This window comes from Miniopterus natalensis, chromosome 1 (assembly GCF_054644295.1).
Source record: "Miniopterus natalensis isolate mMinNat1 chromosome 1, mMinNat1.hap1, whole genome shotgun sequence".
Lineage (NCBI taxonomy): Eukaryota > Metazoa > Chordata > Mammalia > Chiroptera > Miniopteridae > Miniopterus > Miniopterus natalensis.
Window position 1 is genome coordinate 127,463,969 of NC_142081.1, and position 72,089 is coordinate 127,536,057.

Here is a 72,089-nt window from a genome sequence, read left to right on the forward strand (position 1 = left end):
TGCATAACCCATGGACACAGACAATAGTGTGGTGAAGGCCTGAGGAGGCAGGTATGAGGTGGAAGGGGTCAATGGGGGAAAAAGGGGGAACATCTGTAATACTTTCAACAATAAACAATTTTAAAAAAAAATCAATGTACAACCATATGCTATGATTAATGTTTATAGAGACTAAGTTATTGCAAGTATATATAAGAAATTACTATTAATAAAGTTATTGAACCTTTATTCTCTACCAAATGAAATGAAATATTCATTTTTCCTGTTCACCACATCTTGTATCTTTTTCACTTAATTTTTCCTTTTCTACTAAAATTCACAAACACCTTTTCACCTCATCAATAACTACCTTTTTAGGATAATGCTCTAGGGCCTTATTCATCCCTTCAGTAATTACAAAGAATCCAACATTCTGTTCAGTTTCCTACTTCCATTAAAACACTAAGCTGTTCTCCTATTGAAGTCAGTCTTATTGGAACTAATTTCCCTGGGGTCTATTTCTCCCTTTCACTTTTTCAGCAGACTTTTCGTCTCCCTCTCTAATTTGATGATGGTCTCAGGGGAAGGTGCTGTGTCATACCCTATATAAACTAGGTGTTCAATAAACAGTATTAATTTTTATTAAAATTCATAATGATGTCAGGCTAGACCTAATCAATTTGAATTTAGCTTAACCTAGTTCAATTAACTTTAATTTAGGAGGTGCTTGCTTCCTGATTTTTTTTTTTTTTACTAGATTTCCAATTTAGCTCTGCAATAGACTCCTCATTTAATTATTAAATTTTTTAGCCTGATTAATTTCTTCTATAGGAGAGAGGTTTTCTTTGTGCTATTGCTAAGGTGCATTTTATCTGACAAACACTTAAAATATTCATATTTCCTTATCCATTCAGAAATATTACCATAGCTTTTCATGTTAAAATTAATTTTTCTCCCAATGAAATGAAAGAAGCTAATCTAAACAAACTCACCTCTGGGTCACAGTGAATGTTAGGAGAGTGGGAAGAAGAGGGTCACCTAATGGTTTCTGCGCTTTCAAGAATGCTCTCTGATAGCAGTGTGGAAGAAGAGTGGAGACAGCAAGACTCATTAGGAGATGACTGAAATTATTCAAGTTAGTGATGACAAGGGAATGTCCGAAGCTCTGACAGTAAAGATATAAACATCTGGTGTAGACACTGAGCAAAGAAGAAAAAAGAGTAATTGCTGGAAATGGATCTGAAGGTGAGAAAGGGGTCAAGGATGACCAAGGGGTGCATTCCCACCGTGGGGGATAATGGGAGGAGCAGGTCTGATCGTGCGAGAAGTGGGTATAATCAATTTAAGAAACAAGAAATTGGAAGAGTTGAGTTGCGAGTCACCTTTCCGTAGGAAAGAATGGTATCCTCCAAAGTGGGGAGGGTAAGTGAAATACAAATGAAGAGGTCGGAGGTTGGGAATAAAGTAAATGCCACTATTTGTAGAGACAAATAAATATAAATCAAAGAATCATACTGAGTAACAATGAACAGAAAACTAAGACAATGAGGAAAACATGGGGTGGTATAAACTGTTATTTTATCATCAAAGGCTCCCAAAAGGGAGAACAGCGATTCTGAATGTCTGGATGTCCTCTCTCTCTCTCTCTCTCTCTCTCTGGAAAGCACTGGTACATCTCTCAAGTTGTTTGATGTTAGTATCCTTTCTGATAAATTAGCCTGTGCAGTGTTAAGTATTTAGAATATCACCCCTGACTCTAACTGCAGCTTCCTGTACTTCCTTCCATCTACCCTGCCCATCGAGCTTGTTACTCTAAAAAGAAAGCAGTTTCCTGCCTTTTGTTGGTAAGACCAGCTCCAAAATGTTTCATGAAGGGGGTGTGATGTAGTGAATGAGAACTTACACTGCCCTGGAGTCCCACATATGCCCCTTGTCAGCCTCATGAACATGAGTAAGTCATTTGAACATTCTGAATTTCAACTCTTTAAATAAAAGTAAGAAAGCAAAAAGACATCCAACCATGTTATAAATGTTAATGAGACGCCATGCATGAAACTATTGAACATATAACCAATGCGATATAGGTGCTCAATTAATGTTCATTTCCCCTTTTTTTCTGCCAAATCAGTTATATCTCTCCCTTCAAAGATGTCTTTACTCCCTGATATTCCTGAATCCTAAAATTAAGTCCCCTTTACTACTAGTACTCTTCATAGAATAATTAAGATCAGTGCTTCATTCTTGTCCTAAAGAACTCTTTCAAAGAATCAATTATTCAAAGAGGAACCCAAAGAGAATTACCACCTACATGAAAAAATTGCACAGCTAATCATTCTTCTCTTCATCCTTATAAACTTCTTTTGCCTATATTTTCTTAAGCAATCTGGGCAACGTTGTGTCTTTCATTGTTCCCGCCTTCATCCATTTCAGCCATTATCTCCTTACTCTGCAGGCAAGTATACAGCAATGGCTCGACTGATGAAGTGTTGAAATAAACATCTGCTCGCACACATCCTGTTGAAATGCAGACTAAAGCCTCAAGCATTTTTAACTGACAAGTTCCCTCTACATATGCAGCATTTTACACTTACCAAGAAGAACTCTACATGCTAAAAGCACTGAAAAAAGTAATCTTCAGCACTGTAACCTATGAAGATTTTCCTTTGGGTTCTATAATTTCCATGATGCTATAGCCTGATTTATAAGAATTTTGGTCTTCATGTAAGCGGTTAAAATAAAGTAATTTTGAATGAAACAAACAAATAATAGAAATCTGTGATTTCCAGATGGGATAAGTCTCCAACTGGAAATGGAGTGGATGAAAGAATTCATGAAAAAAAGTTTTAAAATAAGAATCCCACTAGGCTCATCTACAACAGGGATGATGAATGGTATCACACACAGTAGTGAGGAGAGCACTAGATTGGTATCAAGAGTCCTCATTCTTTTCTTCCAACTCATGTGTAAAAAGTTGAATCAATGCTTTTGACTCCACTATCAATATCTCTATAAAAAGTGGGTATTAGATGTAAGAACTCTAAGGGAAAGCAACCTAGAGCCACATGGAACATAAAAGATAGTCAACAACTCCTAGTTGCCCTTGTCTAATTATAACCTTAACATGCTATGGTTTTACAGCTATTAGTCACATGCAAACGTGTTTTGGTTGACTCTACCACAATGCATTTTATTAACAAGTTTATAGTGAATTAACAGTCAATTTCTTATTTAGTCTTTCAAAGTAACAATTTTAAATGTAATGTTTTGACTATTAAGGAAATGTTCATGTTATCTAAAGCCAGGCCATGATATGAGTAAGCTTATTTTTCCTATAACATTGTTAGAAGTAATACTGTAGATGGTCCAGTCAATAGTTTGCATAATAATTCAGCCCCCAAACACTTCAGCTCATTGAATTTTATACTTTAAAATATAAAGCAAGTGTGTAGAAAAATATGTTTATTTATTCATTTACATTTATATGATGAGGGCATATAATATGTGAGCTTTTGGGAAGATATACTCTAGACACTGAGTTTAAAAACAGCCTCCAAACAGTGGCTAGCAAGGGGCTTTGTGCAGAGCATGAACATCTATTTCACTAAATTGGTTAAGATGAATCAGAATAACAGAACCAAGTTCTAGCTCAACAGGCAGTAGGTTTGGACTGATCAGCCCATTATACCTTTAAATTGCAAAGAGAGATCGTGGGTGACTGCATCAAAGTTGATTGGTGGAGAAAACCTGCAAGGTAGTCATCAAAGAAAAAAAGAAAGGAAACTTAAGAACTGAAAAACAAAATCAAAGGCAATGCCTTGACCTGAGCTTACAGAGCATGGAAAACTCAGCAGTGATGTTTTTCACTTCATCCTTAACACGCTGTTCTTCTCTGGTCCTGAAAATAGCATGTGACCTATGAAGCATCCTATTAGCTGTTTCAGGAAAGCACATTTTCTTCTGAAAAGGAATCGGTTTAAGAATCAAAGAAACAAGTACAAACACAAAGCCAAACACACTGGGGTCTACGTTGGGCACTCACTCAAAATGTCATGTCATTTGAACATGTCTCCAGTTTTTAATGGTGCTTCACTTGGGTCTAATCACATTCAAACCCTGCTGGGTTGCATGCTATTATATGCTTTAAAAAGGTATAGCCTAGACACAACTAAGATAAAAAGCTCACATAAGCTAGCAGCTGAAGCACAGAAAGAAGAGGCCTTTGGGAATCTGTTCCATCTGGTATTTCTGACTTACAAGGTCATATCTGACTTGTTGCCCACCTGCGCCCACCTGTGTCTCTGTTCCCTCAATGTGAAAATCAGAGTGATCATTAGAAATGATTGATCACTTGAGACTGTCATATTTATTTTCTTTAAGTTACAATTAGGAGCCTGTTTTAGGAAACCAGACAAAGAGTTCTATCATCATGAAAGGATGATATAAAACTTTCTTCCCCAATATTTCAAATGGTGTGTTTTCCTGTTCTGATCATTTTAGCTTTGTGGAAGGTCATAGTAAATTGTATGTGCACATCAAACAGCGTTATATATCTTTAGGCGAGTGCATAGGAATCACTGATCCTTTGATTTTTTCCCCCTGAAGTTTGAACATTTGCTATGTTTTTATTGTTGACATTCAGATGGAATTGAACCAAGAGTTTTCTGGTCAGAAGAAGAAAAAAGACAAAACTGATATAAGTCAAAGGAGCCTGTGATAGTGTCTGACAATTTCCCAATGTGGCTGCTTCCTCATTCCAGCTGTCAGGTGATGTAATAAGAAACAAAGTGCATTTTATGATAAATGCCTTGGGGTAAATGTAGCTCACAAAAGATATTACAGTTTTCCTTTCTTTTACTTCCTCAAAGAAATCTTTATCTTGAAATGTCTTATTATTAGCTGGTTCTCAAAGGGAAAGAATAATATGTATATGCATACACACAAATACTCATCAACTTTGGCTGATAAAGCTAAGCGGTGACAACACTCTATTTTGTTTTTCTAAGCCCAGAACAACTAAACATTAACATGTTCATTTCCTCAGAGTAACCGGATGTGACATGAAATATGAAATATCATACTGGAGGGGCAGACAGCTCTTCCCAAGGTAAATTAAAATGGCAAAGATTTAAAAACCACTTCTGTAGGAAGACTCATTCCACCTGCAAAACTCAGTCTGGGCCACTGACAAAAGACTCGGACACCAAGAACAAAATCATGAGCCACTGAGTGAGCTGGAGGCTCAAGTCCATAGGCTTTGGGCTGAACATGTGGGGAGGCTAATGAAATACAGGATGTGGGGACCGGGTAGACACAGCGGGAGCGTGTGGGAGCTGCTAAAGGACAACATTGGGGTGACAAATTTCAGCAGTGCTGGGCACTGTTTAAGATGAGCTGTGCTGGAGTCACAGCAAACACAGTGAATGTACATTTTTCTATGGCCTTGGTCCAATGTGGGAAGCCCACCAATTGACAACAAACATCCTTCGATCAGACCAACAACCACTGAGCAATACTCTCCAGCATCAAAAGGGGCAAAACTTAAAATGATAGAGTAATCTGACATAGGCAATGGCAGGTCCACCTAACCATCTGCATCCAGCAAACTCCTTTCCCGGCTCAAGTCCAGGTTCAGGTGAGAACCCAAAGCGACTGGTCTTTTACAATAAGTCCTCACTTAACTTTGTCGATAGGTTCTTGGAACTGTGGCAAAACCACATACAGATATACCTTGTTTTATTGCACTCACTTTATAGTGCTTCACAGACAGTGTGTTTTTTTTCAAAAAGATTATAAATAGCGCAAATTATGGGTAGCATGTTTTTACCATAAATTATTTTTCAGTAAGGTATGTACATTGTTTTTTTTTAGACAATGCCACAGAACATGATGTGGTACAGTATCATGTAAATATCACTTTTATATACACTGGAAACCAAAAAATGTGTGTGACAAGCTTTGTTGTGGTTGTCTGAAATGAAACCCATAGTATCTCTGAGGCATGCCTGTATAATGAAGCTAATTTTACCTTAGGCTAATTGATAGAAACAAGAGTTAAGTTCCTACCGGATCTCATCAAAGCTATAACAAAACAATGGTGAACAAAAAAATGTTATGCAAGGACCTGCTATATTTATAAAACTATACGAATAAACTATTAATGACTGAATAAACTATTAATGACTATATCTAAAAGTCTGGTGACATATGCTTGAGGACCAAACTAAAAATAGCCAGAAGTACTCAGATTGCATTTAGAACACTAATCTTCTGGTGCTACATTAATAAAAGTTTTTCTAATACCAGGGAACAGTGTGAGTTATGAAGCAAGCATAAGACCTATTACTGAATGACCTCTAATGTTTACTTGGCCCAACCCCTCTAGCCCAGGGCTCTTTTGTCCCAGGGGGCTGCTGAGCTGCTCCTCCCCTTCCCATCTACTCCAGCTGCCCCCTTCTCACCCCAGAATTAGTGCAGGTCTTATTTAACCAACATCACTGGGACATTAGCAGTGTGAGATCTGAAAGCTGAAGCGTGCTCCATAGATCAGTGGTTCTCAATATGAGTAGACAACAGAAACACCTTGAATGATTGTTAAAACCTCAGTGTGGTCCCCACCCACACAGTGTCTGAGTCTATAGGCCTGGGGCAGGGCCAGGGAAGGTGAATTTCTAACAATTCCCAGGTAATGTTGATGCCACTGTCTTATGGTTACCTCTCATACTGTAATTCTCTAGTTATATATAATGTCACCATTATATAAAAATAAAATTCCAGAGCTCAGAAGATTAAAGAAAATATTTCATTCAAATACCTCCTTTTAGAGAACACTGAGTCCCAGGAAAGTTATAGAGAATAACAAATACTGTAATATATAAAAACTATTTCCAGTTCAGATATCCTTTCATGGCTTCATCCTACCTCATAGTTACTTCCATTTAATATTTTCAATAAGCTTTATCTCTAAACAGTTCAACTTAATTTATATTTGTTGAGTGAAACATTAGGAGAGGCTTTTTGGAAAAGAATGTGACTCCTCCATGTTAAGCCCCAAATTAAGGATCAAACCCTCAAGTTTATAATGAACATCTTTAGATTATTAATTTTTAAAGGTAATTTCTTCATTTTTATGTGAATTGGACTATTTTGGGGTATTTACTAGAAATCAATGCATTTAAATTTGTTTGGGTTTGCTGGAATAAGGTTTACTTTTTTTTTTTGTCATCCTGTTTAATTTTACTGTGGAAGTAAGCTAATGTCTTCCTGAATAAAACTCTGAGATGACACATTTGTTCCACTAGTGTTGAATCTCAAATATAGTTTTGTGAAATCTCTTAGCCATTCAGGGTGTGTGTGAGATTGTGTGTGTTTGTGTGTGTGTGTGTGTGTGTGTGTGTGCAGGTGCGTGTGAGCATGTGTTGGAAGAAGATAGGAGGAGGTGGTTTTAGAGGAGTCAAAAGAATGCAGCAATGTTTTCTGCTTTGTGGCTTCATTTTCCTTTTGTATTGGACTATTCTTGACAGATATCATTTCAAAACAATTGTCATTTTTCCATGACATAGCTAGACCTTCGGTCATACTTGCAAATACAATGTGAGCTAGACTCGTGCAATATGGACAATGGATCACATAAAATACAAACTTAAATCTATTTGCAAGCTAAATAGGGACAACCTGCCATGTGTCCAAACCAGGCTACTGAGCAGATTTTTATGTAGAAAATATATATGGGATTTGAAGGGAAATTTTAAAATCAAGAATTATTGCTTGGTTTTGTTGTGGTGGTTTTTGTTAGTCTCCATGCCAAATACTCCAAAGATGGCTCTGTCCCCATTTGAACACAGGCATGAGCTAGTACACAAACATTTTCCACTCCAGGTGAATACTTGGTATAGGAGAAGTGAGAATGTCAGGCAGCAGGAATTCTTCAGAAAACACGCTTCTCCTGGAACAGTGGAAGATGTTTTCTCCAGTATCTTAAGTACTTCCTTAGAGTTGCAGATTATTTTCAGGCTGTCTCAACTATTGGAATCTTTAGTTATCAGAAAGCTGTGAATAATATTCATTTGAGGTTATCCACAGTTACAGTAATTTAGATGTTAATTATTGACGCTCTCTTATAATAAAAATTAGTTTCATATAGTCCCATTCATTTATTTTTGCCTTTACTTCCCTTGCCTCTGGGGTCAAATTCATAAAATCCTCTCCAAGACTAAGGTCCATATGTTTAATACCTATGTTTTCTTCTATGTAATATATTGTTTCAGATTTTATAGTTAGGTCTTTGATCCATTTTGAGGTAATTTTTGTATATGGAGACAAACAGTAGTCTAGTTTTATTCTTTTGCATGTGGCTTTCCAATTTTCCCAGCACCATTTACTGAAGAGGCTTTCCTTTCTCCACTGTATGTTTTTAGCTCCTTTGTTGAAAATTATTTGCTCATATGGATAAAGATGTGGTACTACATATATACAATAGAATACCACTCAGTCATAAGAAACGATGAAATACTGCCATTTGTGACAACATGTATAGTTCTTGAGGATATCATGCTAATCGGAATAAGTCAGACAGAAAAAGTCAACAGCCATATGACTGCTTTCCTGAAGTATCCTCACATGATAGTAAGAGAGGGCCCCACTTTTATGACTTCACCTAAAATTAGTTACTTCCAAAGGCCCTACCTCCAAATACTACTACATAGGGGTTAGAGCTTCATCATATGAATCTTGTAGGGACACCAACATTTGATCCATAACAGAGCAATTAGAGAAGAAAGAGGCCAAAGGAATGGGGTGGTCTCTGATTTTAAGGGAGGAAATAATTCTGCCAGGAGTTGTCCAGCACCCCCTCAGCACCTAGTCTCTTTCCTCGCAACTGATAATCTGCAAGAGAGACTGAGAAAACCCAAGAACTACTATAACATGTCAGGAATTTAAAATATCTTGTAGATGGAGTAAAGATGGGAATGTCATGAAAGAGGCAGAGAGGACCAACTGGAAATAAGTAGAGGCGACATAGACAAAATCCCTTCACTCCTCAAACACCATTCCTTTGGGACAGTAAAGAATAAGTTAAGGTAAATGAGAATATCCCTTCCAGAGCGTACTGCCAGAAGGCCTGGCCAAGCTCCCTCCACTGCCATGCATAGGAAACCTAGACATGGGAATGACTCCTGGAGTGGATGGTGACAATGTAGTCAGGAAATGTGTGGGATGTCCTTCAGGATCAGCTGAGAAGTCTAGGCACAAAGGTTGGAAATGAGAGTATGGAGTAGAGAGAATTCTTTTTTCTAGGAAGGGTCTCTATTGAACAAAAACTAGCCCACCTGTGCTTCCCACTAAGTGGGAAGACAATAAAATTTATTGCATGTATATTAAGTCCAGTGGATCAAAAAGAAGGGGCCATCTTGTTAAACAAGAGGGGTTCAGCTCTCTGAAATAAACATATTGGATGCAGCAGAAAACATAGGTTAATTCAGAGGTGAGTTCTAAAAAGCTTGAGAAAATACATCAATTCAACTACTTCAACATTTTAAAGAAAAAATTATTTAAAATTTGGAAGAGAACAGAAATATGACTGCCAAATTAAAAACTGGGAGGGATACCACCACAGGCAAAAGATGATAGAGGAAATGATTATTGATATAGATGATAAACTTTAAAATCTCACCAAAAACTTACAGGAAAGGATATAGAACATGTGAGAGATGTATAAAAGAAAACAGACCCAATCTACATCTCAACAGTTTCCAGAATTACAAAAAGAATAAAAAGGGTAGTTAAAATAACTTAAAAAAATGCATGCACATAAATAGTAGTGACAGCAATTATGTGTGGCCCATCTCCCCCCATTCTCCCCCCATCCTACCACCCCACTGCCACCATCCTGCCCTTTGGCCTCTTTCGTTTGAGACTTTCCTCTATCACTCATCTTATATTTCCTGGTTGCTCACCCCTTCTCCTCCAGGAATTATTTTTTATTTCATTGGGAGGTTCAAATGTCCACACCATCACTGATGAAACAAGACAGTAGGTGTGTAATAATTTAATACATTCTCGGTTTATTACTTATAGGTTAAACTAAGAATTAAGAGCTCTATGTTTGCCTATTTTATAAAACAAAATAAAACAACCAAGGCTACCTTTCATTCGCTGTTTTGAAAAATGATCCTGACTTAAAACAAAACCAGAAACAGATCTTTGTCTAATGCAAATGACTTAGACGCTAATGAAACTATTTCCTTCAGCTTGCAGAACAAAGAGTTTGGAGGCTCTCTCCCTTTGTTCAAACTAATTTTGGAGATGGTTGCTTTTATTTTTATCTCTCCTGAGTCTCGTTTTTGGCCACTTGTCGGACTTAAGTACCTTAGACTGAAAAATTATATTGTGAGCCTTGTATTAGAAACCACAACAAAAACAACTGGTAACTCTCAAATTAACAAAGAAGATAGAGTTTCAGGGCCATACTGGACTTTGAGCACAGATACCTTCCTAACCTCTGACAGCGATGGGCTTTTGCCCAACTCTGGGAAGAAGATATGTCGAACCCAGGTGCTGTCTGTCCCTACGATGATGCCAGCATGACTTGGGGACATGTAAACTGTCATGTGGTTTGCATTCCTTGTTTCTCAAATGATATTTATCAAGAGCTTGCAGATAATATGGATTCTCTTATACATGATGTTAATTCTCTGATAAAACAACTGCTATTTACAAACAGAAAACATTTACACTTATAATGAAATGCTTGATGCAGAGCAATATCACTCTTTTAGCAATCTCCCTGTAACTACTCAGCCCAGCCCAGCCCAGCCAGCACAGCTCAGCACAGCATAGCACAGCTGTCTTCTGTCGAACTCAAAGGCAACATTTTGCTCTACCTTGAGCATGGGCAGTCTTCTGTAACATACAAAGGGACTCCCATGGGCACCCAGCCACTTGTTTGTTAAGAGATTCTTGTTGAAGTAAAACAGTTCTTTGTTTTGCTCTAGTATTCAATAAAAGAGATATTTATGGCATTTTATATAATATTCTTCGATTTTGTTATTCTCATATTTTCCCTTTTTATCCTGCACTGAAGAAGAGAGCATATGGTGGACTTTCCTTAAAATCCTCAAACTATAGCTGTCAAATGAGAAGTTGACTGGAAACCTGCACACAGCAAATGGTTAAGTCTATAAAAAGTCTGTTATGTAGTGAGAGTCATAGCACCAGAGAAGTCATTGGGTCATAGGGTCAGAGAAATCATACTTATCTAATTTCTTCCTATTATCACCCATGTGGGTTTACTCAAAAAAAACCCTAAAAAGACAAATGTAGTTAATGTTTGCTTTTGTCCTCAGTTTTCATTTTAGGACTATCTTTGATGAACATAGTATTTCCATATGCAATCCCTTTAGGTCTCTGTAATAGTCAAGGGCAAGTATTAGCCTCAAAACTTCTCCAATAAGGCAAACTTACAGTACTTTTTCCTTAAATAAATAAAACATCATTTTAAAAATTCTTTTAGCAAACAAAATAAAGAGAACTTAAGAATCTGCTCTCCCAGCAAAAGAAGATAAAGATGAAGACAAAATTATGAAGATAATAAAATAAACGAAACATAACAAAACAGAACTTGTCCCAAGTTTTACCTGGAGTCCTATATCTTTTGACTTTTGATTTATTGGAAAATACAGATAAAATCATAGAGCTGCTTTGAATAAATCTTTTTAACATTTTCTTAACTTTGCTTTATAGAACAAAGATGTACCTTGAAACATTTAATAGATTTTGTAGGAAAAAATATTCCATGATCTGGTAAATTTTGGAAATTCTTATTTTAAAATTATTTTTCAATTATTGTGTACTTTCAATGTTATTTTGTATTGATTTCAGTAGTACAGCTTAGTGGTTAGACAATCATATGCTTTACACAGTGTTTCCCTCGCTATTTGAGTAATAGCATGGATGGACCTGGAGATTATTATGTTAAGTGAAATAAGCCACTCAGAGAAAGACAAGTGCCATATGATTTTACTTATATGTGGAATCTAATGAACAAAATAAACTGATGAAAAAAACTGAAACAGAATCATAGGCACAGAGAGTGGACTGATGGTTACCAGAGGGGAAGGTTTGGGGGACTGGGAGAAAAAAGTGAAGGGATTAAGAGGCACAAATTGGTAGTTACAAAATAGTCACAGATAAATTCTTTATGCTGTACGTCTTAGAGAGAAGGTATATTAAAAACTTTGAGAAATCCTAAAGACATATGTTTTTGTTTGTTTAACAGCTACCCATATGTATTTTACCACGGAAACCTGACTTCCTTTATAATAAAGGCCTGGCTTACGTTAATAAATACAAATCTAATTGAAAATGGCAACTTAATAGATTTCTTTAAACTGTTGTCTATTAGTTCAACATGCATTAAAAGTGCCCCTTGAATAATGATGAAACAACCACACATGGCCGACTCCCTTAAACTAGGCACGCGCTTTATCTGCTTACTGATGTCTAACTCAGTGCTGGAGTGATGCTTTCACAACAGCAAACTTTTCTGTGCTGCAGTGCTGACAACGTTTAAAGACAAGCTTTTTTCCCCTAATAGCATCTCTAGTGGTATTTTTATTTTCCCTGTGCTTCCCTGGTTCCCAGAATATGACCTTTGTCTATTTCTGTCTTTTGATGATTATGGGCATGCAGAGACTTAGATATGGAGGGGAAGAGATAATTGCCCTGGGCCACAGGAATATGTAGTGAGTAAGTGTGTAGAGAAGATTATACACCTGGAAATCCAGTTTCCCCTGGCACAGTCATTACTGCTGCCACTACCGCCCCATGAGGAAGGGAGCTCACTTATTTCTGAAACTAAATAACAAAACCAAGTTCAAAGAAAAGAAAATCAAAAATAACAAACAAAACCAAACTCCTTCCACCTCATTCTATTCCTGGCTAAGTACATTTGACACTTTCAATTTGCATTCATTATATTTGATTTGCAGACCTTTGCCCAGTCATCCAATTGTAGCCTACTTAAGAATTTTGCCTATGGCAAAACCTGTTAGAATTCATGCCCATAGCATAACTGCAGCCAGAGGTGACTTGGGTTCTGATAATGTCAACATACTTAAAATTTCATCTACTGTATTATCGGCAAGGCCAAATACCACACAGGCTACATACAAGAAGGAAAAATTATTTGAGGGTGATTGATAGTTTTTACTTATTTCTTTGTTTGTTCACTTGTGTTAATTTTTGTTTTTTTTTAATGGTAGGAATATGTTGGTGAAAACATCTATAATTTTCAGAGATCAGCACTTAAGAAAACTTATTATTGGGGGATGCTTTTTGCTTCCTTACGTAGGAAAACTGAATGTTTCTAACCTCCTTTGCTTAATATTTATCTGGAGCATAGATATGTTTTTACTAGCATAGGCAATCTGGCAAATTATCCTATGAAGTGTTGCCCAAGCTCAAGTTGGAGACCCTTCGTGCTAAATATTATGGAAGGGAGTGAGTGGAATAAAATAGGCTTTGCAACCTAAGTGGTAGGCATCAAGGCCATAGAATTCTTTTCCTCCGAAACAAAGCAACATACATTCCAAGGGGCTGGCATCTAATAACTATTTGCCTCATGGCTTCTCAGTCTTTCCTGTTACTCTTATCTACGATGGTAATATGTCCCCTTCTTGGGAAATTCATAATTTTGTGTTTCCTTCATTCTTGCTCCAATCCAATTCAGGAATGGTGCTCGGGTTGTTTATAAATGGTCATTTCCTTGCAGAGGCTGGTGACACTGAATCCATGCCTACCTGTCACGTGTTTTGTTGTTTTGTTGGCTTTTGCCTCTGTGGGGCTGTATCTTTAGAAGCTCTTTGCTGGATCTTCTGACTTTTCTGGAACACTACTAACTGAATCTTTAGATTAGAGAGACCTGAACACCTTTGGTAGATGGACACAAATACCTTTGTTCAGCCACGCCTGCAGAAAGCCCACAATTCACCTCTAACTTTGAGAATCCAGTCCAACCCCCAAGTCCAGGAAAGCTCAAAAAACCTCCAAAAAAACCCACTAAACCCAAATATTTGTCTTCACTGGCAGAGTGTCTGTCATTCAGTAAACAGCTGTGAGCACAAGGAAAAAGGCATAGACCAATTTGAGAGCTACTCTGAATCTTTCCAAATTATTTCTTTAAGAAAATATATGTGAGGAGAAAAATCAGATGGCGGTGTAGGTAACAGCTGCACCCGCCACCTCCCGCAACCACATCAAAATTACAACTAAAATACAGAACCACTGTCACTCAGAGCCTCCTGAGATCTGGCTACACAGAAGCCCCACAACCAGGGACCTGAAGCAGCACCGAGACCCGTAGGAGGGGCGGAGGCGCGGGTGAATCGGGGCTGAATTGGAGACGCGGCCGCGGGCCCACACCCGGTGCCGCGGTTGAAACCCGGGAGGGAATCTCAAAGGCGGAGGTTTCCCGGAGGAGGGAGGAGGAAGGGGGCCCCAGCCCCACAGCAGGCCCCCAGCCCAGGGCTCCAGGGCTGGGAAGAGACGTCCCCACAACTCCGGGCCGTGAAACCAGCGGGGACTGTCCCTGAGGGTCCCGGAGGCTGCGGGAGCCCCAGCAGCTCCTCTCAAAGGGCCCGCACACAGACTCACTCGGACGCTCCCTCTGAGCCCAGCGCCGGGCAGCAGCCTGAAAGGACCCGGGACACTCGGGGAGGAACTAACCTGCCTGAGATCCGGGCGAGAGGTGGAGGGGCGGCTTCCTCCCAGGCAGAAGGGCTGGCGGAGGCCATGGCTCCGTAGGCGAGTCCTCCCCACACACAGCCAGCAGGCAGGCGCCATATTTGAATCGCCAGCACCTGACTCCCACCTTTGGCCCCGCCCCGTGATTCCCGGAGGCCCCGCCCCTCCCCACCTGCAGCTCATCCAGGCCATTTCCAGGGGCTTTTCTGTGCAAGTGGCCTCTCCAGCCTCATGCTTAAGACTTTCCTAAAATCTCTCAAACAAGCAGCAGCGGCCCCATACAGCTTGATAAGCGGCCCCAGGCCTGACACTAGCGGCAGCTGCATTGGCTCATAGCTTGGCCTCTCCTGGGTACCTCCAAGCCCAGCACAAGTAGCAGCCAACTACGGTTTGCTGTGTAGCTCATGCTGGGTGGCCCTGGGCAAGGCACTGGCAGAGGCTGGCTTTGCACCTCCCAGGAGGCCCCAGAGACAGTGCATCTGGTGGTCAGACTCGACCATGTTGGATTACAACCCTACCACAGCCACGAGTGACACACTCAAGGGGCGCACTTGGTGAACCAAAGCTCCACTGAAGTAAATCCTACTCCACAGGGGTGTCTCCAGCACAGCAGCTCTTTGGCTGTAGTTGCAGCTGGTCCTCAGAGCTGATTGGCCTGGGGGTCATTTCCTCCCAGGGAAGCCAATAGTGACCAAGGCTCAACACAACAGGACAGTGCACACAGCCCACACAGGGGAGCGCCTAGAAGGCCCAGCTCAGGTGACTGGGGAGGCTGAGCCACTGGACTCTACAGGACACCTACTACACAAAGCCACTCTACATATTCCAGGAGACACAGCAGCTCTATCTAATACCTAGAAACAAACACCTGGAAGCAGCCAAAATGTGGAGGAAAAGAAACATGTCACAAAGGAAAGAACAGAAGAAATCTCTAGAAGAAGAACTAAATGAAATAGATCCAAGCAAGCTAACAGATACAGAGTTCAGAATTTTGGTTATAAGGATGTTTAAGCAGATGGTTAGGGAAATAACTGAGAAAATCGATAACATAATAAAGTAATGATTTGAAATGAAGGCTACACGAACTGAAATGAAGAATAATTTACAGGGAATCAACAGTAGAGTAGAGGATGCTGAGAATCAAATCAGCAATTTGGAACATGAGGAAACAAAAAACACCCAACCAGAAGAGCAAAAAGAAAAAAGAATCCAGAAATATGAAAATAGTATAAGGAGCCTCTGGGACAACTTCAAGGGGCCCAACATTCGTATTTTGGGGTGCCAGGAGAGGCAGAAAGAGACCAAGAAATTGAAAACCTATTTGAAAAAATAATTACAGAAAACTTCCCCTACCTGGGAAAAGAAATCGACTTTCAAGTCCAGGAAGCACAGAGGGTCCCAAACAAGAGGAACCCAAAGAGGCCACAGCAAGACACATCATAATTAAAATGCCAAAGGTTAAAGACAAAGAGAGAATCTTAAAAGCAGCAAGAGAGAAGCAGTTAGTTACCTACAAGGGAGCCCCCATATGACTGTCAGCTGATTTCTCAACAGAAACTTTGCAGGCCAGGAGGGAGTGGCAAGAAATATTCAAAGTGATGAAAAACATGGAACTACAACCAAGATTGTTCTACGCAGCAAAGCTATCAATTAGAATAGAAGGTCAGATAAAGAGCTTCTCAGATGAGGAAAAGCTGAAGGAGTTCATCACCACCAGACAAGCACTACAGGGAATGTTGAAGCGTCTTCATTAAGAAGAAGCTAATGAACAAAAGAATCTGATGAACTAAATAGATCCAGAGACACTGACACATGTAACAGACGATCACATTTCAGAGGAAAGAGGGAAGTGAGGTGGAGGGTGGGAAGAGATTAACCAAAGAAGTTATATGCATATATGCATAACCCATGGACACAGTCAATAACGGGGTGAAGGCCTAGGGAGGGGGTGGGAGCAAAGTGGAGGGGGTCAGTTGTGGGGGAAAATGGTATACCTGTAATACTCTCAACAATAAAGATAAATTTAAAAAGTAAAATAAAATAAAATAAAATAAAATAAAAATAGATGTGATACTCACATAAACAGAGGCACACACATTTTACAATAATGGAGTCTATTTGATTCTCCAGAATGAATTAAAAAGTCCTCCTAGATTATTTCCAATAAAACAAATAGCACTAGTTTTGATGGTTGTTGTTTTTTTAATACCTCTTCCCTCTTAAATAAACAACCGTATTCAGTTGCAAACTGTATGATATTAATTAGTTACTCGTTAGGTAGAAACTCTCCTTACTTATTTATAGATATCCCGAATAGTAATCCATGTCTTAAGTAGTTTACTTTCTGTGAGAGTTCCAGCATTTCTACCATGACCATACCTACAATTCAGTCAAGTGCAATTTTTTATATTATTTAGGGAGAGAAGAAGAATAAAATGTTAGAAACATGAAATTCTACATTATGTAATTTCTTGAGGAGAAAGAAATCAACTAGTAGTGTCCCAATCAGTGATAGGAGAGTGATCTTAAGAATGGCTGAATAAAGTCCTTGAAAAGCAATTGATTAGAAAGAAGGAACTAGAGCTCAATCCCCCACATGACTGGGCCAGCAACTATGTAGGATCCACAAACTGAAGTAAAGGCACAGGACTTTTGTACTTAGTCCATTGTGAATCCCCGGAGCCTGAAACTTGGGAATGAGAACTGCAAACACTAGTGAAATGCCCCTCTCCCCCTGAAATGTCCTTGCTGTGGGAGGGTTGCCCACAACCCCTTCTAGGCTGATAAGGCTCTTTCAAAAGAGCATTACTACATAATGGAGTCTATTCAGTTCCTCACAGCAGGGTAAAGAACACAATATTAGTGCCATATCATTTTTCCAAATTGTCTATGAAATTTTTGAAGTGGAAATGGTTTCTTTCAACACCAGAAACCATGTGGGAAATGACCTGTGCAGAGGATAAGTTGACAAGCACGGTGGGGAATTTCATTACACCTTAGAATTTGACTGGCACGAACAGCTCACTCTGGCTCTCCCTAACCTCTGGCAAGTGCTTGGAATTGAATCTGTAAATGTTAATCAATATTTCAGGCCTATTAAATAAAGAAAGGCATCGCAAAAATCAAAGTACTAATGGCCAGTCTGGCTCTAGGAAGTACTGTTCAGCTGTCAAAGCATGATATCCTGCAAGAGAGAATACATTTTAATAAAATGTTTTCAAATGTATATAAAATAAAATGTCTTTTTTTCTACCACAGGATATGTAATATGAGTGCCTCAGAATATTCCCACATCTTAAACAGGAATATACTTCTTTCTTTCTGAAAACACTGACTAGTATCCTTTAAGTTTACTGAGAAAAAAAAATATCATTTTGAGATCATCTTCACTTATAAAATTTTAGCAAAAACACCATACTATATCACTTATACACTTACTCCACCCACAAAAAAACCCACCAACAACAAAGTCCATGCATGTGTGAAACTAAACACAAAACACTAAAGTATAAAAGCGTTAAAAGAAAATACATCTCTGGAACTGGGCACTCTTTCCTGAGGAAAATGCAAAATTGAATTTGTGAAAGAAAAAAAAAAATCTAAATAAATAATAATCAGAAATTTCTTTATGAAGAAATAAACCATTTTAATAAAACTAAAATCACATATTATGCTGGGAGAATATATTTACAAACTATATGTTAACCACAGGAATTATATGAAAGATGTATAAACAATTCCAATAAAGCAAATGAAATCCAACCATCTCTAGATAAAAAATAGGCAAAGAAATAAGCAATTAATGCAATATATAGAAAACAGTTAGAATATATAAGAAATATGTCTTTTCATAATTAATCAAATATTTATTTTTAACAGTGAATATCATTTATATTTATTAAATAAACAAACATTAAAATGATTTTAAATATCCATTATTGGCAAGGATATGAAGAAATGGTCACTCTCATAACTATTGGTGTAAATATAATTGACATACAGGTGGACCATCAGAATTTAAAATGAGCATACTTTTCCTATTAAAGTTTTCACTCCTAGGAATCTATTTTAAAGAAAAATGCACACATATGAACAAGTTCATACACTGAATGATGACTATATACTAGGAGTGTTTGTAGAGGGTACGGATCCAGAAGAGATACACAGCAGAAATAAAACAGACAAACCTCTGTCCCTGCCTGGGTGGAACAGGCGGTAAACAACTTGAGTAAGACGCATATATGGCCCACAATACATAAGGTAGTGAGTGCCAAGGAAAAAAAGAATGGTGCAGGGAATGAAGTTATAAATGATTAAAGGACACATGTTGCAATTTTAATTAGGACAGCCAAGTAAGGCCTCACCATAATGTGATTTGAGAAAAAACTTCTAGAAGACAAAATGAAAACACATTTGGATATTGGATAACTGAGCATTCCATGCAATGTGGGTAAAGGTGCTCAGGCTGGGACATGTCCGCAGTGCTCAGTGAACATCAAAAACACCAGTGCAGCTGGGGGAGAAGTAAGGAAAAAGATGAGGCAGAGGGTCAGTGAGAGGCCAGACAGTGCAGGGGTTGCTGCCATGACGGGCAGGGCACGGGAGTTACGCTCAGACCAGGCCCTGGGGGGTCAGCCCACTGCCCAGTGAAGGGAGCCTGCGGAGCAAGAACTGCCTCAGGGAGGCCAGTCGGGAAGAAAGTTCAGCGTCTCTGCATATTTGTTGCAACACTATAATAGAGAAAGAAAAAAAAATCCCAAACTCATCAATATTGTCTTACGGTTTTAGCTAAATTATGATACTCTAGAATATTATGTGGCCATTTAAAAGAATAAGGTAGATTTGTTCTAACTCATGTACTAAATCCTTAAAACACATTATTGAGTGAAAAAATGTATTTAGATTGATTTCATTTATGTAAAAAAAATACAAAAAAGCAAATGTGTTTATGGTCAGTCATGAAGAACTTGACATTTATAACCAAGAAGGGGGAGGGGCAAAAGCGATGGCCCTTTACATTCCGCTTTACACATCTTCATAAGTCTTGGATCTTATACAAGCATCTATTTATTATTACTGTGCAATTTCAAATATCGTACTATTTTAAAGAAGAGACTAAAGGAAACTGGGAATGAAATGTGTCTTTCTAAGTATCACTACTAAAATGATATCCTTTGCATTGTACCCTTGGAATTAAAACATTTTTATATATCCCATGATGAACAAATTGTTAGTATTTACCTACAAAAAATTTTTTTTCTAAAGAAGAAAAGTAATTTCTAAAAGCACTGAGAGTTAAAATATAGCCTTATATACATTCTGAACTGCTAATGGATCACCAGCACAGAAAGATAGAATTTTCCATATAGCACATTTCTCTAAACAGATGGGTAACTCCAATCTAAGTCAACTTTCTAGGCGTGTGTGTGGTATTTTTTTTAGGTAAATTTAGCCCTTTAATTGGGCTAAGAGAGAAAAACAACAACAACTATGTTGTGAAGGAATACACAGGTTTTGAATTGAGTCAAACTTTCTTGATGGGATTTTCCAAAAGCGTAGGTACTTTGACTAGAACACAGAAAATTCCAAAGTGACAAAGTAGTTTCAGCATTTGACATTACCTTTTAGACATTTCAAATAGATGTTTAAAAATACACAGTACTTAAAATCTGGTTAAGCATTCAGGAGGAAAAAAATAAGCAAGATTTCTATCACACACTTAGGAACAATAAATATGAGATGAATTAAAAATTCAAAAGATAAAAATAAAGTATTAAAATGATAAAAATAAAGTATTAGAATATTTGTGAATATTTATATAATTTTGATGTGGGAAAAGTGTTTTTAGCTTGGTACCAAAGTCAGAGACTGAAAGAACAGGATGGATAGTTTTGGTTAAATGGCATTTTTAGGACTTATACAATATAAATAATCAAGGACAAAATTAAAAAGTAAAAAATTGTGTTGTAAATAAACATAAACAAGTAGCTTTAATATATAACGTGTTCTCACAAAACAATAAGAAAAAATGGGTCTTCAATAGGAAAATAATGTACTAAGAATATTAATAGTCAATTTCCACACACACAAAAGTAATGCGAATGGGTAATGAGTAGCATGTTAAAAAGATTCAACTAAATCAGTGATAAAATGCAATTTCAAACAAGATACCCTTTTACATCACCAAAATTAATGTGTGTGCCTCTGTGTGCATGTGTGCCTGTGTGTGTGGGGGGGGGAGAGATGGAGGGGGGAGAGATCAAGAGAGAGAGAGAGAGAGAACAGTTCAGAGATCCATTGCCCTTAACTTTCCCTTGGAATGCGATCATCCCATCAGCTTTCCGGCATGCTTATTTCTTTGATATCAATCAATCTCCTTTGTTTCCAATTTCCTTAACTGCTACTACCCTATTCTATTTCCCCCCCCCCCCCACCATTTGATACACTTCTTGAAAAGTCTTCATCTTACTGGAGATTTTTCTTCCCTTGAATTTTCAGGCACCACACATTCTTGGTTTCTTTCCCACATCTCTGGCAATTTTTTCTCTCTCCTTGGTTGGCTCATCACCTTTACTTGGCTGCTGAATGTAGAATTCCTCTAGCTTCAGTCCTAAGTCCTTTTATTTCTTCTTCCTTTACATTATCTTTCTAGACCAACTCAGTTTCATAACAACAAAATTGCAGGTGACTCCTAACTGTACATGATAAATCCCTGAGCATTCAGAACTCTAGACAGGTCGATAAAAACTGCATGCTTAATATCTTCATTTAGACGTTCCAAAGGCATTTCAACTTTACTTGATCAAAACTAAATTAAATGATCTTTGATCATCCAACAGTGTCTACTTCAGTGCATGACACCTTCAACCATTCAGTCATGAGAGCTAGAAATCTAGGAGTCTTCATCCTAGGTCTCTCTCTTTCTTTACCAGGCATATCCAGTTCATCAGAAAATCTCTCTGATATGTATATTTCTCTTTATGTTCATCATCATTATCATAATTCAAGCTACTATCAACCCTTACCTAGAGTGTTACAACTGATTCCCAGAGCTTTCATTCATGTGCCATTCCAGTATTGAATGATGTAGTCAAAACATATATTGTATCATGCCAACCCAACACTTAAAATACTTTAGTATCGTCTTTGTTTTTAGAATAAAAGAAAGCATTTCCTAATGTGTCTTCTAAGGTTAAAGTTGTCTGGTTCCTATTAAGCCTCATGCCGTACCACATTTCCTCTAGATCAATTGTTTCCTAAGTATTATTTTCAGACCAGCAACATAAACACCACCTATAAAGTTGTTACAAATGCAAATTTTTCAAGCCCCACCCAAACCTACTAAATTAAAACCTCTGGTGGAGTGGGAGAATCGCCAGTGTATTTTATCCAGCCCTCTAGGAAAGTCTGACTCATGACAGTTTGACAACCACCACTTCAGATTCCATTCACTGGGCACCATCCACAGTGGCCTTTTCTTTTCATAGAGGTGGCCATGCTGGGTCCTACCCCAAGGCTTTTGCGTATGTTGTTTCCTCTGCCTGACATGCTGTGCCATGTCTCTGCACTTTACAAATAGTTATCCCCTATTTTTCTTTTAGATCACAACCCATTTATTGGAACTCAGTGGGTAAAATGTCCCTTTGCTTTCTCTCATAGTCTCTTTTTTGTAACACGCATTACGATTGTAATGTTAGGTATATTTTTAGGTAATTGTGTGAGTATTTTCTGCCTCCTCCAGTAGAATGTAGGCTAGTGATGTCCAGACAGCGCTTCTTATTGCTCATCAATTGTACCTGAAGCATTTGATACATGGCTTGGCAGAAACTCAAATATCAATAAATATTTTAAATGAATGACTATAGATTGACATGTCTATGAATCTAAATGATGTTAGTGTTGTTCTCAGGGTAACTGGATTATTTTCCTTTTTACATTTTTCTGTATTTACGTTATCTTAAGTGAACATGAGTGTGCATTATGCATAAGAAACAAATATATTCTAGGGGAAAACAACTACATGTTAAATATTCATAAAATATAAAGAACAACAACATGTTAAATATTTATAAAATGTAGAGCCATAATTAATTTCTAGTTATAAAGAGAATTGTCCTTTTTAACAGAAAATTTTACTCACTGTGATGGTTAAAGTTTTGTGTGAATAGGCCCTGGGATGGTTAAACATTATTTCTGGGTGTGTCTTAAGAGATTAGCATTTGAATTGAGGAACTGGGGAAAACAGTTGACCTTCCCCAAAGTAACTGCATCAGCCAATTCCTTGAGGGCTTGAATAGAACAAAAACACTGAAGAAGGTTGAATAATTTTTACTTCGGGCTTGACTAGAAAGCTGGATAGAGTAACCATTCTCTCCTGCCTTTGGCCTTCTAGCTTTCAGGCTCTCAAACTTGGACTAGAATAGTCACCGTCAGCTCTCAGGCTCTCAGAACTTCAAACTGCACCACCTGCTTCCCAGGCCTCCAGCTCGCAGACAGCGGATGCGGGACTTCTCATCCTCCGTAATCGTGTGAGACAATTCCTTATAATGAACCTTATTTTACATATATCTTACTGGTTCTGTCTGTCTCGAGGACCCTGATAATATATTCACCAGTGCTACTGAATTTAATTTTCATGATATAAGTATCAACAACTTATTTTTAGCTGAAGCTATGGTCTCCCCAATGGACATTAAAAGTTAAATGATTTAATAATACTTTGTAAAACTTCACTTACATATTTATATATACAAATGGGGACAATTAAAAATATATAATTAGGATTATATAATGATTATATATGTAAAATATATATTCATGTGTATATATATATAACGTATATATGTAAAATTAAGAACATAGATTATTATAACAGTACCCAGACTGAGAAACAAATTGTTACCAGCACCCCGAACCCTTCATGCTACTTCCAGTCAGTGTCTGTTGAGCATTGTCCTAGACTTTTTAGTAGCATAGACTGTTTTTCCCTATTTTTGTGTCTTTTATATCAATTGAACCAAACATCCGCTCTTTAGTGTCAAGCTTGGACAGTGTTTGTTAGATTCGCTTATCTTGTATGTAATTGTAGGCCATTCATTCTTAATAACAAATGATAGTTTGTTGTGTGAATAAGGATTTGTTTATTCATTCTATTATCATTGGGCATTTTGGTAGCATCAGGTACTTTGGTAAGTGAGAATTTATTAAAAATAGTGTGTCTTTGAACATTCTACATGTGTTTTGAAGAACATTTGCACTTATTTCTCTCATGTATATACCCAGGACTGGAACTGCAGTTGTAGAATAGTTATACATATGCTCAGCTTTCAGAGACACCATCAAACTGTTTGGTAAAATACTTGTATAATCTATACTACAGACTCACCAGCAAGTTGAGTCCTGGCTGCTCCACATTTTGCCAACACTTGTATCATCAAATTTTTAAAATTTGTCCACTGTTTTTAGTATTTCTTTAATAAATTATCAAGCCAAACATGTTTTAAGCATTTAATAGAATTTTAAATATTGAATTCAGCTTTCCAGGACCCAGTTTTATAAGTATAAAATATTTTAACATGAATAATACTAATTCTTTGAATCAATAAAAATATCACTACCTCCTTCTTTTTATGGCTGAATAATACTCAATTGTATATAATATCACATTTTCATGATCCATTTATTCATAAGTAGATACTTGGGTTACTGTAACTAATGCTACCATGAACATGGGGGTGCAGATATCTTTCAAGTTAGTGTTTTTGTTTCCTTTGGATAAATAACCAGAAGTGGGATTGATGGATCAAACTATTTTTAATTTTTTTGAGTAACTTCCATACTGTTTTCCAAAGTGGCTACACCAATGTACATTCCCACCAACAGTGTACAATACATTTGAAAGCTGCTAAAAGAGGAGATCTTAAAAGTGCTCATCACAAGGAACTAAAATTATAACTATATGTGGTGATGGATGTTAACTAGGTTTATTGTGGTGATTATTTTGCAACATAAACTAATATCTAATCATTAAGTTGTGCAGTTGAAACTAATATAATGCTCTATGTCAATTATATCTCAATAAAAATCACTAATTTCTAAATGCATATATAGTGAAAATATATATCTAATCTGAGTGCATGTGTATGTATGTATGCAAGTATCAAATATATGTGCACATGCCTACACACACATATACTGTTATTTTGAAGAATATCTTAACATAGTCTGTCTTTTAAACCAAGACCCCATATGGTTCACCATTTCATTATTTCCAATAGTGTCAGAACAGCATAATTGTTTCTAACACTGAAATCCTCAGTAACTTTAGCAATGACACCATCTATTTATTTGAAAGATTCCCATTGAAAAGGAAAGTCATTGCTGTCTTTTTGCTATAATTCTAGGAAGTCTGAGGCAAATGTCCCCTCTCATTTAGCCCTTTTTTAGACACCTCATCTTTTATGGCCTCTAGGCAAACTTCAAGATTTTTTTTTTTAGGCTACTGAAATTAAACTAATAGTGTGGGTTGGAATAATTTTCAAAATTATAATGGACACTAGTAAACCAAGAAGTTCCTCATATTGAGAAAATCTAGGGCAGAACTACGTTTATATGACACTAGGAATATTAGATTTAAAGCTTAAATTTATTCAGACTAGTTTCTTAGTTGTCACTAAAATCTAAGCTTGGGGAATTGCTGTGTAGATAGGCTAGCTTTTCTAACCTCTCTATGAGGAAATCAAATTTTTCACTATTCAACTTATTAATAATAAACCTGCCAGTCTGCTTGGGAGAATGTTTTCCAACTTCACTGTCTTAAAGAATTCAGTATCCATACTACCATTCCAATTGGAGCCCTTACTCTGACCTGGAAAAAGCAATAGATTTCTAATAGTTCTCCTCATTCCAGGTAACTCATCAGTCACATTCATCCTATGTGTCTCTGTCAGATTAGCTTTCTAGATACACTATTTCCATGATCCTCTCCCAAGAACTTTTGATGTATTACAAAATCAAATTTGCTCAGTCTCCTCAGTCCATTCTCTAACTATGAAAACTGACTTTTCACTTATACTCTCATTTTTCTTTCCATTTTCTATAGGAAGATACTCTGAACCACTCTTTGATCATCAAGTTGAATTTTCCTTGAAGACCAATCGCCAATGCCATGTATTCCAATTAATCTTGCTGGATTCTTCCAAATGATTACAATCTCTCACAATCAAAATTTAAATGATATTGTGTATAGATACCTCATGAAATTGATCATATTTTACTTAAATTCATAGCTATTTTCTAGAATCAAGTTTCCTTAGAGCTCATATATTCCAACCATTCTAATATTTATTTAATACATTATACTGCTCTACAAAATCCTTATCAAGACTTCAGGACATTTCAAGACATATTATAGGCTTCCCATTCATTCTCACTATAAATACCTTAGTTCATATTCTTGTTACTATTAAAATATTGATTTAAATATAATTGACATATGCAAAGGAATAAATGGTATTGTTTCAATACAATCAGCTTCCAAAGAGCCGAGACAAAAGATAGTGTCACTTAATTTTCCTCACTGGGAGAGATACAAAGTTAACCAGGAACCACCCACTTGACAAAAACAAACATTAAGAGATGATTCCCAGACCTGAATGAGAAGAGGTAGTCTGGATGCTGAAAAAACAACTTCACATACACTGAATGAGAAACACATACAAAAGTACCTCTTCACTATCAATTATTCTAATTATCAGTACCTCACTATGAACCCATAAAATCAAAATTAACATTTTAATCAAATTGCTTATAAAAACAGGAGCCTCACAAATCTTATTGCTAGAGTCCTACATATCCTAGGTAAGGCTCTATTTACATTTATTGCTATATTTTTTATTTATATTTTTGCTATATTTTTATGTCTCTTATCCTCTATTCTTAATTTTTCTAACATGATTCTTTGTGGTTTTTTTATGACTTGGTTTCCATATTAAGAATTCTCTTTTCAGTGTGTCTAATTGGATGGTAAAGCCTTTCTTTGGTATCCTATATTGGTTTATTTAATTTTTTAGTTAAAGCATATCTCTTTGTTATTTTTAGGACTCTTCCATATCCTTTTATAATGTTGAAATATTCTGAAATACTCAACTTGTCTTTTTCCTCTTCATGAATAGTAAGCATTCCCAGCCGGGCGTGGCTCAGTGGTTGAGCATTGAACTTGGATCCAGGAGATAACGGTTCGATTCCCGGTCAGGGCACATGCCTAGGTTGTGGGCTCGATCCCCAGTCGGGGGTGTGCAGGAGGCAGCTGATCAATGACCCTCTCATCATTGATGTTTCTCTCTCTCTCCCTTTTCCTTCCTCTCTCTGAAATCAATTAAGACATTAAAAAAAAAAAAAAAAAATAGCAGGCGTATTATTTAATGAATTATGATGTCTGGACCTGTTTTGGTGAGATTGTGCTATTTCTGTTCATGGTTGACTTAAGAGATGTACTCACTTTTTCATGTAACTAGTTAATTTTCTTATTTTGACATTCTTTATTTGAAATATTTGCTTCTAAATATAAGTTAAGAGTAAGATTGGTAGATTTAGATTTCTTTCCAGCAGTCACTCAGGGACACCAACAATTAGAAATTACTTTATCCATCTTTAGGATTAGAAGTTTTTGAAATTGGGTTACATTTTCTACTAGGACAATTCTATTTCTATGTTATTTCTTTTTCTATGATGCAACTTTCAGGGTCCTAACACAAAGCACACTGGATTTGTCATAATCCACAACTTGGCTAGCTCTGTATTCAGACTTTCACTCTCATGACACTGGAAATATGTAAAAAAATACTTCTTAGGTGCTCAGATACTCACTGGTCTTTTCCAGACTGACAAACATCCCCAGGGCAAAAATTGTCTTTGAATGCCAGACTCACTTCTCTAGATCTCAGCTGTCTTCTCCTAGACCTTGGCTTGGAAACATTTCTAGGTTCTTTTAGTGGAAGAATTGTTCCAAATTATTGTCCCACCATTATAGAAAACAGAAATCCTTATTCATTTTCTAGAAAAAGTTTGCAAAGCCACTTTTCTTCTCTCCAATATAATCAATCAAAAACTGAAATTCAGAATTTTTATGTTACTTGCCTGAAGTCACCTAGTGGTAAGTGACAGTTAAGACTCAATCTGATGTCTTCAGATACTTGTTTTGTGTGCTTTTCTTTAAATCTGACTTATTCCTATAATGTTTTAGCTTTTCATTTCTATAGTTAACTATGAATATGTATAACCTTACCACTAGACTTTTCTGTTTTCTAAATTGTAGTCACCCTATTACATATCTTTATTCCATATGTTATTTAGCTTTTTGTTTATTTATTTACCCAAATTTCATTGTGAGGCTGGTAATGTGCAAAACTAACATCTAGTAAAGTGCTGGATCCAGAATAATGCCAATGAGTATTTGTTGAATAAATACATCAATAAATATAGGGAATATATTATGACAATGGAGTCATTATTTTAGAGAATTATTCTTATTTTATGGATGATTTTCCCAGATATGTTGATTAGTATTGTGAGATCAGGGAGGGGAATCTGGCAATACAAAGAACTGGCCAAGAGGGATAGTAGCTAAGTCACTTCATCTTAATCTCTCGAATTGGGAAATGATAAAATATAATGGAATATATACTCCTGTAGGTCTTATGAATGGTAGAAAAACTAATAAACTGGTAGAGCAGATTATATATTCTGAAATTGTGTCAAATTATGTCAAAGCAATTGGTTGATTTCATCATATTAGTGAACCACTCAATACAATTTATACCTCAGAGTAGATGGATTTATTTATTTTCTTTTGTGTTACTTCCAGTACCTGCTTTGTTCTTGTGTGTTTGGAGCTGCAAAATTTAAGTGTAATATTCATAATAGTGTATCCAATTTGGAAATTTTATACAGAGCATGAATTTTAAAAATTCAGCTTTCACCAACTTTTATCCTTTGTAAGATATAGCTTGTGGGGGAAAAATATGACTGAGCCAAATTTTTGTCATAACACGCCTTCCTAACACTCTCTTCCTGTTGAATTTTAACTGCTTTTCCCTTGACATTTCAAAGTCATGTGTTCTGATTTAAAAATCAGGAGCTAATTTCAGATTTTCTTTACGTAATTTCAGTTTGTTTTCTGTTCCACTTTTGCCTCTCTCTTTTTCAATTACATATTTTTCCTTTCAAGATTTACTTGTTGCCTGGCCGGTGTGACTTATCAGCAGAGCATCGGCCTATGATCCAGGAGATTGTGGTTCGATTCCCTGTCAGGGCACATGCCCCGGTTGCGGGCTCAATCCCCAGCAGGGGGCATGCAGGAGGCAGCCGATCAATGACTCTTTCATCATTGATGTTTCTATTTCTCTCTCTCCCTCTCCCTTCCTCTCTCTGAAATCATTAAAAACATATTAAAAAAAAAAAAAAAAAGATTTACTTGCCAACACATCAGTACTTAAATTTTTAAGTGTTTTTTTTGTTGCTTCATTAGACATTTGCACTAATAGTTTATTTATAAAACGAAACTCAGGAAATCCAGAAAGCTCTATCTAACAAGAAAGAATGAAAATTTTTAGTGTATGAGATTTAGCATTTTTTATGTAGAGGTGATGCATTTCTCAATTAAGTGATATTCTATTTTGGGGAATGCTAAAAATAAGAATAATTCATTTGGAAAACACATTGTTTCATGCTAAATTTAGGAAAGCTTTGAATGACATGGATTTGTCTGGCTTATTTACCCATGCTTTCCACATTACTTACAGCAGTGATATTCAAAGTGGAGGATGCTCATCCTAGTGTGCATACAAGGTGAGGCATTGGTATGCAGAAGGCAAACATGAGAACCTCTTTTCATATTTTTATCTTTCATCTCATCATTTAAATTTTTGTATTTTCTCTATATTGAATACCAGAGAGTACTGCATCTTTGTTCAACAGATTAAAAAGCCCAAATATCATGAAAAGCCTTTAACTTGGGTAACCTTCAGAATGAAGGGGCAGTTGTAGAATATTAATATATAGGGTAAAATTGTTTAAGCACCATACAAGGTTTTTGTGTCTCTGTAGGAAGAATATATATATTTTTTTACTTCAAAAAGCTGTCAGTGGAACTCTGATAATGACACTTACTGTCAAACTTATCATACCTCAATTATGGTAACACCTTCTTTTGAAGTTCTCTTTTTAACATGAAAAACACAATTTATTATAAAAAGTCTTTCCATAAGCTGAAAATATTCAAAGGCCTCCAATAAGCTGCTCTTAAGGGAACTGTAGGCAGGAAAACCTTTATATTCCTACTGTGAACAACTTCATTTTACTTTGCTGTGAGAATAAATCACAGGAAAAAGTGCAACTTGAAGGACATGCAGCCATCATATAGAGCTTCAGAGCATTGGAACCAATCCTTTTGATGCTCCCTGAAATCCCCTCCAAATCTCCAAGGGAAGGTTCTCCCAGCTCCTCGGGCATTACCTTGCCATTCTTTGCTAATCCACTTGTAGTTGGTTCACTTACACCTTTTCTGTTTCATGCATTCTTCCCGATCCTTGTTTTTCCAGCTTTCCGTTGCTGCCCACTGCTAGCTCTTTTCTTATTCTCCAAGTCATCTATGAGGCGTTGGTAAAGACAGATTCTTTTATCATGACTGTATTTTAGTTTCTCTCTCCTCTGAATATTAATCGCCAGGAGGCTGAGACTATTGTTACCTTTAGGTCTGTGTATTTTCTATGATTTATTTTCATCTATATTTGTGAATACCTGCAAACCATGTTGTGTTCAACAATCATTGCTACTCATCTTATGTACTTATTTGCTATGGAGCCAATGTGTGTGTGTGTGTGTGTGTGTGTGTGTGTGTGTATGTGTATCATTACCCTTTTCTCAAAGTAGCCATTTGAACAAAAATATTATATGTACTGCCTTCCATTCCCTTGCCTTTCTTTCACCCCCCAGCTATGGTCCTACTTGTGTTGCCTTTTCCATGGGCCACATTAATCAAGAATGTTTCTTCCCTGTGAATCCCGTTCTCGATTACTCTGGAAATTCTGTATTCTTCCTTTTGTTATCTGACTTAAAAAAAGAATGTAGATATATATTAAATATAAGCAGATATTCCTCAATCAAAGAATATTATCTTGCTTATAGTCTCAGAGTTTAGAGAGAAAATATTGACACAGGACATTGTATCATCATCTATAAGTGTGTTTGTGCCACAGACCACTCAAATATATTTTTGGATTCTTGGGTGAACACTTGACGATATTGCTATTTTGAGTTGGGCCTAAGAGAATTTATGCTACTCTTCAAATGCAACTAAAAAGTATCACATACCACAAATCTCTCCTTTGCCTACCATTTTGTCATACCTTCCATTTGGTAAAAGTAGTTATCCATTTTTCAAAATAATTAAGTTTCCTCCACACCAATAAACAAGCCTCTGTAAGCTATTTTCCTGTTAGAATATCCACGTTTCTTGTTGGTTAACATTTTTGCAAGTGATGATTCCTGTTTTCTATATGTCTGATTTCCTATATTTCCTAATTCAGGTGTTACTATCACAAAACAGAAATAACATTATCCCTCTTGTATCTATTGTAGATATTGTTAATCATGATACTTGTTCACATTAGCAAAGTTAGGACTACAACTCAACCTTGCAGGTATCACTACCCATTTATCAGAGTGGCTTGTCAACTAAAATGTATTAGCCATCTTTGTCACAGACACTATATTTTGCAAACATGCATCTCCTAAAATCTATACTTACTAAGTATTAAAGTAGTGTTTACATTTACATATAAGAGCAACATATATTATATTAAAATTTTTATTCATTATATGTTTTTGAAATGTTTCATATTCTTGGTTTATAAATAAGTAGAAAAGGGGAGGCAAGAATAGAGTATAGGCTTCCTCTATCATAGCCTTTCTTTTATATCAGACTAGACTGAGGAGATGCAAGTTCTTTAATTTTTCAAAAAATTTTCCAACAGTGATTAGACCATGGAGTGAAACACCAGACTCAATTTTCATTTGAATGAATGCAAAGCCAAAGAGGGAAAGAGGGGGCTCGCTGCACGGGGAGCGTGTGTAGAGGGGAAACGGGAGAGAAAGCATCTGTTCACTAGGATGGAGTCGACCTCTGACCTGTGCTACCTGTAGACTGCATGCAAGCCAACTGCCCAAGTTCCCAGGTCCCAGCGCTTTGACCCCATTTAGTTCTACTAAGCAGTTTTGGTGCATTTTGATTAACATCAACCTTGCTTATGGTGATTTTTGGGAACAGCATTTCTTAGAATTAGACTGTGGGCATGGAATGAAAAATTTTTAGGTGGAGGTGAGAGGCACAGTGACAAACCACTGGCTAATCGCAAGTGAGGTGCTGAGGGTGAGGAGAGACTCAGTTTTCAGAACAAGAGTGCCTGTCACTGGTCCTCAATGGAGTTCTGTCCAACATCTCTTTCATCACCAGTCTCGGTGGCTTTGACTCGGTTTGGCTCTTCCTTGTGGTGGGAAGAGTGATGTTCATTTTGGGATTTGCAGGGTGCATTGGAGCTCTACAGGAAAACATGTTCCTTCTCAAGTTTCCTCAAAGACCTGACCCTGTCAGGCCAGGGGAATCGCTGAGGGAAAGTCCAAGAGCTAAGATACTGTGAAATAGTAATGGAGCTTTTTTGTTGATGGAGGCCCTAGAACGACCCTTTTCTGTGTTCCTGGGAATCATTTTCTTCCTGGAGCTCGCTGCTGGCGTTCTGGCAATTGTTTTCAAGGGCTGGATCAAAGACCAGCTGTATTTCTTTATACACAACAACATCAGAGCGTACAGGGATGATATGGATTTGCAGAGCCTCATAGACTTCACCCAGGAATACATTCCACTGCAAGTCGGGAGAGATGCGGGCGCCCTTCTCCTGTTGCACTAAAGATCCTGCAGGAGACACACTCTGTGGCTATGATGCCAGGCAAAAGCCAGAGGGCGACCAGCACATTGTAATCTACACGAAAGGCCGCGCCCTCCCGTTTGAGAAGTGGTTGCAGGACAATTTAACAATCGTGGCCAGTGTATTCATAGGCACTGCATTGCTACAGATTTGGGGGATTGCCTTACCCAGAATTTGGTTAGCGATATTGAAGCTGTCAGGGCTAGCTGGAGAGCAGAGCCCCTGCCACAGCTGCTGTGAGACACTGGATGGACACAGCCTTCTGGACCCTCCAGCATGTCCAACCAATCCCCCCTGCACGGACCCGTCGCAGAGGCGTCCTGCAATCCCACCTGAAGGGGCTGCCAAGACCTTGTTTTGGGGGGTAAAACAGAAATGCTGCTTTCTGACAGAATTAAAAAAAATATATCCAATTTGAGAGTCATTGCACCATGAATCTCTACTGTAGCCATGAATTTATGGATAGTTAGATACTTACCAAAAGAAGAAAAAGGAGGGGGAGGGCCCAGATGTATTTGAATGTGGGGGAAAGTCTCGCTTTCCGCCTGAGTAGTGGCTGCAAGAGGCAGCTTTGCTCTTCCTCACACCGGGAAGGGACCACCTCCTGTTCCAAGGCCTGAAGAAGTGCATCTTTCCTTTACCCGTGAGGGCTGGGGGGTTGCACCCCTGCACTGCACATTCCAAGGAACTGTGCAACTCTCATCCCAAGAAGAAAACAGCTTGACTTTGGGTCAGCTTTTGTGATTGCATTCAGCAAGTAACGTGCGTGGGAGCCTTTGGTCTCCTGATAAGAGAAGTGTATTTCGTGTGCACTGAGCAAGAACATGGGGACACTTTGTGATGCTGAATTTTAGCAAAAGAGCTCCTTTTTTCTAAGTAGGCTTGAGCTTTATTTATCAATGAAATCCAAGGAGTAAGTGAGGTTAATAATGAGGTATTAATTAAATCCTCACTCCAACCCACCAACTTAGGGGTTGGATTCTTTGAAAACTCTGGGACTTGGGCTTTTTTTTTTTTTTTTTTTTTGTCTCCCAAAAGCTACAGTTTCTCTTACATTGTGAATTTTTTTACAAGCTTGAATATTAATTTTTTTTGTGTAATCTCCCTGCATGGCCTGAAGCCACCAGCTTCTCTTTCTGCCATATTTCCTACAACATTTATAGATGTGGTTTGGTTAGCACTTATTTGATAAGGTCACGGCCTTGAGAGGTGTGGTGAGTCCTCCCTGGCTGGGAAGGGACCAGCTGGGCTGTGGCAGATGCTTCTATGGACTCAACAATCCCTTAATCGTATTGGTCGTCATGACCTCTTCCATCCTGCCTCTTTCTCTTTGAGTGGAATTAAACCCCGTTCCAGAACAATGCTAAAAAAAAAAGACAGAGAGAGAGAGAAAGAGTAAGCAGATTACTTGGATCTTTTCCTCTCAGTGTTCTCTTTCCCTACTGCTCTTCCTACTTCTTCCACATATTCATTTAAAAAAATTAAAAATAATTTCATAATCAGAAATGAGTTTGTGGTGACAAATGCTAACACTGAGTCAATTCTTTTCTCCTGACTAGTCATATTTACTTTAGATTATACAGCTACAAAACTTAAAATACAGGGACATCTGATGGAAAAGGGTTACCACTGTGTCACCTGAGACATGCTTTTATTTTAGCTTTCAGGATAAATTATAACTTAGAGGAAACTAGAGAAATCTTTTAACTTCTGGTTTTCCCTTTTAGTGAGAGCAATCATGGAGAAAATTATGATCATTTTCTAGGACACTCATTTAGATAACACAACCACAGGAAGCTACTCCTGGGCACATATTTTGCCTGAGAAGAAAAGGTCCAGTGCTACCTACCATGTAACACTTTCTTCTCTTCTCAAAGGAAAACATAGACAATAAAAAAGATTTCACAAGAAATTAAAGATGCAAGGTCAGGCTGCCCAAAGGCCTTCAGAATGTTTTTCAGGCTTGAAGAGTACCTGAAATATTTTCCCCCAGTTCTTCAAAAGGGAGAAATGGGAGAGACTTTGTTATGAGCAAGTCACCTAAGAACCATCATTATGGGTATAAAACATCAAAAGAGCAACTTATTGCCTGGCTGGCATGGCTCGGTAGGTGAGCATCACCGTAGGATCCAGGAGATCACAGTTGGATTCCCGGTCAGGGCACATTCCCAGGAAGGCAGCCCATCAATGACGGCTCTCTCATCATTGATATTTCTGTCTTTCTCTCTCCTTTTCTCTAAAATCAGTGAGATATATATATATTTTTAAAAGTGCAATTTTTCCCCACCTTGTAAGGTTTTATGTTGTTTCTGTTGTTGTTTTGCAACTTATAAGTGCCTGGTCATGTTTGGAACTTAGAATGTATGCAAATATGAGTCTATTTTGAAAGACCAATCTTGGGGACCAGAATCCTGAAAATGTTTCTCTAGCTGGGATTTGTTGATGGCCTGTATCAGTTACTATTACTATGTAACAAATAACCCCAAAGCTTCATGACCTAAAACAATGGAGATTTATTTTTTCTTATAATTCTGTGGGTTAGAAATTTGGGTAGGGCTCAGCTTGGTACAATTTATGCCCCACCTGGTGGTAGCTGTAATCACTTACTCAATACATACTACCTGGGAATCTTTTTAACCAAATTCACATGGTCATTTAGTATGTCTTCTAGAAAGATAGAAACATCGATGAGAGAGAAACATCGATTGGCTGCCTCCTGTTGGCCCCCTGCTGAGGATCAAGCCCACAACTGGAGCATGTGCCCTGACTAAGAATGGAACCGGTGACCTTTTGGTTCATGGGTCGATGCACAACCACTGAGCCACACAGGGCAGGCTAGACATATATTTTATCTTCTTTGTTACAGCAGTGATATATCCTTTCTCTAGCCTCCAAGAGCAATTTATTCTCTGTATTCCAACCCCCCCTAACATTCTCCTCACTTTTCCTCAGCCTCGAACTCACCCCCTACAAAGCCATTAGCATGTATTTTAGGATTTTGCTATGGTGACAAGCTATTTCTGTTATCAATTTTTTTCAGTTATTTAATTCTGGGTAAGAACCCCCAAATGTGGTGGCTTTAAACAATGCAATAAGAATTTATTATTCCTTATGAACATTAGGGTTAGAAACTCAAGTAGCACTCATTTGGGTGGCTCTTCTGCTCCACTTTGCATTGGCCAGGGCACCTCATCAGCTGCATTTGGACAGTGGCTTCAATAGCCTGGAGGGTCCATGAAAGCTTTGTTCACTCAATTATATAGACAGAGTTATACAAGCATTATTCCCATGCTTGGTGCCTCAGTGCTTCTCCGTGTGGGCTCTCACTCTCTCTACTTCCTATCTAGTCATTTAATAGTCTAGCTCTACCTTCTTTTTTAATATTTTTGGGTGTTTTTAGAGAGAGAGGAAGGGAGAGGATAGAGAAATAGAAACTTCGATGAGAGAGAAACATTGATTGGCTGCCTCCTGTTGGCCCCCTGCTGAGGATCAAGCCCACCACTGGAGCATGTGCCCTGACTAAGAATGGGACCAGTGACCTTTTGGTTCATGGGTTGACACTCAACCACTGAGCCACACAGGGCAGGCTAGCTCTAGCTTCTTTACATCCTGGCAATCCACTTCACCAAATCGAGCAAATGCAGAAGCTGCCAAGCCACTGAAAAGCTAGGCACAGTGTCAAAGCAGGTCACATTTCCAGGCCATGTCCAAGGGATGGGAAATAGACTTCACTTCTTAAGAGAGGCAAGCATGTGGGTACAGGGAAGGGAGAAATTGTTAATAGCCATATTCAGAGTCTGCCTATAAAATGTTCTAATATGTACAGTAAATTCCATTAAAGGCTCTAATTTCCTCACTTCAGCTGAGTGACTACATCCCTGTTAACTAACCCAATTAAGGAAAGTGAGCATCTTTGAAAACCAATAGGACCTGCCCAATATAGCACATTTTCTAGCATCTAAATATTTTCATATGTCTGAGTAGTTTGTGTGCAGAATTATACTTGAGTTAAATATATATGTGTACATATATACATATCTATATTTAATTCATCAAAGTGTATTACTTAGAAGGATGTAATCCTATTTTAGAAGCCCATTTCTTACAAAACTGTTTGGTTTATATTTACTTTTGAGTAAGTCTAATTTAAAGCCATGCCATTCTGCTTTCAATAACAGCTTTTAACTCAGTGTCAGAAATCCTTTGATCTAACTACTGATCACCAACTCAAATTCTTGGAATACTGACACTCTTCCTTCAGTATCCCCAAGTGCCATTAATACTAGACTTGTATTGAAGGTTTAAGGGTAAAAGAACAAAGAATTTGGTAATTAAATTCCAACCTTACCAATGCTACAAATAAACCTGTAATTCACTGCCACAAAAAAATTCTCACTAGCTACGCCCCACACTTTAGCCTTAACTTCTGGCCACATTCTCAATGTGCATACTTTCTCTTCACAGAGACCATGCTTCCCTCCTGCCCCTCTCAGGTTTTCTACCCAAGAAGTTGCCACAGAAAACAAAATAACTGAAGTCAGAAAACTCCTGATTTGAAATCCTCTCTTAAGTCTAAGACAGGAAATAAATCATTAGCTTTGCAATATGATGTATTCCAGTGAGCAGCTAATCATCCAGACAAATGACAATGTTCCCCATCTCCTTTCTTCCTTTAAAAAATAAGTTTTATTGACATGTAATTTACATGCTATGCAGTTTACCCATTTAAAGTATACAATTCAATGTTTTAGTGTACAACCATCACTACAATCTGATTTTAAAACATTTTCTTTTCATCTCCCCTAAAGAAACCTCATACCCATTAGGTACCACTCTCCTTTCCCCATCCCTACCCCGTCTTCATCTCTAAGAAACCACTAATTTATTCCCTCTCTGTATTTGCCTGTTCTAGGCATTTTAGATGTGATTGCTTCTTTCACTTAGCATACTATTTTTGAGGTTCATCTATACTGCAACATAACTGAATACTTCATTTTTATTGCTAAATAGTTTCACATTGTATGGATATACAACATTTAGTTTATCCATTTAGTTATTACGAATAATGATGTTAAAAACATCTGCAAATAAGTGTTTCTATGGACATGTTTTCTTTCTTATTGGGCATATACCTAGCAGTGTGATTGCCGAGTCATGCGGTAACTCTATTGAAACTTCTGAGGAACTCCCAAGCTGCCTTCCACAGTAGCTGCACCGGCTTTCACTCCCGCCAGCAATGCGTGAGGGTTCCAGTTTCTCCACAGCTTCGCCAGCACCTGTTATTGCCCATCTTTTCGCTTCTAGCCATCACAGTGGGTGCTGAAGTATTCATTTTCTGTGAAAATTTTAAAAGTGCTTTTTCTGTCAAAAGTAATGAGATGGTTACTAGCAAGGTTAGACTCACTTCAGTGACAAACAACTCAAAATAACTTTGGCTTAACAAAATAAAGGTTTACTTCTTGTTCACATCAGAGTATAATGTGGGTAGCAGAGTGGCAGGGAGAGCAGAAAATGGGGCTGCAGCCAGCCGGGAGCCTTCCTTCTGCCACTGCTCCTGCCACCCTGCCTACAGAGAGAGGCATCCAGCCGTCACGGAGGTCTGCTTGGGAAGGGTTAGGACATGGACTATAAATGGCATAAATCATCTACCCACATTTCAGTTTGCAGAATTTAGTCATCTCTCTCACCACACTGCCAGGAAAAGTCACAAATATACTCTTGTTAAGTGCCCAGAAGGTAAAGAAATTAAAGGTGAGGAACACAACAGATTTTCTCTGCCACCACACACAAGTCAGAAATGCGTATGAAACAGTTTTACTTAATGTTCTTGATAACAGGAACTTCAGTTTCTAATATTTATTTTTCCTTTTTATTGAACTTATTAGGGTGAAACCGGTTAACAAAATTATACAGGTTTCAGGTTCACAATTACACAGCACATCGTCTGTACATTGTATTGTGCGTTCACCACCCCAAGTCAAGTCCCCTTCCGTCACCATTTAAGCCCCTAAGCCTTCCTCTGCCTCCCCTCATTTCCTTCCTCCTGGCAATCGCCACACTGCTGTCCCCATCCATGAGTATTTTTCTTTTTTTTTCTATTTTGCTCAATCCCTCCACCCCCTACCCAGGCCCACCCCCAAAGGCTGTCAGCCTGTTGTCTATATATGAGTCTGTCAATATTTTGCTTGTTAGTTCATTTTGTTCATTAGATTCCACAGATGAGTGGAATCGTCTAATACTGACTGATAGAAACCCATTGTGTGATCTGGGGACAGTTGTTAAATATTTCTAGTGACAGGTCTTCATCCTTAAATTAGCCCTGGTATTCATATGGCTTATATTCCAAATTTTTAACTGCCTTTTGGTGTAAAATAATTTTTAAAACCCATATTATTGTAATGTAATTTAATGGCCTCTGGAATTGTTAAATAATCTATTTCACACATTGAAAAAATCCTCTGTGAAGGTTTATGTTTTTAAAACTCTCTAAATCTGGTGTTTAAATTATTATTATACTGGAAAGCAATATTATATGCCCACATTTAAAGTTTATTAGATTATTTTGTACTGAACTGTTGTTTGCAATACAGATTGTAACCTGATTGTGTCCATAAATATATTTGCCAAGCTTTTAAACTAGTCTTATTGGCTTTATAAATACAGAATCTTCACTGGTTTTATAATAGTCTGTGGTGTAAATCTTGTATATTCAAATTTTATATGCAGATATATTGTATAGATCATAATATGATTACCAGACCCTACACAGTAACTGTTGTTCATAAATTTTGCTCTTCATATATTCAAATTTTAATTCTTTAAATTTAAGAAGCTTTTTATTCGCAGATAGACAAATTGAATTGTTTTTTCTTTAATAGTCATGTGCCGTACAGACTCTTTGAAGTATGTTGTATTTTTTTTAAAGATATATATATTTCTATTTCTACTAGGATGGACTAATAAATATTATTCCATAGTTACTTAATGTTTTTTTACCTTTTACTTTTACCTTGTCTTCTTAACTCCATTCTTCTGTGTTAGAGTATACCTTCAAAACTTTACCAGATAACAAAATGAAGAAAAATATAGTGATGTGAACAAAGATTTTTTTTAAACGAAGGGAAATACTGAGTTACTCTACAAACAAAAGTATTTGTTCCTGGATTACATACGATTTAGCCTAAATAAAACCACAGAAGGTAATACTGAACTGGAAGATGACCTATTGTAAAGTTTATTGAACACAAGGTAGTAAGCATTATTGCACACGATTCTGTGGATTCTACTATATCATTACATGAAAAGGGAAACTGTACAGAAGTTCAGGTGTAGCTTAATTTACCATAAATGTGTGTTAATAATATAATTTGCATCATTTTAATTGCTCCAGAGAGTTAAGAAACGTAAGGCAAAATCCAATGTCATTCCTAAGGTAATTCTGCTTATTTCTCTGTAAAATGATGTCCTAATAGTTTATAAAAATATACTATGGTTTGTATTTTTTAAAAATTTATGATAAGAAAGAGTAGAACTTGGAAATCTAGGAGGATACACCTTTGAGTTCTGGATATAACACAGTTTACTTATCTATTCATCTATTGAGGGATATCTTCGTTACTTTCAATTTTGGCAAGCTGCTATAAACATCCATGTGCAGATTTTTGTGTATAGACATAAATTTTCAAATCCTTTGGGTAAATGTAAAGGAGCAAGATCGCTTGATCATACAGTAAGGGTATATTTAGCCTTATAAGAAACTGACAAACTGTCTCCTCAAATGGCTGTGCATTTTACATTCCCATCAGCGATGAGTGAGAGTTCCTGTTGTTCCACATCCTTGTCAGCATTTGGTGGAATCAGTGTTTTCGATTTTGGCCAAATAGGTGTGCAGTGACATGTCATTGTTTTCATTTGCGTTTTCCTGATGACATATGATGTGAAGCCTCTTTTCATATGCTTACTTTCTAACTGTGTATCTTCTCTGGTGAGGTGTTTGCTAACTCCTCAGCACATTTTTAAACTGGGTTGTTTGCTTTCTTATTATTGAGTTTTAAGTTTTCTTTGTACAGTTTGGATAGCAATCCTTTATCAGATATGTCTTTTGCAAATATTTCCTCCCAGAATGTGACTTGTCTTCCAGTTCTCTTAACATTGTTGGTCACAGAGCAGAGGATTTTAATTAATGAAATCCAGCTTAGTTTTTTTCATGAATCGTGAATTGGTGTTCCACCTAAAAAGTCATCACTGTAGCCAAGGTCATTCAAGTTTCATCGTATATTATTGTTCCAGAGTTTTATAAGGGGAATCATTTTTAAAGAGTGAGACATTAAAAATATGATTAGACTTTCTGTACAAGAGGGCAAGGCTTATCGATTGTTGGGTTTACTGTAGTTTGAATGTGTGATGAACTAGCTTTTTCATTAAGGATAAAACAAGATTTTAAAAAATATTTTTTTTTTATTGATTTCAGAGAGAGGAGGGGGAGGGAGAGAGAGATAGAAACATCAATGGGGTTTTGGGGATCAAGCCCAAAACCCCAACATGTGCCCTGACTGGGAATTGAACTGTGATCTACCGGATTATAGGTCCATGCTCAACCACTGAGCTATGCCAGCTGGGCTAAAACACAATTTTTAATATATAGAAGCCCCTTTCTCTGGGGTGGTTTAGTTTAGTCCTCAGATGTTGTGCCCTGGTTAAAAGGAGCTATAATCCCAGCTACTTCCATTCTAGAAATGGGTAGAGCAGAAGAACTAGGTGCCCAATTACCTATGTAGGTGTTTATTTAATCTTTATTTTCAACACCTGTTTCTTCTTCTCCATGTCTTCTTCCATGTCTTCTCCCATGTCTCCTCACCACCCTCTCTCATATCACCCAGGCCCAGTCTTTCATTTAATTTGTTTCAGCTGTAATTGTCTCCTCTAATCATTCCAAATCTATTTTCAACCAATCTCGTGTTGTTGTTTTATTTGTTTGTTTCCTCTGGCTCTTTTTTTTTTAAATTTACAGTTATAGAAAAGGAACATAGCCTTGAAGCAAGAAATACATGGAGTATTACTTGTGTATATATTCCATCACCTAGTCTTGCCATTTCCTATACCCTCCATTCACTTCTATTCATTAAAGAACAAGGGTCCAGGCTCTTTCATGGGAAAGACAACACCCTTAGGAGACAAGGTGGCCGAATTAGGGCGAGGCTGGATTTTATTTTACCTGCTGCAATGTCAGTTTAGGGAGACAGGTACTTATAAGAGGAAATCCATATTGGTTACCTGAGGAAGTTCCTTGCAAAAGGCTACCATTGCTATAGTCCTGGGTGGGTCTTCATTCAGAAGTGATCACACTCAGACAATTGTATCCCTTCCCCAAAAAGCACCTGAGACAGGCCTCTAATTCACAGTTGGTCGGACAGCTGCTGAGCTGGCTGCATTCTGGGGGCAGATGGCCAGGGCTTCCTTATATATATCCAGGAAACCTGTTAACAGTCAAGAGCTTGTGTGGTAAATATTATGAGAAGCCTTGTGTCCCAGAATCCTTGATTTTGTACAGTCATGGTTGTGTCAAGTACAACAGTGTCTGATCTGCATAAAGATCACAGTAGAGCAGTGATTTTCAGCCTTTTTCATCTCAGGGCACACATAAACTAATTAGTAAAATTCTGTGGCACACCAAAACATATATTTTCTGATCTGGCCAAGAAAATAGGAATAGTTTTGATTCATTTACACTGGATGGCTATTGTTGTATTGGCTGTTGTCATTTTTTTATGTGACAATCTAAGGGAAAAGAGATCAGTGCCCCTGACTAAACAGTCAGGTATTGCATGTTTTTAAAATTCTTGTAGCACACCAGTGTGTCTGCCGTAGCTCACAGGTTAAAAACCACTGCATTAGAGAACCAATTTAATAAGCCAGCATATATTTCTCATCTTACAGAGAGACGCTCTCTTCAGGACATTCCAGCAATTCCATGGCTGATAGAGAGTATGTGTTTGTTGTTAATATAAGTGCCTGTATATACATATATGCTGGATATAACATTTCCCTTTCAGGTTTAAAAAATTTACAAAGTACTTAATGTAGTCCCATTTGTTTATTTTTTTCCCTTTGTTTCACTTGCCCTAGGAGATATATTGGTGAAAATCCTGCTATGTGAGATGCCTGAGATTTTACTGCCTATCCATTTTGAGTTTATTCTTGTGTAGGGGGTTAGTTGGTGGTCTAGTTTCATTTTTTTTGCATGTACCTGTCCAAATTTCCCAACACCATTTATTGAAGAAACTATCTTTACTCCATTGTACGCTCTTGCCTCCTCTGTCAAATATTAATTGACCATATTGGTGTGGGTTGATTTCTGGGATCTCTGTTCTGTTCCATTGGTCTGCTTGCCTGTTCTTGTGCCAGTACCAGGCTGTTTTGATTACAGTGGCTTTGTAATATAGTTTTATATCTGGTATTGTGATCCCTCCAACTTTGTTCTTCTTTCTCAGATTGCTGAGTCTATTTGCGGTCTTTTTTGGTTCCATATAATCCTAAAATACCAATCAGAAAGAATATATGCACCCCTCTGTTCTTAGCAGTGTTATTTACAATAGCTAAGATCTGGAAACAGCCAAGTGCCCATCAGTAAGTGAGTGGATAAAAAAGGTGTGATACATTTACCCAATGAAATACTATGTGGCTATAAAAAAGAAGGAAATCTTACCCTTTGCAACAGCATGGATGGACCTGGAGATTATTATGCTAAGTGAAATAAGCCAGTTAGAGAAAGACAAATATCACATGATCTCACTTATATGTGGAATCTAATGAACAAAATAAATTGACAAACAAAATAGGTCCAGAGGCATGGATGCATGGAACAGAATGGTAGATCTCAGTGGGGAAGGGAGTGGAAGGGGCAGGAAGAGATCAACCAAAGAACATATATGCCTATATGCATAACTCATGGACACAGACAATAGTGTGGGGAAGGTCTGGAGTGGGGTGGGGGCTGGGTAGATGGGGGCAAAGGGGAAGGAAATGGAGGGCATCTGAAATACTGTCAACAACAAAAATATTTTCTAAAAAGTATTTTAAAAAGTATTCACATGGATTTGTCATATTAGAGGTGACCCTATTTTTAATTTACTCCAAAAGTAAATTGGATCTCCAGATTCTGAGCACTTGAGGGATTCTAAGGAAAAAAGTAGATTTGCCTCTTATTGGTATCAACCTCTGTAGTCACTCAAGTTATAACTCCCTCCTCTAGCCAAAAGAGTGATTGCTCTTTCATCTCATGCACAGCTTGCAAACAGTTAAAATCACTTATCTGCTATTATCTCTTCTCCTTTTCTCTTTGCCTTTGTGAATTTATGTCTTCATTATCTTACTGTCATTTTAATGGTACTTAAAGGAGAGAAAGTAAATATGTACAATCACTATGCCCTATTAGGAAGTCTCACATTACCACCATTTGCATCTATAAGATTTGCACTAGTTGTTAAAGATTCCTATTGGGCCACTAAATAGTTGATACTGTGTGCCAAGTGAGGTTGATTAGCTGTGATTTTCCTAACTTATTTGAACGCTTCATATATTTTCTTAATATTCTATGTTTGAAATCATTATGCTTTAATCATATATTAAACTATGTATGACAACCCTCATAAAAAATGTAATCACTTATGAAAAATTGCATTGTACCTTCAAAGGACCAACTCAATTTCAGACACTGATAGAACTAGAAATTCATTTAAGAATAAATTTATTAAAATGAGGGGGGGGAACATGGCTTAATCAATTTTGAATTTTTCTTGGTAGTCATGAAGCATAGTAAAGAGTCACCGAAATCCTTTTAGGACTTCATTTTCTATTACTAGTGTGAACTACTGAATTCATGTATTTATTTATACATAAACCTACTTTTCCTAGTTCTTAATCACTTATGGATTCAAATGAGCCTATTTTAATTGTAATGCTCAGATTTTGCTATTTTATTTTCCCTACTCACCTACTCAGGACTTAAGCCCTCTTTAAGGTAGCTTCTCCCACCCCTTCAAATATAGCTGGGCTATTTCAGGAGGTGAGTCACCTGTCTTTAATGTCAATGTGAATTTGGGCTCCTTACTCCCTTTAGCATTGCTTCTCCTACAAATCATGTCTTCTGATCTAAGCTTATTTTGGAACCCCAGAGCACTTTGGTCATTTTAAGATAGAACCAGCCACTATTGTTTGTAGGTGCCTTGGAAACTTAGCTTTAGGCACCTTCTGTCTCTGTGTCATTTGTTATATCCCAGTGTCACTGTTAAAGCTTCTGTAGCTTCTCACTTGCTGCTGCTGCTTGCTACTGCTACAGCTGGTCCAGGGTCTGCCCTGAGCCACCTCTCATTTCTGCTGCTCTGACAATCCACAGGTACACATCTTTAAAGACCACTGTGCTCACTGGAGATGCCAGTTCTCAGTCTATAGTGAAGTAGGAAGAAAACGGACTCCTCTCCTGTGTTGGACACTTTAAGATTCCAAAGGGAATGTTGATTGTTTTCTAAGGTGTTGCAGAGTTTAATAAATAGCTTTCTCATTTTACTCATAGACATTTTCTCTCTTTGTCCATAACACACCTTTTAGATGGTGTCAGAATGTAATCAAGGTCTAGAACTATCATTTCCTTTTGATTCTAATTTTCGTATAGCAGTGTTTTTCACCTATAGATAAATTTGCCTCCCAGGGACATTTGCCAACTTCTGGAAACACTTTTGGTTTTCACCATTGGGTAGCATCCAATGTGTAGAGGCCAGGGATGCTACTAAACCCTCTACAAAGCATAGTATGGCTCAGCTCTCCACAGCAAGATATTATCCATCTCTCTCAAAATGCCAACTGAACCAGAATTAGGAAAGCCTGTCCCATAGAATGGAATTGGCAGGGACACCACAGTCATGACAAAGAAATCCTGAGAACTCTAATCTGTCTGAATGATTCAGTTTCCCCCCCTCTGCAGAAATGAAAGCTTTTTGAAGTAGTTCAAAATCAACTCACTATATACTAAGTCTGCTTTAAATACAGGAACGTAATGACAAGTTACCCATGTAGTAATGCTTGCAGAATTTGTGGACTGACATGAGAGAACACAATGGTCCAAATCTAACTTTTTAGCAGACTTATTTCATGTAAATTTCTGCTATGGACAAAAATATTTCCCTTGATTTTAAAAATAAATGCAAATAAAGTGAGGTAACTGTAGGTTAAGCAGATATAATTGTAGGTGATTGATTAACCTTTCAGCCTTCTATGAAAGTATAAACTTTTTTAAAGGATGGAAATGTACAAGAGCAGTAGGAACAAAGGTTAACAAGAGACCGTATAGTAGTATCTGAAAGAATTTCTGCTAAGTGGGAATGGATTGAGATTGAAAGCTACAGTTTCTGAGTTAGAGACCTTGTCTGATGGGGAATTAATTAAATTAGCCCCTGGCTTTCCTTTACTATCTACCACAATCTTGGAGCACTGTGGCTATCCCAAAGAGAAATCCAAGTATTCCTATGCCACATCTGCCTGTCTCCATGCTGTGAGAAATAAACATGAAACTGATGGAAATATGCCTTCTTTCTACACTCTCATTTCCATCTACTTTCAGCCTTTCCTATTTCTTCTCTATTCATAACTTGGAGCATGCAGTGTTGGAAGAGGAAGGGGAGATGACACATTTTGCATCCTAAAGTATAATATAGCCGATGCACAATATGAAAGATAAGAGGCAGACCTTCAGGGTGAGCCATAGAAGCAGCACATGCTTCCAGGTCTGCCATATATTGCATCTGGACAAAGAAGTACATAAGACTGATTCTTTGGCAGATGATTTGGCAGTCTCAACCTTAGCAGACGTTGATTCTACTCAAAAGTATCACATTTACTGAGTACCTGTGTTTTAATACAAATTGTATTTGGGGTTGTGAAGAGCAATCTTCCATCTATCTTAGATGTTAGATGTTAGATGTCTAAGAGGACAGTGAAGAAGGCTGAGGATATTTTGTCTGTTAACATGCCCTGGGATACAGTAGGTGGCCTGTATTAGTTTCCTATTGCTGCTTACCACCAATTTATTAGCTTAAAGCAACACGTATTTACTATCTTACAATCTTAAGGTTGGAAGTCTAAAACGGGTTTCACTCAGCTAAAGTCAAGGTGTTGGCAGGGCTGCACTCTCTGGAGTCTCTAGGGGATCATTCATCTTGCCTTTTCCAGCTCTAGAGGCCGCCCACATTCCTTAGCTTGAGGGCCCTTTCCTCCACCTTCAGAGCCAGGAGTGGCTGGTCAAGTCCTTCCCATGCTGCTTCACTTTAGTTCTCTCTTGCCTTACATCTCCTCTGACTCTGATTCTCTTGACTCCTTCTTTCTTTTGAAAGGACCCTGTGATGACATAGAGTCCAACTGGTGATTCAGGAAAACCTCTCCACCTTAAGATTCTTAACTAAGTCATAACTACAAAGTCCTTTTTGCCATGTGGGGTAACATATTCACAGATCTGGGGATTAGGACTTGAACCCCTTTGGGAACCACTAAGTGCCTACTATATAGCATTGCACTCAAGGATTAGTACACGAACAAGGCTGTGATTTGTGCCATTTTAAGTGATCTACCTGAAAGACCATCCCCTGAGTTCTAGAACGAGTTCGTGGTACCTTCCTCAGCACTCAGTTTGTTCTTTTACCCAATTATCTGCCATTGCTAGGCCAGGTCACACAGGTGGGTGCTATAAAAGATAAGTTGTGGCAATAGAACATTCAGACATAGTTGGTTGTGGCTCAAACTACAAACTAAATGACTCAGTAGCAACACTTCACCTGTATTCTCGCCAGGCTTTTATTATACTCCCTTTGACTGGTTTCTCTGAGCAAGTTCTTTCCCGGCTTTTTCCTTTAGCTCTTGTTCCTCTTTAATATATATATATATATATATATATATATATATATATATATATACACACACAAAAAAAAAACCATATATATATATACACACAAAAAACATACATATATATGTTTTGGAGAACATAATGTTTTTGAGAGCCTACATTGTACTATTCCTCCAAATACTTTTATGTGTTACTTGATTTAAACCTCTTAAACATACTATTAGGTATTTTTATCACATGCAGGTAAGGGGTGCTCCCCCCACCTCCTGCTCTGGCATCCCTTATGAATTAGCTCAGCAGAGGTTGCATTCTCCTGGCCTGCCTAACAGGAAAAGCAGGATCAGATACCAGGCACAGTGTAGATGTAGATATTCAATACATATCAAATAAATTGAATGAAACACTAATGTTTTTAAGTTTCTTCCTGATAAGATTGGGATGGGGTGGGGCAGAGTTTCCTATTCCTATTTCAGTTAAAATTCTTATCAGTCTAAAATCTCATCAGTAGATGACACTTAGAGGTGAAAAAGGTTGTGACTACCTCTAAGAATCATCATAAAGCTTATGCATTTATCTGTTGTTTTCATTGGAATTTGCCAGTATATACAAACACGTATTTGTGAATTTGGAAGCCCAAGCAGAACATTGAGGATGACAGCAAAGAGGAAAAAAAAAAAAAAAAAATCTGTGTTTTAGAAAAACAAATCATAATACTTTTCCGTATTGCCATTTTTTTTTTTCCTGCCCATTTATTCTACATTTTTTGACTTTCTGGTCTCTAGAGTGTGCTTGTCTGTCTATACTCCTGGTGTTCCTCTGAAGAAATGCAGAACAAAATCCACGTAACTCAGACAAAGCTTGGTGCAAGTTTGGGCCTTGCCACTTGCTGGATATATATTTTTATGACTTTGTGCAAGCACCTTCTCTATGTATCAGTTTCCCCACCTATAAAATAAAAATAAATGGCCTATCTTGGGGGCTTATTTCTGAGATTTGGTTTTGTTACAGAGTAGAGGGTCAATAAATGCTAAATTCTTTTGCTATTATTACTGTTAATATTGTTATTGTAATTATATTTAACTCATTGTCTTTGATCACTTAATGAGAAAATATGTTGAGAGTTTTTAGAATGCCAGGTAAAAATATAATTGCATATAATTACAAGATATTAATACTATTTTTAGCAATTATTTTATTAATATCAGCTTATCTTTGCCTCATTGTTTCTACCTGCCTTTTTAAACCAAAGTTTTCCTATTTCTTATCTAAGCAAATACTCAGACTTTATATTCAATCTCCCTGCTTTGTGGAACCGGCTTGCTTCTTCTGGTATTTAAAACCCTTGATCTGATCAATTCCTTCAGACCATACTTTGATTACCATTTAAGCCCATAATATCTAAAAACCCTCTTTCATCTAAATAGCCTCCTAAAATTAGCTTGACCTCTGCTGATTTCCCTTTGTTCCACTGTAATAAACACCTCAGTATGACAATACTCTAGGCCCCATGAATATTATGAAATCATTACGCCAAGATATTATTTGATAAGTTGTCACTCTGTGAACTAAAATATTTCTTTTCATCTAATTCTCAGTCCTGATGCTCTAAAAGTGGGAACAACAATTTTTTTTTCTGTAAAAGGCCGGGCTCTGTGGGCCAGACAGTCTCTGCTACAACTGCACAATCTTGCAGCTATGGCACAGAAGCAGCCATGAACAATATGCAAATGAATGGGCATGGTTCTGTGCCAATAAAACTATTTACAAAAGTAGATGACAGACTGATTTGACCCTCAAACCAAGCTTTGCTTACCACTGTCTTAGAGCATGCATTTTTCATTAGGGGCAATATTACCCCCAAGGAGGTATTAATTAGATCGGGGGTGGGAAAGAGGCAAAAATGTCTTACTCTCTATGTATAAAGCCAGATATACATATAGTACAAAAATGGATTGTTTTGAGTTCAATCAAATACATGTCTCCAAAAATTCATGTCTGTTCAGAGCCTGAGAATGTGGCTTTATTTGGAAGCAGGGACTTTTGTAGGTGTAATCAAGTTAAGATGAGGTTATACTGGATTTAGTGTGGGCCCTAATTCAATGACTGGTGTCTTTATAAGAAGAGGGAAGTTTGGCTACAGAGATGTGCACAGAGGGAAGATAGTTTGAAGATACACTAGGAGAATGTCATGTGATTGGCATGACACTTTGACAATTGTTATATTCTTAATAGTGTGCCAATTTGTCTGACACCCACCTTAGAGAATCTGGGGCAGTGCCACCAAAATCTTCTATTGGAGGTGTTATGATTCTTATAATTAGTTGCTCATCATACCAGACTGGATAATACTCAGAGGATGAGCAATGGTGCTTTCTTACCCAGGAATTCACGTGTCTTGTCATCCAGGAAATACTTGATGGCCCATGCAATGGGAAAACCCTTCATTACAAATATCCCAGGTTGAGCTACCTTGGGACCAACTCCTGAGAATTCTTGTCTCTAATATCAGCCTGCTGTGCTCCTACAGAGGCAGCATGTCTTATTCAATAAATGTTGATTAAGAATCCTCAATATGGTAGACATTCTTCTAGGTCCTGAAAAAGACAGTGAATTAAAAAAAACAAAAAAATAAAAATCTCTTCTCAAGGAGCTTACATTATAGCCAGAGTGGAAAAAACACACAATAAATAAAATAAGTAAAAATATATAGTGTACCATATGATGGTACTAATACGTGTGGTTAAGAGCACAGACTAGACTATACGGTTCTGTCACATTCTAAGTATGTGACCTTAGCCAAGTCAGCTTTCTGTCCCTCCGCTCTACTTTCTTTATCTGTAAAATGGAGAGAATAACAGACTTGCCATACAAGATGCTGGAAGGCTTGAGAGATGGAAAGCACTGAAAATTCAGCCTGACACATGCGTTATTAACTCTTCCTAAGCTAGAGGTGGAACAAGGGAGTGCAGAGGCGGCAGGGACGAGAGAGGACAATGGGGCTTAGATTTAGAAAACTCTGGCTTTGAATCTTGGCTCTGCCTCTTACTCTGTTTTCTTGGAGTGGACATGTAAACTCTCCGAGTCTCACTTTTTGTGCTTCTTGTTTAGTTAGGCTGTAAAGTAGAGATAATCCTACCCACCATGAGGACCTGCGATAGAATGAGAAGGATAGAATAAAATAGAATTGGTAAAGCTCATAGAGATTCTGGACATGGAATATATAACTCATTACTCTGATTTTTTTTTTTCAAGTTCTCAGCCATGGTTGACAGGGAGGCTTTTTTCAAACTCTTAGATGGAAATACTGAGAAGGCTACTGGCATTCACATGTGGCCCAAGGCTCTGTAAAGAAATGTTGAAGGAGTCACTATCAGCACCAGTCTTACACTTTGTTGTTTAATGGATTTCTCATCTCCAAATAACACTCTCTCAGAGTATCCATGAATATCTCTCTATTTGTGGGTAATTTAGATCTTGCAATATGTATCAGTCAGCTCAGGCTGCTGTAACAAGAACATCATGAACTCAGTGGCGTAAATAAGAAACATTTATCTTTCACAGTTCTGTTAGCTGAGCAGTCTAAGATGAGGGCACTGGTAGATTCATTGTCTGCTAAGAGCACTCTTTGGTTTGCAGGCAGCCCTTTTTACCTTGTTTATTTCCTTGGTGGACAGATGAAAAGAGAAAGCAAGTTTTCTAGTGTATCTTCTTTTAAGAGCACTAATCCCATCACGACGGCTTCACCCTTGTGATCTAATTACCTCCCCCAAATCCTATTTTCAAATGTATATGATCATTTTGGAGATAATGGTATCAACTTATGAATTTGGGAGAACACAAACATTCAGTCCATAGCACATATCCCCATGAATCCTGTTCTGCATTCACAATTACACTACTGCACATTATATGAGTTTTGATTCATATCCATAACCTTAAAACTAGAAAACGTGACTACATGACATAGCTACATGATCCAGCACCAAAGATTAATCTTGAGAAGACCTCCACCACACTATCTATTTCTTCAAGGTAGCATCAGTAGGTTCACAAGAACTTGCTAAAATTCCACTACTCTTCTTAAAAAATGTCAACATACTTCTTTTAAAAGTGTCTATTAGCTGCCCAGCCAGCATGGCTCAGTAGTTGAGCATCAAACTATAAACCAGGAGGTCAGGGTTCAATTCCCAGTCAGGGCACATGCCCAGGTTGTGGGCTCAATCCCCAGTAGGGTGTGTGCAGGAGGAAGCCAATCAATGAATGTCTCTCATCATTGATGTTTCTATCCCTCTCTCTCTCTCCCTCCTCTCTCTGAAATCAATAAAAATATAATTTAAAAAGTGCCTATTTGCTGAACCAGTACATTTCTTACCATAGATACAGGTATCATTTTTGTATAACCAGTTATTTTTAAGTCTAGGATCAGAAAATCAGCAATTATGCATTCTATCTAAGTAAAATAAAGTTGCATTTTTAAATAAGTAACAATGACAATAACGTAATTTAACTGTCCCAGAGTCAGTTCTTCATGGAAAAAAGTTACCCATTATATGTCTCAAAATTGTTTAAACATCTTCATTAAATTTGCCCTCACACAATATAAGGATAAATAAAAAAGAACAGTACAGAAAAGGTGTGGACACTTTTGAATTATGTAGCACTTAGTAAATTTTTAGACACTTATCTAAATAAACCTTTGGAATTTTTCTTAACCATTTCACAATAAAACTCCTGGACTTAAGCATATATGTATGAGGCTTTATACTATGGTTCTGTGAATATCAATTTTGCATTTGGAAAAGATATACACAATACACAATCAAGCAAGACATTGACTGGGACATTAAAAATAAAGTACTAAAAAAATCCCTTCTTACAGAAAGCTACCAATGAATAAAATTAAAGCTCAAAAGTTTATCAAATTCATTGAGATTTATTACTTTCATATTTATGGTTTTTCTCAAGTATTAGAAACCTTTATGACTTTATGTTTAGAACAACGGTTAATCAATTCCAAAGGATGACAATTTCTCACAACTTCTTCAACTAGTTCAACCGAACCTTTTCCTCAGTCACCATTTTGATTCTACATTAATACTGTCTAACTATTTGGGATGTAGGCAACCAAGTCCTGGCCATTAGGACAACCAATCAGTTATAAATATTTTGGGCTGTTAGTAATAGAAAACCTTATGAAGAGGAAAGGAAGAAGGTGTATATTTTCTTGATTAGACCACAGTCTTATACCATGTACAAGAATAAACTCAAAATGGATTAAAAAACTTAAATGTAATACTCAAAACCGTAAATCTCTGAGAAGAAAATATAGGCAGTAAAATCCCAGACATTTCCCTTAGCAATATTTTTTTCTACTATTGCTCCTCAAGCAAGGGGAATGAAAGAAAAAATAAACAAATGGGACTAAATCAAACTAAAATGTTTTTGCTCAGCAAAGGAAACCATAAACAAAAGATAACTCACTGAATGGGAGAACATATTTGCCAATGACACATCCAATAAAAGGTTAATATAAAAAAATTATTAAAAACTCAATAACCTCAAAAAATTAAAAAATAAACTGCCCTATGACCTAGTGGTTCCACTTCTGGATATATATTCAAAGAAACACAACATTAATTCAAAAGAATATATGGACCCCAATGTTCATTGCACTGTAATTTATATAGCCAAGTTATGAAAAACAATTCAAGTGCTTTTCAAAGACAAATAGATAAAAAAGTGGTAGTACATATATACAACAAAATATTACTCAGCCATTAAAAAAAAAAAAAGAAATCTTTATGACAGCATGAATGATGGACCTAGAAGGTATTATGCTAAGTGAAAAAAGTCAGGCAGAGAGAGACATATATCATATGGTTACACTTATATGTGTAATCGAAATAACAAAATAAATGAATAAACAAAATAGAAATAGACTCATAGATACAGAGAACAGACTGATGTTTGCCATAACAAAGGGGGTTTGAAGGGCTCGGTGGAAAAGATGAAGGGAGTAAGAAGTGAAAATTGGTGGTTACAAAATAGTCATGGGGATGTAAAATACAGAATGGGGAATATAACTAATAATATTGTAATATCTGTGTATGGTACCAGATGGGTACTTAAAATATCAAGGAGATCACTTTGTAAAGTATAAGATTGCCCAACTACTACACTGTACACCTGAAACTAACACAAAAATAATATTGAATGTAAATTATAATTGAAAAATATAATTAAAAAATTATAAAAAATAGCAATATACACTAAACTTATGAAGTAATCCCTTGATAAATCTACTACTTATCCCCCAGTTCTCTAAAAAGTGACATTTAAAAAAAATCTTTATTGTTGAAAGTATTACAGATGTCCTCCTTTCTCCCATTGACCCCCTGCACCCCGCCCTGCCACCCCCCACCCCCAGGCCTTCACCACACTATTGTCTATGTCCATGAATTATGCATATAAGCATATAAATTCTTTGGTTAACTTCTCCCCACTCCCCCACCCCTGCCTTCCACCTGAGATTCATCAGTCTGTTCCATGCTTCTATGTCACTAGATCTATTTTTTCCATCAGTTCATTATGTTCTTTAGATTCCACATATAAGTGAGATCATGTGATACTTGCCTTACTCTGCCTGGCTTATTTCACTTAGCATAATACTCTCCAGGTCCATCCATGCTGTTCCAAAGGGTAAGAGACCCTTCTTTACAGCTGCATAGTATTCCATGGTGTAAATGTCCCACAGCCATTGGTATTTTGACAGGGATTGTGTTAAATAAATAGATTGCTTTGGGTAGTATGGATGCTTTAATGATGTTAATTCTTCCTGTCCATGAGTATAGCATATGCTGCCATTTATTTGTATTTTCTTCAATTTCTTTCTTCAATGTCTTATAATTAATTTTCTGAGTACAGATCTCTTATCTCTTTGGTTAAATTTATTTCTAGGTATTTTATTATTTTATTTTATTTTTTGAGGAAATTGTAAACGGTATTGTTTCCTTAGTTTTCCTTTCTGATAGTTCATTACTGGTATATAAAACTGCAACAAATTTCTGAATATTTATTTTGTACCCTGCTAATTTACTGAATTTATTTATCAGTTACAGTAGTTTTTGGTGGAATCTTTAGGGTTCTCTATATACAGTATCATGTCATCTGAAAATAATGAGTTTTACTTCTTCCTTTCCTATTTGGATGCCTTTTATTTCTTCTCCTTGTCTGATTGCTGTGTTGAATAGCAGTGGTGAAAGCAAATATCCCTGTCTTGTTGCTGATCTTAAAGAAAACACTCAGTTTTTGCCCATTGTATAGATGTTAGATGTGGTTTTGTCATATATGGCCTTTATTATGTTGAGGTATGATCCCTCTATTCCCACTTTGCTGAGAGTTTTTACACATATATGTGCTGGACATTGTCAATGCTTTTTCTGCATCTATTAATTGATCATATAATTTTTACCCTTCATTTGGTTTAGGTGGTGTATCACAGTAATTAATTTGTGGATATTGCACCCACCTTGGAACTAAAGAATAAATCCCACTTGATCATGGTGTATAATCTTTTTAATGCATTGCTGAATTTAGTTTGCTAATATTTTGTTGAAAATTTTGGTATCAATGTTTACCAGGGATAGTGGCTTATAATTTTATTTCTTTATAATGTCTTTATCTGGTTTTGGAATTAGGATAATGCTGGCCTTGTAAAATGAGCTTGGGAGTCTTTCCTCCTCTTGAAGTTTTTGGAATATTTTGAGAGGGGTAGGTGTTAGTTCTTCTTTGAATGTTTGGTAAAATTCACCTATGAAGACTTCTGGCCCAACTTATGTATGTTAAAAGTTTTTTGATTACTGTTTCAATTTCTATTGGTTGTAATTGGTCTGTTCAGATTTTCTGGTCTTCTTGATTCAGTTTTAGATTGCATGTTTCTAGGAATTTATCCATTTCTTCTAGAATGTCCAATTTGTTGGCATACAGTTGTGCACAATATTTTCTTATAATACATTGTGTTTCTGTGGTGTTAGTTGTCACCACTTCTCTTTCATTTCTGATTTTATTTAGGTCTTCTCTCTTTTTTACTCCTGTCTGATTAAAGGTTTAGCAATCTTGTTTATCCTTTCAAGAACCAGCTCTTGGTTTCATTGATATTTCATATTGCTTTTTTGGACTCTTATTTTGTTTATTTCTGCTCTGATCTTTATTATTTCCTTCCTTCTATTCCATTTAGGCTTTGTTTGTTTTTCTTTTTCTAGTTCCTGTATGTGTAAGGTTAGATTGGTTATTTTGAACTTTTTCTTGTTTCTTGAGGTAAGCTTGTATTGCTATCAGTTTCCCTCTTGGGACTTCTTTCACTGTGTCACACAGATTTTGGGTTGTTGCATTTTAATTTTCATTTGTCTTAAGGTATCTTTTGATTTTTCTCTTGATCTCATTGTTATCCCATTCATTTTTTAGGTAACATGTTATTTAGATTCCATTTGTTTGTGTTTGTGTTTTTCAGGGTTTTTTTTGGTAATTGATTTCTTGTTTCATAGCATTTTATTTGATGATAGACATTGCTATTTTTAAAAAAGGTTTCCCTGTGAATTGAGAACCACTGTTATAGAAACAAAGGGGGAGAAAAAGCTTTATTGAGCACTTACAACTTGTCTAAACACTGTTTTAGATTCTTTATATGCTCATTTATTCATGAAAAAACTATATAAGATCATATAAGTGAATAAAAGAAACCTAATTTAAAATGGAGCTGGGAAGCAGTGAGTGAGTATGCTCACTCAGGTACTACTCATCACAATTTAGCTTACAAATCCAAGCAAAAAGAGGCTTACTTTACATACCCCAGCAGAAAGAAAGATGATTTTCAGTTTTGTCCAGCAACAAGCAAACCAATGAGAAGCCAAAACAACCCAGGAGAAGCCACCACAGCTCTAAACTCTCACTCTCTTCCATTGAGCTGTCAATCAAAACAGCCCTTCTCAACTTCATTCCTTTCCTCAGTAAAAGAAGGGCCCCTCTGCTTTGTTCTCAGAGCTTGCCTATGGCTCACCATAATTTGCATGCACCAAACTGCAATTCCTCTGCCATTCCTGAATGAACTCAATTTTGCTGTATAAACCACTTACCTTTTTGTTTCAAAGGCTGGTAGTATGTACTATTATTATTCACACTTTGAAGATGTAAAAAACCGAGATATAGAGAGCGATTAAATAACTTGCACAAAGTCATAGAGACAGACTGTTTTGGAGATCAGATTTGAACTGGATATTTTGGCTGATGTTCAATATGCTGTGCTGCCTATTATGTGCTTGGCGCGTCATAACTGCTGAGTACTATTTGTATACATGAGTGCATCAAGGTGGAGGCAACAAATAATTAAATCCAAACTTCCACAAGACGGTAATTAGGGCTTGAGGACTAATAGAAGAATTTTCAGTAGCCAAAATGACCTTTTTATTCCTTACCACGATGATTTGAAAGCTGACAATTGGCACTTAACAAAGGACTTCAGTTTCACACAGTAAAAACTCATGTTTTCATTCTTACCATATGGAGATGCCCCCCAATTTTATTTATTCATGGGGTCCTCCTACACATTTAATTAGTGCTGATGGTAATACAAATATTATTTTAGGAAAAGAAATAACAAAGCAAAGGTCAGTGGAATGAAATTCTAAGCCGAAAGAATAGCATAACTAAAGCAAAAAAAATATGCGAACAAACAGTCTTTTCAGAAAAATGCAAGAATTTTGAAACGACTCAAGGTCAAGTCATTGATGTCACTCTTCTAACAGAGTTCAGAGCAGCACCCTAAGGAACAGCTTCCTTGGGCCTGGTCTTCAGGTTAAGCAGCTTCAGCCCTTTGGTTCTCTTTTCCATTCTGTGTTCAATGAGGGACTAAACGAGAGAATTTGTGGGAGGCACAGGGCACTCCCTATTTCCTCCAGCCCTCACAGTAAACATTCATCTTGGCCAACCAGATCAACATGCAACCTAGTGTTCATGTCAGAAATGTGCTGTATGACAGCAATTAGTTCTTGGCCTTCTGCAATAACCTTTGAGCTGATAGTCAATGCTCACGGTACAAATTTAAAAAGAGATAATGCAAGTACCTACAATACAAAGATGTCAACCTAAATTTCATGGTGCTATCAAGCAGACCAGTTCAAGAAAAGACACAGCTTTCAATTTAATTGCATTAAGATTTGCCTCTCTTGATGTTTTCTTGCAAATAAGAGAAATAAAGTTACATTATCCTTATTTTTCTGTCTCTCTTTTGTGTATGTGTGTGTGCGTGTGGCAGAATTGCATACTATAGAAACAACTCTCCACTCACGAAAAAAGACCCAAACCAATTTCAGAATATTTCACAGATATTAAATACTACAACTTGAATCTAAGTTTCTTAAAATGGTCAGTGAATAATAGAATATAAAATTCTAGCCCGTATTGGGTAAAAATGAGTCCTTTTAATAATTAAATTCTGTATTGGTGGCAAAAGCAATCTGCTCTTTTAAAAGGTATAAAGGAAAACCAGTCAAAATATTGGTAATTTATCTCTTCCAGTAGGGTTGTCTCTGAAAATATGCTTTGCAGATAAAATAGTTTGCACAGTTGCACCTTCACACCCTGACACAGCCATGCACACAGACTTGCCAGTATGCATCAAAATGGCATTTCACTTCCAATTTCCTAGGATATCTTCCTTCAATCAAACATAAGTACCTTCTTCATCTGTCTGTAGTACAGAATTTAGCTGTAAAGGTGCAGACTCACCGAGGAATTTCTTGATAGACTGGTAAGAATATCAAGAGGTAAGAATCTACTTTTTTCATAATAGCCTCAGAAAGATTTTCTTCATCTACAAAATACCGTCTCATAAAGAAAGCAAGCTCAAGGCTCAAGCAATAGGTTATGCTTTTGTATTGCTCTCAAAATATGAGGAGCTAGCAGACAAATGTAGTAGCAGTTATTTATTTCTAAAGCATGGATAACGTGATTTTCTTATTTTTTCTACAAGAGAAAAAAAAAGCTGAGATTTCAGGGCATAAAGTTGAAAGCTTTTCTCTCATATTGGAAATATAAAAATATAAAGTCAAAATGGAGACAGACCTGTACCAAGTAGGACATACCCCACCTCTTAGGAAAATAGCTTTCTTCCTTTTATAAGGCCAGATGGTGAAATGCAAGTATCTATTACACACACACACGCGCGCATGCACACATATATGTTTCTTTTGCCAAATGCTATCAATGATGGTATTATATTATTTCATAAAAGTGCCCGATTTGTCTTCTTTCTGAAGGGTGAGGTGTCTCTTATGGATGAATGACTGCAACGTGAGTTGACTCATTCAGCAGGAGAGTTAAATAAAATAACATTTTACCCATACCATGCCTTTGACTTCAAAATCCATTTTCTAACCCTTGAAATTTCAGTAAAAACTATTCTTTCTGTCATGTGCTGTCAGAGAAACCTCGCAACAGTTATGTTTCTAATACATGGTGCCTCTTCAGTGACAAGACACCGCTGATGGAACCTTCTAACAGAACTGGAAGGCACAGCCCCTGAGCCTCTGTGCTCATTTGCTGGGTGACCCCTTCAATGAAGGGCGGTGTATTTCTTGTTACTTTTCAAGTTTCTCAGAGACAGAGAAACTGCCATAAGCTCTCAGGAGATGGTTTTAAGGGAAGTTATTTTAAAACCACCATAACTTGTCTATGGGAGATGACTTTTACATAAATGTATCCACTGATGGTGCACCAGCCCGTGTCATTTCTCTAACTGGGGAGTTTATGTAAGTGCACACACACACACACACACACACACACACACACACACACTTTTTTTTTTTTTTTTAAATAATGCTTGGTAGTGTTACTTCAAATAGAAACAGACAACAGAAATAATGATTTTGTGACAAACTATTCTTTCCAATTGGTAACACAGGTAATTTATTTTAGAAATAGTGGACCATGTCTACTATATTGTACATCCCCACTGGAATGAAAGTCCCAAATGTGAATCTAACTTACAAGAAATCAGAGCTTGTTCTGTCCTATTTACCATTGTATGAGAAGCACCTAGAATAGCAACAGGCAGATAGTAGGTGTTTAGTAACTATATGTTGAATCAATGATACCACAATTCCTTTAATGAATTGCAAACTTTTTTTATTGGACTATTCTGGCATAGTACTGGTATTGTTTGATTTATTTTTCTTCCTATGACTTTTGAACCTACAAGGTAAATTTCTTATGGTCAATTATGGAGTTAAGAATATTTGTTTCTCCAAGTCTTTTGTTTTTCTATTGTTAAAATTCTTATTAATATGCACACTAATTTCAAACAACAGAAAATGAAAATAAGTGAAAAAGAAAATACATCACTTTACTTTTAGCATATTCTACAGAGCAATATTGTCTTTTACTTTAGACCTGTAGGTGATAGTCCAATTTTTTTTTTTTTTAATATACCTTTATTGATTTCAGAGAGAGGAAAAGAGAGGGAGAGAGAGAGATAGAAACATCAATAATGAGAGAGTCATTGATCGAGCCCACAACCCAGGCATGTGCCCTGACCGGGAATCGAACCCCGATCGCCTGGATCCTAGGTCGATGCTCAACCGCTGAGCTATGCCCAGCTGGGCGATAGTCAAATTTTAAGATTATTCCTATGCATGAAATCTCTAGGACTCCAGACAAAGTCATTTTAAAGACAAAACATTTCCATGCATTGATGTATTCATTTAAACATTTATTTACTCATGAAATATTCATTGCTTACTGCCTGTTAATATGTCAGTATGTTTTAGGTACCAGGGATACAGCAATGAACAAACTGGTAACACTCCATGCCTGCATGAAACTTTCATTCTAATGATGGGAAACAAGCAGTTAAAAATTGATGAAAAATTGTATCACATATTAAAAGGTGATTATTTTCAGGGGGAAAAATAAATCAGAAATGGACGAGTGATAAGGCATCCTCTGAGGCTTGCAATTTTAAATAAAATGGCCAAAACAAGTGACTTTTGAGCAGAGATTTGCACAACTTGAGAGAAATGAAAGTAAGCCAGACAGATACCTGGGGAAGAATGTTCTAGGTAGAGGAAAGAGCAAGCATGAGGCCCCAAAGCAAACATGTGCTGGGAAAGGTCTTGGATAGGTGAGGAGGTCAGGATACCTGGAGCATAATGAAAGGTGAGAGACCAAGAGGAAATGAATTCACAGAGGTAATGAAAGCCATAGAAATGGTAAAATGTGGTTAGATTCTGGATTTATTTTGAGACTTGAGCTGATCTGTTTGATAGAAAAAGATGAGTGCAAGGTTTTGGCCTGTGCACTGGAGAGATGAACTTAATGTTAACTGATATGGAGAAAACTACATGTGGACCAGGTTTGAGGGGAGGACTTTGTGGTAGATTGAATGGGGAGGGGTGAAAATGCAAAATATGTGAAACTCAATGGATGCATGTAAAGCTAAAGAGGGTCTAAATCTATAGTGAAGTGCATTACCTTCACTCCACTGGCTGTAATAAATAATATATATTTTAAAAAAAACCCAAAATATAGTCTTTTCAAATTATTTATATTTATTATTGAACTATACAACACAGCAAAAGATTATGTAATATAAAATTATCTAATCTATATAAACAAAACTTTACTATTATTACACCTCAGAAAACATTCATATATTTCTTTGCAGCGAGTGGAGAAGGTCACAGTTCCTTAATATCAAATTGGCTGTCTGTGGTAATTCAGTAGTCACTTGATGTATAGATGCTATCTCTATGTTCCTAGAACCCATAGATTGGATAACTGAGTAATTTGAAAGTAAGTTTCAAATATGATGATGCTTTGCTCTTAGACACTTTAGCGTGCATTTCATAAGAATAAAGACAGACTTCTACATAACCACAGTGCCATTATCACAACCAAAATACATCCCAATAATAACAAAACGTTACCTAACACATACTCCATATTCAAATTTCCTTAGTTGTCCAAAACAACTATTTGTTTATTGTTTCAATCGAGAATACTGTCAAGGATCCTGCTTTACTTTTAGGCTCTTTTGTTCATGGCTCTGATAATTTTATCTAGTCCAGAGAAGTTGTCTTGTAGAAAGTCCTTGAGTTTGTCTGACTCTTTTTTCATAATTCTTCCCAGGTTTATTTTCTGGCAAAATGACTACGCAGGTAACATATACTTCCAAATGCATCCTATCAGGAGACATGATGAGAGTTAGTCACACTATTGGCAATAGTAAATGCCAGTAATAAGTGATAAAGGTAGCAACTACCAGAATTTACAAAAGCACCTTTTCCCTTTCTAGCTAATACAGTATTCATAATACATTTTGGTTGTGTAAATTGCTTTTTACCCAAAAACTTTTCATCCAGTGCTCTTAGCAAACATTTGATTAGCTGAGTAGTATTTTAGATTGGTAGTTGCACAATCATGATTTTCTAATGCTATTTTCAGTAACCTTACATTTATTAACTGGCATTTCTCTTCTTGTTTTGTGTTTATCACTGTGGACTCCTGAATTACACATATTCCATTAATATCATAATATTATTATTTTTTATGCTCGTGTTGCCAGAAAGTTGAGTATTGGGAGCCTCTTCTAGCTAGTGCATGTTCTCTTGACATGTCCCTGTCAATTGCAAATAAAATGCCCAATATTCAACTTGACATAGAACAAGCTATTTCTCCAAGGAGAACAGATTCCTTATAAAACAGGTTTTTGCTTAGAAATCAAGATCTGGATTTGCTTGTTAGAGCTTGTAGATTGAGTAGTCAAGGTTAAGACTTGATGGCCCATGATACCATCAAACTAGGGCTCTGTAAATATAGCCTGATATATTGTTTTAAGAAATTACGGGCTCATATTGATATCTCAAATTCAAATCCAATATCATAGGATTTGTTCTCAGTGTTTGAATCTTCCTTTTCTCAAAGGAAATTTCACTATATTTATTTATTCATTGTAACTTAAAATACACACAAAACAGTTTCAGAATTACTCATGGGTTATTTAGAAAAGTGTTATTTAATTTCTGAATATTTTGGTTTTTTTTCAAATATAATTTTGTTATTGCTTTCTTTTTTTAAAAATATATCTTTATTGATTTCAGAGAGAGGAAAGGAAAGGGAGAGAGAGAGATAGAAACATCAATGGTGAGAGAGTCATTGATCAAGCCCGCAACCGGGCATGTGCCCTGACCGGGAATTGAACCCTGATCTCCTGGATCCCAGGTTGACGCTCAACCACTGAGCCACACCCAGCCAGGCTGTTATTGCTTTCTAATTGAATAGAACATTTCCTTTTGCTCTTTAAGTTCATTATGAATTTTTTCTATTGCTATGTACTCAAGTGTACATACGGATCTTGCTTCTATAATATCTCCTTGTATTTTAATCCTATCCAGTGAATTTTTCATGGCATTGCAAATTTTCTCCACATTATGTTCATGTTTTTCTTTAAATTCTTGAGCATACTTGTAGTACCAATTTAGAAGTCCTTGTCCTCTATTTCTATCATCACTGTCATTTCTAGGTCTTTTACCATTTATTGACTTTTCCATGTTGAGTCACATTTCCCAATATTTAAAAAAATGTTACCCCTTTGAATATCTGTATGTTTTAGTCCTTCTGTAATAAATAATAAAATGTTTTACAATGGACCTTGAGGGCTTTGTGCTAAGATAAATTAGTGATACAGAAGAATTCCAATACTGTATTGGACTTATATGTTGAATCTAACAGAATCAAACAAAATAAAACCTAAGCTCATAGATACATAGTAAAGATTGGCGATTGCCAGAGATGGGAGGTGAGTGGGTGAGATAAATGGGTAAATGTGGTCAAAAGGTAAAAACAAAACAAAACAAAAAAAAAAACAGAAAATTTTTTGTTAGACAATTAATTGCTTGAAGATCAAGCTGTCCAAGTAGTGCTTCCAAGCATACTTAGGTCAGGGTTTGGAATTGCCTTTACTCTAGGAAATGTTATCTCTTCTACTAAGTCATGAACTTTCTGTGTTATCTATTAAGTACCTGGGGTATTCAAAGAGATTTCTCAGTCTTGACTGTTTGAACTCAAAGTCTCAGAGCCTTATGAGAGCTCTAGAAATTGTTCAGCTTACAGCTCTTGAGTAACTCTTAAATTTGTGGAGGTTCACTTTACACAAATGCTGAATAATACTGTATTTCAAAACGGGCTCAAAAGAACCTTTATGCAGATATCCAGAGTTCTTTTTTTTTTCTTTTTTTCTTTTTAAATTGATCTTTATTGTTGAAAGTATTACAGACATCCTACTTTTTTCCTGTTGACCCCTTCTCCCCCCCTCCAAACCCCTACCCTCTGTCCCAGGTCTTCATCACACTATTGTCTGTGTCCATGGTTTATGCATATATGCATATAAGGTTTTTGGTCAATCTCTTCTCACCCCCCAACCCCCCAACCACCCCTTCCCTCTGAGATTCCTCAGTCTTTTCCATGCTTCTGTGTCTCTGGATCTATTTTGTTCATCAGTTAATTTTGTTCTTTGGGTTCCACATATGAGTGAGATCATGTGATACTTGTCTTTCTCTGATGGCTTATTTCACTTAGTATAATACTCTCCAGGTCCCTCCATGCTGACCTGGGTAAGGGGTCCTTCTGTTTGACAGAGCTCTTTATCTGCATAGCTCATTTTCCTCTAGTATTCTGCTTTGCAAATGCCATCAGCTTCAGCTTCCCAGAATGCCAGTCTCTATCTCCTCAATGCAGTAAGATCATCAGGATCTATTTGAGATTCTTCTCTCTCTACAAAGAAGTCTAAAAATATACCTCTAGAAGGAAGTCCAGTGATCACAGGAATTGTTCCTTTGTTTCCTTTATCTCAAGGATCACAACCTCAAGCTGCCTATTGTCCAATTTCTAAAAAAAGTTATTTCATATTTTTCCATAAACAGTTATTTAGGAAAAGATAGACCAGTTAATTTAGCATGAGCAGAAATAATTCTTTGTATACTATCATTTATTCATTTGTTTATTTACTTACTTAATCCTCATTGAGGATATGTTTTTTATTGAATTTTAGAGAGAGGAAGGAAGAGAGAAGGAGAGAGAGAAACATCAATGTGAGAGAGAAACATTGATTGCCTCCTGTATTTGCCCCAACCAATTGGGATTGAACCCACAAAGTGGGTATATGCCCTGACCAAGAATTGAACCTCCCGCCTTTAGGTGTATGGGATGACGCTCCAACCAACTGAACCACACTGGCGAGGGTATACCATTATTTAGATTTCATGTTTTAAATATTTTTTAAATGTTTAAACATTTACATGTTTCAAAATTCACAACTATAGAACATGTAAACTCATGGGAGTATTCCTCTCACCTCTATTCTTCCATTTCTTTCCTAAGTAGCCTCCATAGGTCACCATTCTTATTAGGTTCTGGTTTCTTATTAGTTCGTGTTTTGTTTTGTTTTTTACTACTATAAGCAAATATTATTTTTTTTTAAAAATTCATATCTTCTCTACACAAATATAGCATGCTGTATATAATGTCTGCACCTTTTCTTTTTCAGTTATAAATTATACAGATATATTTCACCTTACAATTCTACATCGCTCTTTATATTTGCATAATATTTCATTGTTAGTATACGCCATAGTTCATTTAATTATTACCTCTCTCTAATATTTTGCTTATACAAGTAATGTCCCATATGTAGCTTTGTATTTGTGGAGAAATAATCTTTAGGTGAATTTCCAGAAATAAGTTTTCTGAGACAAAAGGTAAATGCAATACTAATTTTGTTCTGTTTTACCAAATTTCTCTCTATAGATGTTATACCCTTTTATATTCCCACCAGGGAAGTATGTCAGTGCCTATGTACTCATTGTCATTTAAAGACTCCTCTTAATATGAAAAAAAAAGTTTATTAAGTTTTTTACATAGTTGATTTGAAAGGACAGGAAAGTAACTGGAGCTGGGAAGTCATTAAAAAAGAGAAATGATAGAACACAAATAGTTATTACACATATACATCCTCTCTATATTAAAAAAGTTTGGTTTTGAGATTAAAGACAGCAGCACACTGAGTGGAAGCTACGCTGACACTCTCCCGGGACAAAACTGGAATTACAACTAAAATATAGAAAAGCCAGTCTGAATAATCAGCTGCAACTGCAGACGAGCTAGACAGCACCCTCATAACCAAGGAGGAAAAGTGGAGACCCCATAGACACGGGTAGGAAGTGGGGAGGTGTGAGAGGGCTGGCTAGGATCCCATAGGCAGCAGTTAAAGGTCTGGAGGGATATCTCAGCTGTGGGGGTTCCCACTGAGGACTCTGGGGTCTAAATCCCAGGCTAGGCTTCCCAGCCAAGAGCACCAGAACTGAGAAAGGTGTCTACATAACAACTGGCTGTGAAAACCAGCAGGGCTTCTGTCTGTTAGGGAGAGACAGCTGGGAAGGCAGGCATCCTCTTAAGCAGCCAATGCACAAAATTTTGTGTGCAGCCACTCACCTTGGGCTCCAGCAGAGGGTGGGCAGAGTGGATTGGAGCTGTGTGTGGAGAATCTAGGGTTGTGGGCTCTGGAGATTGAGATCAGAAGGTGCCCATCTGGATTCCAGTGCCCAGTCAACCCCCAATACTACAGAGGACATCTTTCACAGGCAGACAATTTGCTGCTTTTCCCTAGAGGGAAGCAATTGCCCCACCATGCTGGAAAACCTCCCACCCTACTTAGAGGAGTTTCTATAGCCTGAGACTTGTTAAGAGACTGATAACAACGAGCTGCCCCACCCTGTGGAGTTTCTACAGCCTGAGAGGCCCATTAAGAGACTAAGATTAATCACCTATAGGCAGAGGAAGACCTCAGAGTGCTTTGAGTCTTTGCCTGATCAACTACTGGACCTGGGCCTTGGAAAATCAGACTTTGGTATGCATCTTGGTCCTGTCCAACCTCACCCAGCCCCAGCAGATGAGACCTCAAGCCAAGTGTAGTTGATAGCTCCAAAGAGGGTACTCAGGGCCAGTCATAAACTATGTCTGACATTGGCCTGCACCAAAAACCCTCCAAAAAGACTGAAAGTCCTAGCAGATCTACCTAATACATAGAAACTAACCCAAACAGGCAGCCAAATGGAGAGACAAAAACAAGCCCCAAACGAAAGAACTAGAGAAGTCTCCAGAAAAAGAGCTAAATGAAATGGAGATAAGCAATCTATCAGATAAGAGTTCAGAATACTGATTGTAAGGGTGCTCAATAGCATATAAAAAGATATGGAAACTGTGAAGGAAATTAAGAATGACATAGCAGAAATAAAGAATACATTGGAAGGAATAAACAGCAGATTAGAGGAAGCTGAGAATCGGATCAGCGAATTAGAAGACAGTGCAAAAAATCCCTCAATCAGAGATCCAAAAAGAATAAACAATTGAAAAACAGGAGGACAGTCTAAGGGAGCTGTGAGACAACATGAAACATAACAATATTCACATCATAGGGGTGCCAGAGGAGGTCAAAATTAAGCAAGAGCTAGAGAACCTGTTTGAAGAAATAATGGCAGAAAACTTCCCTAACCTGGTGAAAGAAAAAGTCCCACCAGTTCAGGAGGCATGCAGAGTCCCAAGCAAGAAGAATCCAAAGAGATCCACATCTAGACACATCATAATTAAAATGCCAAGAATTGAAGACGAAGAGAATATTAAAAGCAGCAAGAGAAAAGCAATATGTTGCCTACAGAGGAGCTCCCATAAGGCTGTCAGTTTACTTCTCATCAGGAACTCTACAGGCCAGAAGAGAATGGCATGAAGTATTTAAGGTAATGCAAAACAAGGATCTTAAACCAAGACTACTCTATCCAGCAAGGCTATCATTCAAAATAGATGGTGAAATAAAGAGTTTCCCAGACAAAAAAGGCTAAAAGAGTTTGTCACTACCAAACCAGCATTGCAGGAAATGTCAAAGGAACTGCTGTAATTAGAAGTAGAAATATATATAGAGAGAAACATAGGCATAAAAAATTAAAATGGCAATAGGCCAGTCCGGGTGTGGCTCAGTGGTTGAGCATCAACCTAGGATCCAGGCGATCGGAGTTTGATTCCCAGTCAGGGCACATGCCCGGGTTGCGGGCTCGATCAATGACTCTCTCATCATTGATGTTTCTATCTCTCTCTCTCCCTCTCCTTTCCTCTCTCTGAAATCAATAAAAGATATATTGAAAAAAATAAAAATAAAATGGCAATAGATGAGTACCTATCAACAATAACCTTAAATGTAAGTAGATTAAATGCCCCAATAAAAAGATATAGGGTGGCTGAATGGATAAGAAAACATAACCCACATATATGCTGTCTACAAGAGACCCACCTCAGAATAAAAGACTCACACTGGATAAGAGTGAAGGGATGGAAAAAATTTTTCATGCAAATGGATATGAAAAAAACCTGGGGTGCCTATATTCATATTGCACAGAATAGACTTCAAAATGAGGGCCATAAAGAGAGACAAGAAAGGTCATTACATAATACTAAAAGGATCAATCCAACAAGAGGATATAACCCTGATAAACATATATGCACCCAATATAGGAGCACCTAAATTTATAAAAAAACTTCTGGAGAACTTTAAGGGAGAGATCTACAGCAATACATTCATACTTAGGGACTTTAACACCCCACTGACTTCACTAGATAGGTCTTCCAGACAATAAATCAACAAGGAAACAGTGACCTTAAATGACACACTAGTTTAGGTGAATTTAATTGACATTTACAGAACATTCTGCCCCAAAGCTGCAGACTATACATTCTTCTCAAGTTCACTTTCACCACTCTTATTCAACATAGTACTGGAAGTCCTAGCCACAATGATCAGACAAGAAGAAAGCATAAAAGAAGTCCAAATTGGAAAGGAGGAAGTAAAACTGTCATTATTTGCAGAGGACATAATATTGTACATAGAGAATCCTAAAGACTCCACCAAAAAACTACTAGATTTAATAAATGAATTCAGGAAGGTAGCAGGATACAAAATTAACACCCAGAAATGGATGGCATTTTTATATACCAATAATGTATTCTCAGAAAGAGAAACTAAAAAAAAGTCCCATTTACCACTGCAACAAAAAAATTTAAATACATAGGAATAAAGTTAACCAAGAAGGTAAAAGACCTATACCTGGAAAACTACAGGATGTTGGAGAAAGGGAGAGAGGAAGATATAAACAAGTGGAAGAATATTCTATGTTCATGGATTGGAAGAATTAACATTAAAATGTCCATACTATCCAAAGCAATCTATAAATTCAATGCAATCCCTATTAAAATACCAATAGCATCTTTCACAGATCTAGAAAAAACACTTTGAAAATTTATATGGAACCAAAAAAGACCCCGAATAGCCACAGCAATCTTGAGAAAGAACAAAGTTGGAGGGATCACAATACCAGATATCAAGTTATACTACAAAGCCACTGTAATCAAAACAGCTTGGTACTGGCACAGGAACAGGCATATAGATCAGTGGAACAGAACAGAGAACCCAGAAAGTGACCCACACCATTATGGTCAGTTAATATTTGACAAAGGAGGAAAGAACATACAATGGAGTAAAGACAGTCTCTTCAATAAATGGTGTTGGGAAAACTGGACAGTACATGCAAAAAAAATGAAACTACACCACCAACCTATACCATACACAAAACTGAAAATGGATAAAAGGCTTAAATGTAAGACGTGAAACCATAAAAATTCTAGAACAAAACATAGGCAGCAAAATCTCAGACATCTCTTGTAGCAATATGTTTGTTGATACATGTCCTAGGGCAAGAGAAACAAAGGGGAAAATAAACAAATGGGACTGCATCAAAATAAAAAGCTTCTGCACAGCAAAAGAAACCATCGACAAAACGAAAAGGGGGCCCACTGTACGGGAGAACATATTTGCCAATGACACATCTGATAAAGGGTTAATATCTAAAATATCTAAGGAACTCATACAACTTAATAACTTACCAAAAGGAAGACAATCCAATTAAAAAATGGGCAAATGACCTAAATAGACACTCCTTCCCAAGTGGAAATATAGATGGCCAAGAGACATATGAACAAATGCCCAAAGTCACTAATCTTCAGAGAGATGCAAATTAAAACAACAATGAGGTATCACTTCACACCTGTCAGAATGGCTGCCATCAACAAATCAACAAACGACAAGTGCTGGCGAGGGTGTGGAGAAAGGGGAACCCTAGTACACTGCTGTTGGGAATGCAGACTGATAAATCCACTATGGAAAGCAATATAGAGTTTCCTCAAAAAATTAAAAATTGACCTACCATTAGTCCCAGTGTTCTCACTTCTAGGAATATAACCTAAGAATCCTGAAACACCAATCAGAAAGAACTTATGCACCTCCATGTTCATAGCAGTGCAATTTACAAAGTTAAGATCAGGAAACAGCCCAAATGCCCATCAGTAGATGAGTGGATAAAAAAGTTGTGGGACATTTATACCATGGAATACTATGCAGCTGTAAAGAAGAAGTATATCTTACTTTTTGAGATAGCATGGAGGGAACTGGAGAGCATTATGCTAAGTGAAAGAAGCCAGTAAGAGAAAGACAAGTACCACATGATCTCACTCATATGTGGAATGTAATAAACAAAATAAACTAATGAAAAAAGGAGATTCAGAGACATAGAAGCGTGGAACAGACTGAGGGATCTCAGAGGGAAGGTGAGGAGGGGAGAGTGGGTCAGGAGAGATTAATCAAAGAACTTACATATTTATATGCATAACCCATGGACACAGACATTGGTATGGGGAAGGCCTGGGGATGGGGTGGATATGGGGTGGGGGAACCAATGGGAGAAAAGAGGGGACATCTGTAATATTTTCAACAATAAAGATAAAAAAATAAAACTAATTCCAGTTTTGCAAAGTAAAAAAAAAAAAGTTTGGTTTTGCCACAGATTCTAAGCAATGAATCTTAAAGATGAATATGCATATATCCTTCTTTAAGCACGATTCATTAAATTGCTGAATTGTTTTTGTTGTAAATAAGAATGTGTGTGGCAATGTTATGTGAAATAGTGAAATCTAAGAATGTCCAAAATTTAAATTTTAATAAAAAGTGTTTAAAAATTAATATAATTTTCTACAGCAGAGAAAGCGAATAAACATATATTCTTACATGGAATAACATGGATAAGTCTTGGAAATAATAGTTGAAAAACAAGATTGAATGAAAAAAAGTCAGAAGACTATTATCGTATGGCATTTTATAAAATTGAAAACAAGCAAAATGAAATTTTATATATTTAAGCTGTTTAGTATTTAGTAAGGTTGTTTTATAAAATAGCTGGGGACAGTAAATAAAAAATTTAGAAGAGTGGTTGTCTTAAGGAGATGCAAGAAATCAGAAGGAAATACACCATATTAAAATATTTTTAAAACATTGAAATAAAAAAATATAAAAGCATATAATACATCAAATACAGAAGTTACAGAATTGAGGAGTTCTGCAATTTAAAAATACTCCCTTTATAAATTTTCAAGTATTTTGCTCATTGATTTGACCCTGGAACCCTTTTTATTTTGTGTCTATTAACATTTTGAGAAAGCCAGTGCTCCACCATATCTGTATGGAAATTAGGAGAACACTTGCTGTCAAGAGTTCCACAGGTCTGGCCAGGCCTGGCTCAGCGGTTGAGCGTCGACCTAGGATCCAGATCTCGCTTCGATTCCCGATCAGGGCACATGCCCGGGTTGCGGGCTTGGTCCTCAGCTGGGAGCATGCAGGAGGCAGCCGATCACTGACTCTCTCATGACTGATGTTTCTACCTGTCCCTCTTCCTCTCCCTTCCTCTCTCTGAAATCAATAAAAATAAATAAAAATAAAGATATATATATTAAAAAAAAAAAAAGAGTTCCACAGAGGCAAGGTCAATGACCCATCCAGGCAAGAAGCATGGTGATAGAGGATTACTAGAATTAGTGGAGTGATCCAAATCACTGTATTGTATACTTGAAACTAATATAACTAATATAAGCTTGTACACCACTATATTCAATAAAAAAATAAAAAGAAAATAAAAGAAGGAAGGTGTAATGTGATTAAGAATACAGAGGATCCTTCTTTTTGTCCTTTCCTTTTGGCAAGGTTTTAGGTAAGAATCACATGGGTTTAAAAGGAGGAAATGGGTTAATGTGGAACAGAATGAAAAAACAACAGATATTATGAAACAGTGACAAGATTCCCACAGAACAAGTTCTAAAACTCCTGTTGCTTTCAGGGACCATAAAACAAGTCTAAATTAAAAATGAAAAGTGCCACAGTCCTTTAGACAGCACCAAGTGCAGCCCTTGCCTAACACATGGAGAAGGCAGATTTTTTTAATAACCTTAATAAACCATAAAAGGACAAAAAGGTATGGAAGAATCACTAGCAATTGCCCCCATATGTGAGTATTTGTCATGTG

General features: G+C 37.0%; 1 pseudogene; it reads left to right on the forward strand.

Moving 5' to 3' along the window:
• The first annotated feature begins 32,028 nt into the window (after positions 1-32,028).
• LOC148094390 (tetraspanin-5-like) lies at positions 32,029-32,939 on the forward strand (annotated as a pseudogene).
• The last annotated feature ends 39,150 nt before the right edge of the window (positions 32,940-72,089 follow it).